Here is a 60,948-nt window from a genome sequence, read left to right on the forward strand (position 1 = left end):
CCAGTGAAAGACTCTGTCTCAAACAACAAGACAGTTCAGCTCCTAAGGAAAGACATCTGATGTTGATTTTTTGGCTTTGACATACATGTGCACACCAGACACACACACACATACACACACACACACACACTCACACACACTCACACACACTCACACACACTGGAAGCAGAGCCCAGTCCTGGGAGTCTGCACAGGGCTAGATTGGAACCTTCACAATTTCTTGGGCTATTGCTGTTGGTGTGAAAGCTACCCTCAGAGATCTACATGCTTAGGCATACTGAGACAGATGTTCTTGATATGCTACCCTCTCCAGCAGCGTGACTCTTAAGCTGTAGGGATGCAGCTCTCTCCTCCTTTCTCTTTACTGAAGCAGTAAGAGGCTCCATCCTTGAGGGTTAAGGGAGGGGCGAGTCTCAGAGCTGGGCGGTGGTGGTACACGCTTTTAACCCCAGCACTTGGGAGGCAGAGGCAGGCGGATTTCTGAGTTCGAGGCCAGCCTGGTCTACAGAGTGAGTTCTGGGACAGCCAGGGCTACACAGAGAAATCCTGTCTCAAAAAACAACAAAACAAACAAAAAAAGGTGGGGAGAGTCTCAGGAGCTTTGAGTCTTCCTTCCAGTTCTAGCGAGTAGGTCTTAGCTTGACTTGCTTGAGATAACCAGTGGGACTTCTTCAGCTGTTACTCGGTTTCAAGGAGGGTAAAAAAAGGGGGGGGGTGCTGAATCCCATTTCACCGTCAAGCCAGGATGCTGAAGGTGTATGGCATGGAGGCTGGGACCAGTAGGCTTCCATCGTGAGCAACTGTGCAGAAGTGGTCCTAGATGCTAGATGTCTCTTCTTCCTTTTGAGAGGTTCCCTCCTCCTTCAGGAACCCCACTTTGACACCTTGCCAGGGAGCCCCAGCTTTGTCAGAGGCTTCTTCGTAGTCTCAACATAAAAGTACCCCCACTTGACCAGCAATGCCTTAGGGCATCTGGGGACCTTGGTATATTTGGGCGCTGTGCCAGACAAAACTGGGAACAGGAATCAGGAACACAACCATCTATGTCTGTCCCACTGAGTGTTTATAAATTCAAGAGGCGTTCCGTCAACCCTCAATTGAAACCAGCCCTGCCCCTGTACCCTTTGAGGTATATGCAATGAGATTTTTATGGTTTAAGATGATTTGAATTGCCAGGTGGTGGTGGCGCACGCCTGTAATCCCAGCACTCTGGGAGGCAGAGGCAGATGGATTTCTGAGTTCGAAATCTGCCTGGCCAGCCTGGTCTACAGAGTGAGTTCCAGGACAGCTAGGGATACACAGAGAAACCCTGTCTCAAAAAAACCAAATCCAAAAAAACCAAACAAACAAAAAAAGATGATTTGAATGAAGCTTTTTTAGCTTATCAAAGCTGATGTTAACTCACTGGCTTTGTTTTCTAATAGTGTTTGTGTGTGTGTGTTTGTGTGTGTGTGTGTGTGTGTATGTGTGTGTGTGTGTGCGCGCGTGTGGTTTTTTTTTTTTTTTTTCAGTGCTATTTCTGGAGCTGAACCTAAGGTTTCCTGCATGCTGGACAAGGGCTCTACCACTAAACTACATAAGCTATATTCTTCACCTGTGTTCTGCTTTTTGTTTTTATTTATTTGTTTTTAAATATTTATTTATCTTACATACATCAGTACTCTATCTGCATGTACACCTGTGTACCAGAAGAGGGCATGAGATCAATTTACAGATGGTTGTGAGCCACCATGTGGTTGCTGGGAATTGAACTTGGGACCTCTGGAAGAGCAGTCATTGCCCTTAACCTTTGAGCCATCATCCCTCCAGCCCCTTGTTTTTGTTTTTGTGAGACGGGGTTTCTCTACATAACAGCTCTGGATGTCCTGGCACTCGCTCTGTAGACCAGAACTCACAGAGATCACCTCCCTCTGCCTCCCTGAGGAGGGATTAAAGGCATGCATCGCCATACCAAGGCCTTTTTTTTTTTTTTTCTTTTTTTGAGACAGAGTTTCACTAAATAGATCTTGAACTTGCAACCCAATGGTCAGGTTTTGTGAGTTCGATCCAGGTCTGGCTAATGCAGCAAGTACTTCTTCCCTACTGACCCACCGTTGCTGGTCACAGGTTTCTCTCTCTCTCTCTCTCTCTCTCTCTCTCTCTCTCTCTCTCTTTGGTTTTTTGGATTTGGTTTTTTCGAAACAGGGTTTCTCTCTATAGCCCTGGCTGTCCTGGAACTCACTTTGTAGACCAGGCTGGCCTCGAACCCAGAAATCCGCCTGCCTCTGCCTCCCAGAGTGCTGGGATTACAGGCGTGCGCCACCACCGCCCGGCTCACAGGTTTCTCTTTTGAATAGAGGGATGATAGCAAGTCTTTGGTCATTCTATAAATCCAGCGAGAGAGAACAGCCTCAGCATTCTCCTAATGGGCAAATCAGGGCAACTTTGGGGGATAAAAGTACTTTACTGAGCCGGGCAGTGGTGGCACATGCCTGTAATCTCAGCACTTGGGAGGCAGAGGCAGGTGGATTTCTGAGTTCAAGATCAGCCTGGTCTACAGAGTGAGTTCCAGGACAGCCAGGGCTACACAGAGAAACTCTGTCTTGGAAAAAAAAAAGTACTTTACTGTACCCTGCATCACAGAGATGACCTGTCATTTAGGCACTATATTGTTTTATGAGCCTCTAGTAAGAAAAGACAGAACAACTGTGTGGCCACAGGTCACAAATCCTGCACCCAGAGCTCACTAAATATCTCTGAGAACATCAGGGTGTCTCCTGACCTGTAGAATCACCTACACAGCTAGGTTTGTTTCTGAAATGCCAGCACCTGAGGGGCTGACGCTGGGGCCTGAGTCCAGGGGTAGTCTGGTCATGTAGTGAGACGGTCTCAAAAACAAAATCCAAGACTGGGCATGGTGGCACATGCTTTTAACCCTAACACTCAAGAGGTGGAGTTAAGTGGATCTTTATGAGTTTAAGACTAGCCTGGTCAACACAGCACAGTGAGTTTCAGGCCAGCCTAAACTACAATGTACCACCCTGTATCAAAAATCAACAACCTCAAAGAAATGGTGCTTTCCACTATACTAAAAGTGCTTTTCAACTATACTAAAATACCCAAAGCAGGACATTTATGGAGGAAGAACTTTAGCTGGGAATAATGGTGCAGCTCTCAGTACTTGGGAGGTAGAGGCAGGAGGGTCAGTACTTTAAAAACAGTGGTGGCTACCCGAGACCTTGGTAGAGTTATTTCTTTTCAGATTTATTTTATGTATGTAAGTACACTGTCACAACTGTCTTCAGACAGACCAGAAGAGGGCATCAGATCCCATTACAGATGGTTGTGAGCCACCATGTGGCTGCTTGGAATTGAACTCAGGACTTCTGGAAGAGCAGTCTTAATCGCTGAGCGGTCTCTCTAGCCCCCAACTAGGTCCTTCGTAATGGTTCCTGCACCTCTCCATACTGCCCTCTGGGGGTTAGCCTTTAATTACAAAAACCTGAGCACACATGAAGGAAAACAGACTTGTTAGAAACACAGAAGATTCCAACAGTAATGAAACAAAATTGAATTGAGGCTGGGTGTGGTGGCATGCACCTTTTATCCCAGCTCTTGGGAGGCAGAGGGGCAGGCAGATCTCTGTGAGTTCAAGGCCAACCAGAGCTTTATAGTGAGACCCTGTCTCAAAAAAAAAAAAAAATAGAGCCAGGTGTGGTGGCACATGCCTTTCTTTCTAGCACTGAGGAAGCAGAGGCAGGAGAATCTCTGCAAGTTCAGGGTCAACCTGGTCTACATAGTGAGTTCCAGGACAGCCAAGGCTACACAGAGTCCTTGTGTCCAAATAAATATAAATAAGATTGAGTTTAAAGATTGCTTATTTGCAAAAATCAATATAGGTAGAGCCTGGGGAGATGACTCAATGGTGAGAGCACTTGCAGAACAAGCGTGAGGACCGAAGTTTAGATGCCACCCGTGTTCTCGTGATACCTACCTATAATTTTAGTGCTTGGAAGTCAGAGACGTGGGATCCGCAGAGCAAGCTGACTAGCCCAACTAGTGTGTGGGTGAGTTTTCCTGTCAACCGAGAGCCTCTGCCTCAATGAATGAGGTGCAGAGTGATCGAGGAGGAGTTCAACCTGGGGCCTCCACGGGCTGGAGTGGGAAGGAGTGCAAACATGTTCATGTCCTCCTCTGGACTCTACCTGTGCTCATGGGTGGGGTCAGTCATATTGGGGTCTGTGGCAGGCTGTCTGAGCCCACGCACACTCCCAAAAGTTGTACAGTGTAGTAGTGATGGCTACAGATGCTTGCTGACGACTCACTAGCCGAACCATGGAGGACAGCTGGCTCCTCAGTTCCAGTTGAAAGAAAGCCAACTGCCTACTTATTGGGCTGGGCCTTCGGGCAGGAACCAGGAAGGAACACACTAAGGAGTGTTGACTAGACTGAGTGGCAAAGTGTGTCAGTTATGGATCCAAGGAACTTATCCTGTCCTGGCACTCCTCAACTCCTACTCAAGTTTCATGACCAAAGAAAGGTTTCCTCCACTAGGAAGGCTTTCCTAACCAACTCCCTGCCCACTGCCAGCTGAGGTCGGTGCCCAAACTGGCCCAACAGGCTCTTGAATAATTCTTGTATCAAGAGACTCAGCATGCTGAAGTTTGATTGTTTCTGTGTAGTCATGGCTGTCCCGGAACTCACAGAGATCTGCCTGCCTCTGCCTCCTGTGTTCTGGAGTTAACGGCACTTCCTGACCTTAGCTGTTTTAAAAACATCATTTTAGGGAATGGAGAGATGGCTCGGTGGTTAAGAGCACTTTCTGTTCTTCTAGGGGTCCTGAGTTCAATTCCCAGCAACCCACATTGGTGGCTCACAACTATCTGTGATGGGAGGCAATGCCCTCTTCTGGTGTGTCTGAAGGCTACAACAGTGTACTCACATACACAAAATAAATAAATCTTACAATAAAACCCCCAGCATTTTGTAATGTAGCCTAGGCCTCTAAACCCATCACTTGCTGGGATGATAGGCATGTGCCACTTCACCTGATTCATGTCACCATTTTTTTAAATTTTGTCATGACTAGTGAAACATTTCTATGTTCTATCCATCTTGTTTCCTCATGTTCCATTTTATACAGTCGCTTTTTCTGAATATAGTTACAATTTTTGTATTATATTCCTAGTCTTTTTGGTTTTTTAGTAAGAGGTTTTCTTTTTTAAAAATATTTTTTAAAAAAATCTATTTATTTTATGTATATGAGTACATTGTCACTCTCTTCAGAGACACCAAAAGAGGGCATCAATCCCATGACAGATGGTTGTGAGCCACCATGTGGTTGCTGGGAATTGAACTCAGCACCCCTGGAAGACCTCTTAACCACTGAGTCATCTTTCCAGCCCCCTTAACAATATTTTCAATTTTTACATATATTGGTGTTTTGCTTGCAAAAATGCCTGTGTGAGGGTTTCAGAACTCCTGGAATTTGAGTTCAGACAGTCGTGATCCCTGCAGTGTCCATGCTGGGAATTGAACCCAGGTCCTCTGGAAGAGCAGCCAGTGCTCCTAACTGCTGAGCTATCTCTCTAGTCCCCTGATTATATATAGTTTTAAATGTGAGACTTGTACTCAACAAGGCAAAGCCTCCAGATACATAAAATAAAAAACCTTTAGCTGGGTGTTGATGGTGTATGCCTTTAATTCCAGAGGAAGAATTAGGGAGGCAGAGGCAGGCAGATCTTTGAGTTGGAGGCCAGCCTGGTTTTCAGAACTGCCAGGGCTACACAGAGAAACCCTGTCCTGAAAAACAACAAATAAATAAACAAATAAATAAGGTGGAAAGTGCATAAACAATTAGGTAAGTTTATGGAGAACATGACCAAACCACATAAATTAGAAGACACAAGGATCCATCTAAATTTTCTATACTTTATTTCTCAAATTTATAGTTAATAAACAGTTTTGTCTTGTCATTTTGGAAGTCCTTTACTGTAAAGAAAATTCTTTTGTCTGATGGCAAACAGTAGCCGTGATGATTCTGGGTCTCCCCATTATAGGAATTCTATTTCTTGAGACAATTTCTTCTGTATTTCTGTACTGTCTGTTGGACAGTGATGCATCTGCAGACCTGTCACTGACTTCCTTTAGAATGCTGTGACCTCAGAGAGGAGTGAGATAGATGGTAGTCCTGCTGAGGCTTTGAGGTTAGGGCTGTCTGTTCTGCCAGAGACCCGTATTAGATGTAGCATGTGGCTTTGTTACCTGAATGTCACCCTCTTGCTGCCTATCACCCTTGTCACTGTATCTTGGGTTGGGTTTCTTGACCATCTCTCCTACTGGACTTGCCCAGGATTGTGAATTGTTCCTATAAGCACCATGACCCTTGTTTACTTTTGCCCAATGCACACTGTGCACATACAACCAGCTGAAGCCAGCCGACCTTCAGGGTGAGAGAAGGCACCACTGAAGACAGGAAGGCCTGTCCTGAGGATAGCTGGTAGATAGGCATGGCCAAGTGTCCAGAGCTTGTCTCAGCCATCCTCCTGCCTCAGCCTCCTAAAGGTTGGGATTACAGTGTGCATCAGCTTTCTGGGGCACCTCTCCCATTTACTGCCCCTGCCTACCTTTTCAGCCAGAATCTCCAGTAATGGAAGCTAAAAACATGATCTTAGGGACTGGAGAGATGGTTCAGCAGGTTAGAGCACTGACTGTTCCAGAGGTCCTGAGTTCAATTCCCAGCAACCACATGGTGGCTCACAATCATTTGCAATGGGATCTGATGTCCGCTTCTGGTGTTTCTGAAGACAGCTACAATGTACTCATATACATAAAATAAATAAATCTTTAACAAAATGATTTTGGGAAAGTACTCATGTACGCCTCACGGATCGCTGTTCCCAAGCTCTAAGTGATGCAGCGAGGATATTATAGCCCAATTTATTCCCCTGTTATTCCAGAGAAGACAACGTCCTGAAATGGGGCAGCAAACTTCCAGATCAGCTTCCAAATAGGTCGTAATGCCAGGTCTGCTCAGTGACAGCCTCATCAAACTGCCTATACCATTCTTAGGGGAGAAAAAAGAACGGAACCTCATTCCCTGGCTGCCCTAAAGGGGAGCTCGGGGGCTACTCCCCTTACAGGGGCTATCCTCAGCTCTGCAACCTGGGAAGTGGAATGCAGACTCTGAGCTCTGAGGACTGTATCCTGAGTCACCTTCAGGAGAATGAAATGCCAGCATGACTCCACAAACAAGTGTTTGACTGAGCCTGACTCCAGATAGATACTAGTGTTTGACTGAGCCTGACTCCAGATAGATACTAGTGTTTGACTGAGCCTGTCTCCAGATAGATACTAGTGTTTGACTGAGCCTGACTCCAGATAGATACTAGTGTTTGACTGAGCCTGACTCCAGATAGATACTAGTGTTTGACTGAGCCTGACTCCAGATACCAGTGTTTGACTGAGCCTGACTCCAGATACCAGTGTTTGACTGAGCCTGACTCCAGATACCAGTGTTTGACTGAGCCTGACTCCAGATACCAGTGTTTGACTGAGCCTGACTCCAGATACCAGTGTTTGACTGAGCCTGACTCCAGATACCAGTGTTTGACTGAGCCTGACTCCAGATACCAGTGTTTGACTGAGCCGGACTCCAGATACCAGTGTTTGACTGAGCCTGACTCCAGATACCAGTGTTTGACTGAGCCTGACTCCAGATACCAGCACTTTAGGCCCATCCTCTGCAGAGCACCTTCTTCCCATGAAGCTTGAACCCAAACATTGATGTGGACTCTAGAGAAGGCTCCCAGAGGACAATCTGCTTTTTCATTCTTTGGGGGAAGATTTCCTCAGGCAACCACCTCATCAGAAGAGTCAGTATGGACTGGGCTGTATACCTGACAGTTCTTTCTTTTTTCTTTCTTTCTTTCTTTTCTCTCTCTCTCTCTCTCTCTCTCTCTCTCTCTCTCTCTTTCTTTCTTTCTTTCTTTCCTTTCTTCCTTCCTTCCTTCCTTCCTTCCTTCCTTCCTTCCTTCCTTCCTTCCTTCCTTCCTTCCTTCCTTTCTTTCTTTTTTTCTTTTGTTTTTTTGGATTTGGTTTTCTCAAGACAGGGTTTCTCTGTATAGCCCTGGCCGGCCTCGAACTCAGAAATCCACCTGCCTCTGCCTACCAGAGTGCTGGGATTACAGGCAGGCATGTGCCACCACCGCCCAGCACAGTTCTTTCATCTTATTGCTTTGTGCACTAGGGTGTATTCCTTTTCCAAAAGGAATGTGCATGACATGTTCATGATTTTTAGAAAGCCCACCAAAGAGGGGCGGTCAGAGGTTAAGAACATTTGTTGCTTTCTGCAGAGGATCCAGCTTTAGTTCCTAGTACCTATATGGTGGTTCACAACCATCTGTAACTCTAGTTCCAGAGGGTCCCAAAGCCCCCTTCTGACCTTTTTGGGTCCTGGACATGCACTTGGTGCACATACACACATGCAGGCAAAAACAACAAAAAACCCCCACTAAGAGTCGTGGCAAATGCCTTTAATCCCAGTACTTAGGAGGTAGAGACACGTGGATTTCTGTCCATTGGAGGCCAGCCTGGTCTTACATAGTAAGACCCTGTCAACACCAACAACAGCAAAAAGTTCCATGGGTCCTGTTACAACCACAAATGGGCAGTTCTCACTATGTCCTCCTGCTGATGAGGCCAGGCGTAGGCAGAGACCTGATAACGCAGGGCGGAAGGGAGCAGCCATTAACACTAATGAAGCAGGCAGCCTGAAAGCTTTTTACTCTGAAGCTGCGTGCCCACCCGGGGAACAGTGTGTTCTGCCCCCTTGATTTCCAGGAAGCCTAGGTGGAAAGGAGGCTTGGGGTTAGGAATAGGTGTAGGGGTCTTAAAGCAGGGAGAGAGGAGGGAGAACCAGGAGGGCTTGGTTTTGGTTGGAAGGGCTTTTTTTTTTTGATCTCTCTTCTAAAGAATCCTTGGGTCAAGTTTTTCACTTCACTGCTGTGTGGTGACACTGACTCTCTTTGGTGCCCTTGACCAAAGTTCCTGGAAGCAAAGGAAACAACATGTCCTAGGGAGACTAAGTGAACATCTGTGGGGGCAGAAATTAAATTAAGATCAGAGGGCCGCCTGCCTTATTATTGTTAATGGTTCTAGCCTGACCCATCCCTAGGTTCTGCTCTTAGGGAAATTTTGGGGTCTGGACACCCTATCTTGTTCCCAAAGTTTAATTGGTTCCTGGCTGTCTCATGCCAAATTGGAGATGTTCTAATAGAACACCCAAAGGTTCAGGTTCTAGGGAGAAAGCCTGACTTGTGCCTCCATTTTCTAGGGAGGCACCTCATGCCCTGGCTACAGGAAGCAGTCACGTGTGGACCCTTTATTAGACCCTGCCATATAAGCTCAGGGCACAAGTGGCCAGGAAATTCCTAGGCAAGAATCAGCAAGCAAAGGTAAGCACAGAGACTGTACAGGAGTTCGGATTTTCTGGGAACATCTCTCTTAGCATTGACAGGGTACTCTAAGGATGGGGGGCTTCCCAAGAATGGGGAGCTTCCCAAGGATGAGGAGAGACTCAATGGGGCTTTTCCTGCTGAGCCAGGCCATGCTGACTACACTGTTGCTGAGTTGGGTCCTGCTGCTGGCACTGCCTCCCACACTGGGGGTCCAGATGGGCGTGGCACCACTGAAGGGCATCAGAAGGCCTGACCAGGCTCTGTTCCCAGAGTTTCCAGGTGAGAATGGTCATGTTGGGGATGTGTTGGGTAATGGCAATTGCTGGCCACAGATCTACATGCCCAGGCTAAGCCCTCTTTCCCCAATCCCAATCCCAACCTTGGGAGGTGGGTACTTGGTGCATGGTGGGTGTGGCCCTCACATCTTCCGCCCCAGGTCTAAGTCTGAATGGCCTAAAGAAGACAACTGCAGACCGAGCAGAAGAAGTTCTGCTGCAGAAGGCAGAAGCTTTGGCGGAGGTAACTTCTCGGGGAAAGGGATAAAGTAGAAGGTAGGGAGCGTCAGATACCATCATCTCTCCCCACTTCCGGACTACCCAGCCCGGGCAGAACTGCAGACCATCCCTGACCCACATTCCACTGCTACCCTACTACTATCGGGGTTCGAGGGTTTCCTGAACCTTACTCCCCTACGAATGCAGGTGCTAGATCCACAGAACCGCGAGTCTCGTTCTCCGCGTCGCTGTGTAAGGCTTCACGAGTCCTGCTTGGGACAGCAGGTACCTTGCTGCGATCCGTGCGCTACGTGCTACTGCCGCTTCTTCAATGCCTTTTGCTACTGCCGCAAGCTGGGTACGGCCACGAACCTCTGCAGCCGCACCTAGCCAACGGATGTTGGGCAAAGGCAGGGGATGCGAATAAAGGATGGGACGGTTTAATCCTAAAGCTGTGGTTATTTCAAAAGTGGCAGTCGAAGGGTTGTTGGGGCGTCGTCATGCTGGAACTACACACACCATAACCTCAGGGTCTAAGCTACCCCGTTATCTGAGCCATATATGTGGGCGATTTCAAGGCACTAGGCCCCTTTGGGGGGGAACAGGAGGCCACACGCCAGTCCTAGAGAGCTAGTGCAACAAATGCAGGAAAAGCGGGCGCAGTTCGGCTTACCGGGAGTAAAGTCTAGCTAGAGGAGAAACACTGGCTCCGAAACCCTCCTCTCCCCTCCCTGGACCTCAGTTTCCGTCTGGTGGGAGACAGCCTCGACAGCATAAGAACAGCACACACGCTCAGCTGTACCCGGTTGCCCCTAATGGAGCCAGGCAGAAGCGCCAAACTCGGGAAAACTAAATTTAGGGCCCCGCTCTAATCCTGAGGGTATTAGCACCACCACGCGGTCGGTTTCCAACATCGACCTCGCTTTGCTCTCCGCTAGGCGCTGAAGGCCCGCTTTTCCTTAGTGCGCAGGCGCCCGGAGGGCAGTCAGTCACTCCCAAGGAACGCATGCGCGCCAGGGTGCCCGAAAACTGGATACATTTAAGATCCCGCCCTACTCTGGTCACGTGAGACGCTGTGCGTCACCTGACGCACTTGACAGCCCGCTGCGGGCGCCGCGTCAGCTGATCCGGGAGTCGAGTTGCGTGCGGGCAGATTGGGGCTCTCCGGTCCCGCCGCCCCCGCCTCGCCTGCCGTCCCCCGCCGCAGCCATGTCGTTCTTCCCGGAGCTTTATTTCAACGTGGACAATGGCTACTTGGAGGGATTAGTGCGCGGCCTGAAGGCCGGGGTGCTCAGCCAGGCGGACTACCTCAACCTGGTGCAGTGCGAGACGCTCGAGGGTGAGCCGCGGGTCCGGGCTGTCTGAGGGGGCCTTGAAAGGCCCGAATGGAGGCCGCCCTGAGCCGGGAAGCCGGAAACGGAGGGTCCTGGAGGGCCTGCGAGGCCTCTGGGAATCCGCGAGCGGATGGTGGGCATGTCAGAAAGGAGTCCACCCAGAGCTGCGGCTCCGCGCGGGGCCCAGACGTAAACACGACTTTAAGAACCGCAGTGGTTTGCCTCTGCTTGGGTTGCCCCTAACCTCGTTGAGCTAGTCCTGTAATTTAGAAGGACGGGTCCCTGAGGATTGGTTAGCCGGCGCGACGTGTGCGCCGACAAGCTGCTTCACCCTGGCCCAACCCTAGGCCTGTTGGGTGGCAATGCTTAGGGAAGTTAGGTGGAAAAGCTTCTCTCCTCCCCCAAGGTCTTTAGAATCATTGTGTCTTGCATGGTGTTGGTCTGAGGGTTGAGTCTTCCTGGGGAATTGCTAAGCCAGTTTAGCGAGCTGGTTCCTCCCAGCTCTGAACCGCTGGCTGTGGAGTGTCTTCAAGACGGGCTGTTTGGAAAAGCGAGAGGTGGCCCTGTAAAGCTGAAATTCACTCATGCACCAGTATTTGGACCCAACCCGCATTCACCACCCCCACCCCGACCCCCAGCACTGTTGGGGTTCCAGTTTCTTTTCTTTTTCTTTTTTTTTTTTTTTTTTGGATTTGTTTTTTTCGAGACAGGGTTTCTCTGTATAGCCCTGGCTGTCCTGGAACTCACTCTGTAGACCAGGCTGGCCTTGAACGCAGAAATCCACCTGCCTCTGCCTCCCAGAGTGCTGGGATTACAGGCGTGCGCCACCACCACCACCAGTTTCTTACACAAGAGCGACAGAAGCTGAGTTCCCCTTTCTTAACACACAAATCTAAAGCAGCAGTTTCTAACCTGTGGGTCGCGATCCCTTTGAGGGTCATAGAGGTCGCCTAAGACCATCGAAAACCACAGATTTTTACGGTTAATAACAGTAGCAAAATTACAAAATTAGTTATGAAGCAGCACTGAAAATAATTTTATGGTTGGGAGTCACCACAACATGAGATGTTTTAAAGGGTTACAGCTTAAGGAAGATTGAGAACCACTGATCTAAAGTGAGACGGCTCAACTGTAACAGATGTACTAAGCTAGAGATGTCCCTAATTCCAGACCCTCCAACCAGATGGTAGTGATAGGTAGTGAAGGATAGGAACGTGAGTTTTCATCTCTTCAGGGTTCCTTCGAAGAAAGTGCTTGCTTATAGCTGGAAGAGGCCGGATGAGTCACCCAATGTAGAAACTTCTCATCAGACACTTCTGAGGTTAAGTTGAGCTCATACAGTTAATATTTACCTTGTACACTAGGCCCGCCAAGTGAAAAATAATTTTAAAATAGGAAACTTATTAAAGTTAAAGAGTTCTAGTAGATTTTATGATTTTATGTTAACCTGTAAGAAAAGTTGTTCAACTTTATTGTGTGAGTGGAAGCGAGGATGGAGAGGTTCAAGATGCTGGGTTGTGGGAGCCAGCCCTGAACATTACACTTCACTGTGGGAAGAGAAGTAGGCTGCCTGGGACAGGGCTTAACACGTGATTGGCACTTAATGTGAGTTCTGTGGGTTGACTGGAACTTGAGGAAGATTTTTTTTTCCCCCTGTTACAATGATGTTTAGTGTTTAGTTTTTTTTTTTTTCTTTGAGGAAGATCCTTATTTGGATAAATCTTAAGGTGAACACCGTTGTCTTTTCTGGCTTCTGGCTTTTCTTACCCCCGCTGCTGCCTGCTCCACTGTAGAGTTTCTGGGAGCCTGTGTTTCTGCCTTTCCAGCAGACACCCCGTCATTGACAATAATCATACTAGGGCATTCTTCCTGATGATCTGTCTAGCAGTGGTCCTCCTTGTGGAGCACCATCCAGACCTTTCCAGTAGCATTTAGGGACTCCTTGTTCCTTTACACACAGTATACCTCAGCACTTGGCGCTTAGAGCAATAGGACTTCAGAGTTAATCAAACATGGGTTTGAATCTCACTCTGTCAGTTACTGGATTATTGTAGGCAAATTGTTTAATGTCTCTGGATATAGACTTCTTCATCAGCCATATAAGCACCATATGTCTCATAAAGACTGTGCGATGACCACAATGCTACTTTGTGTAAAACACTTAGCCCAGCACCAAGAACCTAGTAAGCACTAAAGGCAAAATCAGCATCTGGCAAATGTTAGTTTATGTTGTCTGTTACTTAACTTACATTTCCTCTGCTTCCTTTTTCACCCATTAAGCACTGCTCCACTACGACCTTTTCCTCCCACTGATTTACGCCTTATAGATTTTGGCAAGTAGTCTAACCTCTGTTTTGTTTTGTTTGATTTTCGAGACAGGGTTTCTCTGTATAGCCCTGGCTGTCTTGGAACTCGCTCTGTAGACCAGGCTGACCTCAGAAATTCACCTGCCTCTGCCTCCCAAGTGCTGGGATTAAAGGCATGCACCACCACTGCCCGGCTAACCTCTGAACTGTAGCCACAGCCTTCTTTTTGTTTTGAGACAGGATCTTTTTCAGTTACATTGACTGTTCTATAAGCTGTAGCTTAGGCTGGCTTTGATATTGTGATCCTCCTTTTAGCCTCCTAAATAGCTGAGATTGTTTTTTCATTTTTAAAATTTTTTTTAAAAGATAATGTGTATATGTATGTGTGGACATGTGCATATGAGGTGCCCTTGGAGGCCAGAGAAGGAGTTGTGTCCTCTGCAGCTGGAGTTACAGATGACTATGAACCATGTGGGTCTGGGAATTGAACCTAGGTCTTCTGGAAGATCAGCCAGTGCTCTTAACTGCCACACTATCTCTCCATCCATCCATCCATCCATCCATCCATCCATCCATTCATTTCATTCATTCTCTTTATCTGTCTATCATCTATCTATCTATCTATCTATCTATCTATCTATCTATCTATCTATCTATCTATCTATTTGTTGGGGCAAGATCTCACTTTATAGCCCAGGTTGGCTTAGAATTTACTATATATCCCTGGCTTGTTAGGAATTACCAAAGTCCTCCTAAATGCTGGGTTACAGGTGTGAGTTCCACACCAGGCAGCCAACCTCATCTTTGGAAAAATGGCCATGGTTGACTAGAATGTTGTCTGCTACATTCAATCATAACTCCTATGGTATTTATCAGTGATATTTTTCTAGAAATTTCTTAACATATGTTTTGCATCTCAGGGACTTTGTATGCTGGAGATATTCAGGACTTTTAAGGTCAGAACATAATCAGAAGCAGGAAAAAAGGCCATCAAGATAGCTCAGGAGGTAAAGGTACTTGCTGCCAAACCAGATGACCTGAGTTCAGTCCGTAGAACTTACATTAATAGAAGGAGAAAACCCAACTCCCAAAAATTGTCCTCTGACCTCCAGAGAGTGCTGCTTTTTATTTGTTTTGAGGGTTTCTCTATGGTGCCTGGTTGTTCTGGAACTCACTATGTAGACCAGGCTGGCCTTGAACTGAGAGATCTGCTTGCCTCTGCCTCTCAAGGGCAGACCTGGCTACCACTGCCAGGCTCAGAGTGGTGCTTTTAAAAATCAGAAGGAGCTATAGAGATGGCTTAGCAGTTGAGAGCATTGGCTGTTCTTCCAGACAACCCATGTTCAATTTGTAGCTCCCTCATGGCTCACTGGAGTTTGTAACTACAGTTCCCACTGGTCCAACACCCTCTTCTGGCCTCCATGGGCATTGTATCCAATGATATACAAACAAACATACATGCAAGCAAATACCCATACACATAAAATAACATGAAAAAAGTTGAAAGAAGGAAATAGTTATCCAAGCCTCCTTTTGTATAAAGGTTTTCTTTCTATGCTTTTGAAGGTGATACTAAAAGCCCAGACTTCAAGTTGCTATTGCTAGATTTTTTTTTTTTTGCCTCCCCCATCTTCAAGGGTGTATTAGTCAGGGTTTCTATTCTTGCGCAAACATCATGACCAAGAAGCAAGTTGGGGAGGAAAGGGTTTATTCCGCTTACACTTCCACATTGCTGTTCATCACCAAAGGAAGTCAGGACTGGAACTCAAGCAGGTCAGGAAGCGGGAGCTGATTCAGAGGCCATGGAGGGATGTTCCTTACTGGCTTGCTTCCCCTGGCTTACTCAGCCTGCTCTCTTATAGAACCAAAGAATACCAGCCCAGAGATGGTACCACCCACAAGGGGCCCTCCCCACTTGATCACTAATTGAGAAAATGCTCCACAGCTGGATCTCATGGAGGCACTTCCCCAACTGAAGCTCCTTTCTCTGTGATAACTCCAGCCTGTGTCAAGTTGACACACAAAACCAGCCAGTACAAAGGGGAAGAGGGAAAGGGATGAAAAGTGAAAAACTGAAGAAACTTGTGGGTCCCAGTAAGATATGTGTGTGTGTGTGTTTAATAAGGTCTTATCTAGCTCTGGCTGTTCTGGAACTTACTGTGTACCAGGTTAGCCTAGAACTCATAGAGATCTTCTTGCCTCTGCCTCCCAAGTGCTGGGATTAAAGGTGTGTACCACCACTGCCCAGCTCCCCAATAAGATCTTTAGGTGTGCTTTGGAGTTATACAGATTCCAAAGAGAATGTATCTGGTGTTGGACAGTTGGAAGAAGGAAGAGAGGGCAGGACTAAGGATCTTTGCTTTGCAAGACAGGGTAAGTAAAAGACAGGTACAATGGTATAATTCCAGCAGTCAAGAACTGGAGAATCATGGGTTCAAGACTGACTTGAGACCCCAACTCAAAAAATCAAAACAAAACAGAAAATACATAGCAAGTATAGCATTTTAGCTTTCCTGGATCCAATCAAGTAGGGTATCTACCTCACTACATCCCTCTCTGATAGAACTGTCTCTTTAAGATGTCCAGTATTGTACCTGAAATATTCCTTTTGATGAGGGAACAGAGATGGTAGTTGTAAGAGCTCTTCACAGTTCTGAGTTTTTGTGTGTGGAGATACAGTGAATTCTTTCTTAGGTTGAATCTTGTGCTAGGAACTTGATAGTGCATGGAGTGAAATGGAGATGTACGCATATGAATTATACAGAATTACTTTGAATATAGTAGTCTACTGGGTTTTTGTTTGTTTGTATTGGGCAGCATTTCATGTAGCTGAGGTTGGCTTTGAATTTCTGATCCCCCTGCCTTCATTCTCCAATCCTAAAATTACAACATGCTCAACTTCATTCTTCTTTTGCTAGACACTGTGTAGGGACTGAGATATCTTATTAAATGGTGATTTCTTGAGATTCATATCCTGGAGATGGCTATCAGCAGGCAGGAAAAGATATTAAGAGTATAGTATAGTATAGTGGTTGCAGATGAGTGCTTGCTATCTTATGGCCTATGGCCATGAGCATGTATATGAATGCTTGTTTTACATACACACACACACACACACACCATGTGCATGCCTGCTTCCACAAAAGCCAGAAAAGGGCGTACATCTCCTGGAAATAGAGTTACAGATGGTTGTAAGCTGTCTTGTAGGTGCTGGGAATCAAACCTAGATTCTCTGCCAGAGCAGTGAGTGCTCTAAACCACTAAGCTATCTTTCCAGCCCCTCATTTATTTATTGTATTTGTGCGTGCCCAGTGGAAAAGCACATGTACATGGCCTTGAGTTGGATATTCAGTATACCTTCCCCTAAAATAAAGGTTCATGTATTCCCTGACTCCAGAATTGAGGTAAAATTTAGACATATTTCATCTGTAAATATTTCAGTAATTCTGAAAAAGGTCATTAGATTAAGAAGAATCAAATTATTATTATTTTAAAAAGTAATAAAGACTGGAGAGATGACTTGAGTGAATGTAGAGTTTGTCTGGCAAATGCAAGGGTTATAGTTCAGATTTCCTGCACCCACATAAAAGGCGTCATTCCAAGGCTCAGCAAGTAAAGACAGGATCTTAAGGCAAACTAAACTAGTCTCCAGTCTTTGAGTTTAGTGCTAGACACTGTCTCAGAAATAAACTGGAGAGTGATTGAGGAAGATACCTGACATCAAACTCCGGTCTCCATTTGTACTCTCACATACTTATGCGCCTATACACATATGCATACACATAGCATGTGTACTGTATACATTAAAAAAGCCAGTAATAGGCAAAGGCCTGCAATTCCAGTATTTAAGAGGCTGGTGAGCTGGGTGGTGGTGGTGCACGCCTATAATCCCAGCAATCTGCAGAGACAGGCGGATTTCTGAGTTTGAGGCCAGCCTGGTCTACAGAATGAGTTCCAGGACAGCCAGGGCTATACAGAGAAACCCTGTCTCGAAAAAAAAACAAATCCAAAAAAAAAAAAAAAAAAAAAAAAAAACCAACCCCCCCCAAAAAAACAAACAAAAAAGAGGCTGGTGGAGGATTTTGAGTTTGAGGGCAGCCTGAGCTGCATACTGAGACCTTGTCTCAAAAATAAAAGTAAGAGGGAAGAAGTACTTTGCAATTCCAGTGCCAGGAATCTGAAGCCCTCTTCTGGCCTCTGAGGGTACCAGTCATGCACATGCTTCAGAGACATAAGTGCAGGCAAATATATGCACATAAAGTGATAAAACATCTTTTTTATTTAAAAAGTAAAAGTTTTAAAATTTATATATATAGTATTAGGTTTATGATTGCTTCAAGTTTTTATTATTTATTTACTTATTTATGAGAATTGACCTCAGGATATCTGTCAGTGCTCTTAACTGCTGAGCCATCTTTCCAGCCCCTCAAATATTTTAATATATTATCTGTCTCTATTTTTTCTTTTTAGTTTAGTGAAGAGGTTGAATCATTTGAGTAATAGACTTTTCATCCATCTCAGATTACTCATTGTACTCATGTTTACCTGTCCCTTGAATTTGTTAATAATAATTAATAATAATAATAATAATAATAATAATAATTTTAAATTGGCTCCATTGTTTCTGTGCCTGTGGTGACATTAAGGACAGGAAGAATTAGTGCTGCTTACCTCATGGTGATCAGGAAGCACAGATAATCAAAGGAAGTCCAGTTTTCACAGGCACATCCTCATTGACCTACTCCTTTCGTCTAGTTCTCTCATCTTAAGTTTCTACTACCTCCAAATACCTCTGCTAGCTAGGGATCAAGGTTATCAATACATGAGGCTGAGAGAGGACATTTCATATTTAGACAGTAACTGATACTCTGATTCTGTTTTTTCTACAATTGTTTGCATGAATAGTTAGTTCTATGCCTCAGAACTTTTGTTTTGTTTGTTTGTTTGAATGTTTGAATATTTATGTAGCCCTGGCTGTCCTGAAACTATCTTTGTAGACTAGTCTGGCCTCAAGCTCAAAAGATTATCTTGCTTCTTCCTCCTGAGTGCTGGAATTAAAAGCGCCAACACACCTGGTATTGGGAGCTTTTATTTTTACTTATTTATGTTTTTAAAGATTTATTTATTGTTATATCTAAATACACTGTAGCTGTCTTCAGATGCACCAGAAGAGGGCATCAGATTTCATTACGGATGGTTGTGAGCCACCTTATGGTTGCTGGGATTTGAACTCAGGACCTTTGGAAGAGGAGTCAGTGCTTCTTCTTTTTTTTTTTTTTAAGATTTATTTACTTATTTATTTATTTACTTATTATATGTACAGTACACTGTAGCTGTCTTCAGGTACACCAGAAGAGAGCGTCAGATCTCATTACAGATGGTTGTGAGCCACCATGTGGTTGCTGGGATTTGAACTCAGGACCTCCAGAAGAGCAGTCAGTGCTCTTAACCACTGAGCCACCATCTCTCCAGTTCTGTTAGGAGCTTCTTAACCCCCCCACCCCACCCCTTCCCCCCCAGACAGGGTTTCTCCGTATAGCCTGGCTGTCCTGGAACTCACTCTGTAGACCAGACTGGCTTCGAACTCAGAAAAGAAATCTGCCTGCCTCTGCCTCCCAGAGTGCTGGGATTACAGGTGTGCTCCACCACCGCCTGGCTTTGTTAGAAGCTTTTAATTTCCAGCTTTTTGGTTACTCTGAAATAAAGTTTATACTATAAGGGGGATAGTAGGTCCCACATTCATTGGCTTTTAAAATAATGAATTCTTGGGTTGGGAATGTAACTAAATTGGTAGTGGTTGCCTAGCATGTACAAGATCCTGGATTTGATTCCCAGGATCACAAAATCAGGATATGCTGGTATATATCTGTAACCCCAGCCCTCCAGAGGTGAAGGCAGGAAAATCAGAAGTTCTAGATCACCCTTGGTTAAGTAGTGAGTTCAAGTCCAGCTTAGGATCTGTGAGACCCTTTCTCAGTAGTGAATGAATGAATGAATGAATGAGTTCTTGAGCATTACTCAAAGATGACTAATGAGGTTTGTTTGTTATAACATTAATTAGGGGCTTAGAAGACTGCTTAGTTGGTAAAAGTGCTTGCTATATGTGCTAGTTTTTATGTCAACTTGACATAAGCTAGGGTCATCAGAGAAGAAAATGCCTCAGTAAGATCAGGCTGCAGGTAACAAGCTTATAGGGCATTTTCTTTGATTGATGTTGGAGGCCCAGTCCATTGTGGATGGAGCTATCCCTGGCTGGTGGTCCTAAGTTCTTTAAGAAAGCAGACTGAGCAAGCCAGGGAGAGCAAGTCAGTAAATAGCACTTCATGGCTTCTGCTTTAGCTCCTGCCTCCAGGGAACTAGTGGTGTTAGACACATTAGAACAAAACTACAAGATATCAACCTTGCAACCAGGAGTAGAAAACGTGAAGTATGTGTAGGGGTAGTATTGTGGCTGAATAGACTGTGAAGCATTGTGTCTGAATAGATAGATGTCCTGCTGCTGTGTAGAAGGCCATGGAGACCTCAGAAAGACTGCTACTCAAGATCGATGAGAGTTAAGACTTAAGTTTTTAAAAATTTATTTATTGATTTTTTTTTTGTTGTTGTTGTTTTGTTTTATTTCCAGACAGGGTTTCTTTGTGTAGCCCTGGCTGTCCTGGAACTCACTCTGTAGACCAGGCTGGCCTCGAACTCAGAAATCTGCCTGCCTCTGACTCCCCAGTGCTAGGGTTAATGGTGTGCTCCACCACTGCCCTGCTGAGAGTTAAAATTTTTGAAAAGAAAAAGATAATTACATTTGGTTAAAGTCAATGTATAGGAAATGTCTTGTTTAAGAATTGTTAGCTGGGGGCTGGAGAGATGGCTCAGTGATTGAGAGCACTAATTACTCTTCCGAAGGTCCTGAGTTCAAATCCCAGCAACCACATGGTACCTTACAATCATCAGTAACTATAGATCCAGGTAATCTAGTACCTTCTTCCAGCTTCTGAAGGCACCAGGTATGCACCTGGTGCACACACATATATGCAGACAAAATACTCATACACATAAAAATAAATAAATCTAAAAACAAATTTTGTAGTACTGGCCAATTTGTTGGCTCTAATGCTGACATCCTCTGTTCAAAGCCCAGGACTTACATGGTGAAAGGAAAGAACTGACTCTCACTAGTTTCTTCTGATCTCTACACATATGTGTCATTTGTGCAGACACAGTAAATAAATAAGTAAATGTGTGTGGAAGGAGCCTGAGGTCAGGCATGGTAGCACATGCCTTTTATTTCACCCTAGCAATTTCCATACTAAGGAAGATGAGTTCAAGGACAGCTTTGGCTCATAAGTAGATCTAGCCTTGAACAAAACCAAACCACAAAAATAAAGTTAACTTCTTTTGGTTTGTTTTGGTTTTGGTTTTCAAGACAATATTTAGCCCTGGCTGTCCTGGAACTCTCTCTGTAGACCAGGTTGGCCTTGAACTCAGATTCACCTGCCTCTGTTTCCCAGGTGCCAGGATTAAAGGTGTGTGACACCATGCTCAGCAATTTGATATTATTTTGTGCAAAAAATCTATGTGTTTCATTTTGTTTTGCCAAAGGAGACTAAACAGGATTTAGAAATGAAATAGGCACAGCTCAGACAGCAAGATAAACTAGCTCAGCTCTAAATCCATCAGAGTTAGATGTGATCCAAAGGAGATGTCACAGTTCTAACAATCTAGTTAGTGAACACAGAGAGGTAGGGCATTGGAGAAATGTCTGCAGAAGGCAGTAACCTGTGCAGGACATTTTGCACTGTGGAGGGAAGGGAATAAACATGAGTCAGTGAGAGACTGTGTGTCTCTCATATGCCTGAAGTTTTTCCTTCCTTTATCTGAGGATCTGTTTTGTCCCAATTGCCTTCGTCAGTGACCTCACTCTATGAAGTGACCCCAGTGGCCAAGGACCAAGGAGCTGGTCTAGATCATTGATGACTGTGCCTGCTGCCCAGATTACTTACTTCAAGCTTGTTGCTGCTTCTGCTCAAGAGAATCAGACCTACAGGTTGGAAATAGAGCTTACAGGGAGGAGAAAGCTGCTGTGAGCCATCAGGAACTTGATCCTTTTCTGGATGAAGCAGAAGGGAGTTGTGGAGGAGTTAGGGATTAGTTGTGTGATATAAACAGAAACCTGCTCTGGAGCTCTGGATTATCAGGAATCAGACTAGGGACTTGTGGTTTGGGGTGATATGACATGAGCTAAGGGGATGAAGGACTGGGTCAGAGATCTGAAAAGGGGAGGAAATCTACTTTTTATATTAGATGTCGGGAGAGGTGCTGGAAGTTGGGTTTCTGACTTCAAGAAAGACTTAGGTGAGGCCTAGTGCTATTTCTAAGATGAAGAAACCCTGAGGAGAAGATAGGTTTAAGCGTGGATAGGATGATAGAAGAGGAGGTGTTGCCTCTTAGACGTGTGAGGGAGGAGTCCAATAACGTGTGGGAAGGAGAACTAAATTAAGTTACCAATCTGGAGGTTATTAGGGCACTAGCTGGAAGGAGACAGACGTGCTCAGCCGTCTCTAGGCTTGCTGCCAGGGCACCCTGCCCTCTAAGCCAGTCCTGCCCATACGTTTGCTAGATGACCAAAGAATCGTGACTGTAGGCTGAATGTGTACCAGGAGGGCCTTACAAGGACATCTGGCACAGACCCCAATTTAGCAAGTGAGGCAGAGAGAGAAATGTGCTGGAATTTCCCTTTCCCTCTAGATTGCTGACATCTCTGTGTGATTATGGGGTGTGGTTGGTTTTGTTTCTCGTTCTCTAATACATATGAGTATACATCTATATCTACACACACACACAGTTTGTGTGTTTGCTTTATTTTGTTTTTTTTTTTCGATTTTTCTAGACAGTATTTCTCTAGATATTCCAGGCTATCCTGAAACTCACTCTTTAGTCCTGAAACTTACTCTGTAGACTAGGCTGGCCCTGCCTTTACCTCAGAGTGCTGGGATTAAAGGCACATACCATTACATTACTTCCTGGTCGCATACAGTTTTGTTTTGGATTTTGAGATGGTCTGTTCTCTCTATGTAGCTGAGGCTGACTTTGAATTTGCTATATAGACTAGGATGACCTTGAACTCCTGATCCTCTTGCTTCTATCTTTCAGGTGTTTAGATTACAGATGTGTATCACCATGTCTGGTAGACAGAATTGTCACTTTGTCAAAACAAGACTTTGTAACCCCATTAATAGGATTTTATTTTATAGCTGAGCATAGGGTAGCAGGCACAGAACAACCTTGTTATTAAGAGAGGCTTACTAGAACCAATGATATTTGTTAGTGTGGGTGTAGTGTTTAGATAACCCATGCAGTGCCCAGTAGAACACTAGAGGAAGTTTTCTAAGTACTGATTTAGAAATATAACAAATAATATTTGTTAGGGGCAAAGTTGTAAGCCATTGAGCATAACATAATGCCACTGTAGTCAAACACTGGAAGGCATGCATGTGAACAAGCATTTGGAAGCAAAGGCCCTACACTGTCTAGAGAGGCTAGTGGGGAGGGAAGTTTTCAACGGCCAATTTATGTTTTCTTCTACTGTTTGAATTTAAGAATGAAAAATAGGGAATAGGGATAGAAATATGGATCAGTGATTAACAACACTAGCTTTTCTAGAGGACCCAGGTTCAATTCCCAGTACCACACGGCAACTCACAATTATCTTGTGACTCCAGTCTCAGGAGAATCCCTTACCCTACAATCACAAGGTAGGTGCATGATACAGACGTGCAGACAGAACACCCATATATGTAAAATAAATAAATAAATTGAAAAAACTTAGAATGTCTGGTGAAGTTACTTGAGAAAATTAGAGCATATAGGTACTAACACACTCAGTAGTCATCCCAACTATGATTTGTGCTAGTGAGCTTGGGGCATATGTCTTCTAGACTTTGATTCACAGCATTATAGAGCTAGTCTGAGGCTGAGAGAGGTCCTGTCAAGTCTTTTTTTCTTTACACCTGAAATATTAGAATCTAGTAAATATTTAAGGGTCCAGGCCATGCCTAGACTTCTCATGTATCCCAGGCTAGAGACCCAGGGTTCCTGACCAAATATAGCTGCCCTGGGCAACTTCCCTCTTGTCTGGCCATTTTCTCTTCCCTTTGCCGCTCCCTCTCCATCTCTATTTCTGATTTCTCTTCAGATTACATTTTGATAGTATATACTTTCATTTGATTTTGTCTGGAAGCTATTTATGGTCAAGCCAGTATGTGTCTGCCATGAAATACAGGCTGTGCTTCAGAAGGGCATGTCCAGACTGGCTCTGCTGAGTGATAATACACTTTTTCTTGGATTTACTCAGCAATTTTTTGGGCCTGGTTTGTGATTTGGAGCCAGTACCTAAACTCTTGTCTGGGATTTCCCCCCCCCCCCCCAGATAGGGTTTTTCTGTATAGCCCTGGCTGTCCTGGAACTCACTCTGTAGACCAGGCTGGCCTCTAACTCAGAAATCCGCCTGCCTTTGCCTCCCAGAGTACTGGGATTACAGGCGTGCACCACCACCGCCCAGCAGTTGTCTGGGAATTTTTAAGAGAGCTACCTGAAGTATGCAAATGCTAGTTATTCAGGACCCCATAGACTAGGGATTTCTGGACTGAGGCAGAAATGCCTCAGCACCTTATTTACTTATTTTTCCATTTTGTTTGTTTTTTGAAGCAAAGTCTCACTTTGTAGACAAGGCAGTGGTGGCAGAGAAACCCTGTCTGGAAAATCCAATAAACAAACAAATAAATAAATACAGTTGCAGGTACTGGATATTTGTATAGTACTGAGGTATAGTTGCAGATTGTTATGAACTCCATGTGGGTGCTGGGATTCAACCCCTCTGAAAGAACATCCAGCATTCTTAGCTGCTAAGCTAGCTCTCTAGCCTTTCTTTCTTTATTTTCTTAAAAATATGTATGAATGTTTTATGTCCATGTATGTATGTACATATATGTACCATGTACATGTTTTGTCAGAAGAGAGCACTGGATCTCAGTGAGCTCTAGTTATGTATGGTTATGCTAGCATCATGTATATGCTAGGAATTGAATTTGGGTCCATTGCAAATTCAAGTGCTTTAAATTGCTCTCCAGCCCCCTAAGTTTCCATTGTTTATGACACATGTCTGCACCTCTCTGCAGGTGTCAGCAGTTTCACACCTGCAGGGGCTGATGGCTAGGGGAGATGGAGACCAAGAGTCTGAGGCATGATGAAATTGGAAGGACGTGTTGAGTGGGAACTGGAGCTGGAGCACCCTCTTCTTGCCAAGAGCCAACCTCCTCATGGTTGTCCATAAACCATCATTCCTTTGTCCACAAGAGGGTGCACTAAGACCACTCCGCCGCTGAGAGCCTGGAGCTGCAGCATGCTTATGCTGCAACAGCACCTGTCTATGGCTGCTGTCCTTTAGGATTGTGTCCTGGGCTCTACTTCTGTCACTGGGTCTACAATTAGCCTTTCAGATTAGGTATAGCATTCAGTGTTTCCTATTTGTTTCTTTATGCTCTTTTCCCTCTGGGTCCCACCTTCCAAGAATAGGAAGAAGACCAAGGACATTCTCTGCTCTTCATTCTCTGTCCTGATGCCTGGTACAGGATGCCCTAACCTTGACTAATACACTGTCTGCATTTACTTGCATCTCGATCATCTGGCATCTCTCAGAGCTGGAACAACAGCCATTACAGTGTACTAGTTTATGAGCTCTTAAGATGTCTTGGGGGTTTCAGGTAGGAGCATGAGGGTCCCCAGGGGCTAAGACCTTGCTTTTTAGTTTCCTAGAAATATGCCCTTTATCAGCATCTCACCCTTGTTGGTTCTCCCCTTGTTGGATCTACCCAGAACTCATCCATAGTATAGATTCTCTTCAGTTCCCTTTGGAACTCAAAGAAGGACACTTAGGCATATGTGTAGCATATACCTATGTGTAAGTGACTCTGAGAAAGAGCTAAACATGGTGCCAGACTCCAGGTAAGCAATGTTGGCTCAATAATTATACCAAGAACGGGGTCATTAACAGGTAACTGACTGACAATTTTTTTTTTGTTCCGCTCTGCTATCATTTGAATGTCTTTCCACTGAGGTCACTCTTCTGCTTAGCCAGTATTACAAGGCTGACTTCCTTTGTCTCCTGCTCCCTTTAAGAAGATGGGAAAATGAAAGATCACTTTAGCTAGATTGCTATTTCATAGTCTAGATGGCTTTTCTGCCTACCCATACCCAGCATCCTGTAGCTTCCCTGATGGACTGTGAAGATGTGCATGGAAGCCTGGACTGGACTGACCATCTGAGGACAGATAGGCTGACTTTCAGCAGAGGAAAGGTACTGGGAGGAAAAGCCCTGACTGATTGCTGGACACTGTTTACCTAGCCAGTTCTGCCTGGTCTAACCAAGGGTACTTGACTAGACTTTGGACATTCAGGCAATGGATTCAGAACTTGACCTCAACTAAGACTTCATATCTGGTTGGTAGATGAGGCTTCCTTCCTTCTCGCTTGTCTTGTTGCTGTCTGTATTCTGAAGGCTTTAGATTTCCCCAGTATCTTTCCTGTACCTGCTACTAGCCCTGCCAAGGCTGCTTCCCTGGTGCCCAGGCTACCAATCTAACCTGAACCTCTGAGTGGCCTTCGAAGGTTGTGTTACAAGGTGTCAGAGTGACCTGGGCCTGACCAGACTAGGATGTGGCAGAACTACGTAGGTTCCTGAGGTAACTTATCGTACCGTCTTATTTTATCTGAGAAATTAGGTCCCAGATAAAGCCAAAGGGTTTACTTATAGTCTCCTGACACCTGTTTTGGTTCTTCAGGTCCAATTATTCTAGATTCTCTCTGTTTTCCTTCATTTACTATTTAATTTGTTTATTCAAGGCTCCCTGGGCTATACCTGTGTTTATCTAGCTCCTGACTCAGTAAGGGGTGGTTAGTGGAAAGAATCCCTGTTTCTGGGGCTCTTGCCAATCCCTCAGGCCTTGCCAGAAGAAATCTAGATTAGAGTTAATGAGTTGGGAGTTGAGGAATTTAGGTGAGGTGCAACCATGATCTGCTGCATAGGACCCTGAGGCTTCCAGGTCACATGTGGCAGCTCATCCATTTTCTCCACCCACTAAATTTCAAACTATGTCCCACATGGCCAGGCCTGGGGTGGGAGGGGAGGGGGGATGGGACAGAGAGCAGGAAGGTATTTCACTGCTAGGACTTTTTGCTTCTCACATCTTTACAGTAGCTTCTGTTATATGGATCTAACTTTTGTTTCATTTAAAATATTTACTTTTTGTTAGAGAACGAATGTGTATGTGTGTGTGAGTGTGTGTGTGTGTGTGTATCTGTGTGTCTGTGTGTGTCTGTGTGTATCTGTGTGTAGGGGTGTCTGTTCATGTATGTCCAGGTACCAATGGAGTGCAGAGGAGTTGAGTCCCCTAGCAACTGGACTTACAGGCAGTAACATTCACATGATGTGGCTGCTGGGAACCTAACTTTTCTGTAAGAGCAGCAATGTTTTTAACTTAAGCAATTGAATCTTCCTTTTAAACTATGAAGTTCCCTAGCATGGAACCACTGTCCTGCTGGAGTCCAGCCAGGATCACAGTTCTTATCACATCTAGTCTAGCATTTTACTGCTGCTCCACAACTGTCCTACTGTGTCCTTGAGCCGATGTGTAATTGGGGATAAGCTCAAGGCAGAGTGAGTGAAGGGTACTGAACAGGACCAGTCTACTGTTGCAAGTTACTGTTGCATGTTGCCATCTTCTTGCCTGGTCCAAGTCTCTTGTCTCTGCAAGATATATGTATGGTGTGAATCAACTCTGCCCCTGGCCTGCTTACTGAAGGTAACATGTCTTCACATCCTTGAATGAGGTTTGATCCTTTGAGCCTATTCATAAGGCCGAGGCCAAAGCAATATTTATTTATTTGTGTTAAAATTTTTTATTTTCATTTTTTTTCTGAGACAAGGTTTCTCTGTGTAGCCCTGGTGTCCTGGAACTAACACACTCTGTAGACAAGGCTGGCCTCAAACTCACAAAGATCTATCTGCCTGCCTCTGCTTCCTGTGTGTTGGGATTAAAAGTGTGCATCATTGTTGTCTATTTCTTTCTTATGTCTCTCTGTTGGGCTGTCTCTGAGCACCATGGACTTGGCAAGGTACTCCTGACAGGATCCTGGTATACTGGAACAGAGATAATAGCCCTAAAACTGCCCTTCTCCATCTGAGCAAGCCCTGGCTTTCCTTCCTGTCCTCCTTCCAGAGGTCTGTATGTAGAACAGGATCAAGGACTGACTGGATCACCCAGGTGCTGTGGTCCAGCAAACCCATGGACATGTCTAGCTAGCATTTGGGCACAACTCACTGCTACTGGGAGTCTTCATTTGGCTGCTTGGCACCCAGCTGAGTCAGACCTCTTTACCTCTTTGACATGCAGATAATTCACATCTTTGAGAAGTGCAAACAGTTTTCTTTACAGCCCCAGATTTATTCCATTCTGCAGATTCTATAGCTGTAGTAGCAAACCTAAAGAAGAAAGCTTACATAAGGCCAAAGTGCATGGTAGCAGCAGAAGAGGTGTGGTCCCCAACTCCCAGGGTAAGTTCCCTTGATCCCCAGTCAGGCGAGGCTGTGGTTGGAAACACAAGGAAGCTACTTTGCAAGCCTTGTTGTCTTTTGGGTCATGCCAGTCCTGTGAAGTCTTAAGACCAAGCAGGGAATAACTTGATGAAGGCCATCCAGTTGGATTACCACTCAGCTAGAGGAGAGCTTCTTGGAACTTGCCCTGGGTGCAGCAGTAACCAGTTCTGCCCCTCCCTTTGGCACATTAAGCTATTATTGCCTGACTGGCACCCTCCTGATTGTCAGATGAGTTGACTTCCTCATGGGTTATGAGAGATGCTTTCATTGTCCTAGCTACAGGGACGGGGTGTTCCTGAGATCATGTGGGTAATTAAATGTGACTCTGCTGCCACCTGCCACCTGTCTCAAAGCTGGGAGTGGGTGACTAACAAGGGGCAGACATCCTGATGACTCTTGGACATGGGAAGTGATCTTCCCACCAATGTTTGATGTTGGAGGGTGGTGTCACCAGTATCATCTGGACCACCTCTGTAGGTTTAACCTCACCCCCTGCTGTCAATGCCTTACCTTAACTTGTAAGCCTCTAGCATGAAATAAAATTCAGGTCCAGAGACCAAGGAGGGAACAATCCTGTCCTTGCCATGTAGGAGCTTTGTCTTACACCAACTGAAACCCAATAACTGTGTATGGCTGTGCCAGCAGTAGACTCTAGGTTCTCCTTGATTGCCTGCTAGGTCCTAGGGCTTCCCATAGAGCAGGAGCTACACTTGGCTACTCTACCTCCTATTTGCCACCAAGACTCTAGAGCTGTAGCTTAGGGAAGCCCAGGATGTAGTGTGGGGAACAGAGTTGGGCTATAATCTTTGTCTGTCCAGATTTTTGGGCTGCTTGAGCTCTTTATGGTCTTATTGATAGGTGAAGTAACATGGACTTTGGGTCAAGCATCCCAGATCTTGAGCCAGCCCTATTCTTCTGTCTCTAGTAAATGGTAGAGTTGTGCTGGTATGTTTGCATGCTCGTGTGGTGTAGGGGTTCCTACAGATGGTGACATGGAGGACATGCTATAGCCTGGAAGGAGGATTGCTATGGACCATGAAAAGGAGGATCAGGGGAATTCTTTGGAGAGCTCAATGGGACAGCCCGAGCCATAGCTGGAGTGGTAGAGACTATTGGGCTGAGAGTGGAAGCTTTGTGTGGCATCCCTTTTGACAGAAAAGATGGTGTATAGTATTTGGTGTTGATGTCTTTCTGTATACCATTACTTCAATTTGATGTTTGTGTAGGTACCCTGAGGGTGGGAGTGGGCACACAGTGCAAGTGCTGGGCAGCAGTCAAGAGCCTGGATATACACATGTACTATAAAAAACTCAGGGCCAAGTTTGCAGGACAAGATTTAAACTCACCTTTTTATGGCTCCAAAGCTCAGATTTTTCTCATTTTGAGGCAGGCAAGATGGTAGGTACATACCTATATGCAGTGGGGCTATATTTAAACACACAGACACAGGCAGACAGGCAGACACACACACACACACACACACACACACACACACACCTCTATTTCCTTTTCTCTGTCCAAGGAGTGATGTTTTGCACCAATGGTTTGTCAAAGTGGGCTGTAGAGGGAAGGGAACTGGAACCATAAACCAGCTTTGGAGGAAGGACATGCCTTCACTGTCCAGCATAAGGGGCTTTTGGCAGTCTAGGGATGGAAAGGAAGAGCAGAAAGTTGGTGGGGAGGGAGAAAGCTGGCATTTAGTAGAAAGTTGAAACACAGAGGTGGTCAGGTGGTCATTTTGGAGGACCTTCAGCCATAGTGGAGGCTCGAAGGCTAGAGAGGATATTCAGTCTGTGCTAGGGCCTTAGGTAAACCCATAGTTAATAGTTCTCATGCAGAGGCTCCCACGCTTGTGTTCCAGATGTGGTACTCTGACCCTGCAGATCTAGCCAGCCAGTGCACACATCTGTTTTAGAGCTGACACGAGTCTGAGAAACTCCCCTGAGCCTAGGGAGGAGGTTTTGGCACAGCATATTCATCCAGAAGTATTAGGGTGGCACAGGCTTTATTGAATCACCAGACTGACTGTCCTGTGTTTTCTCATTTTGAACCTCTAGAAGTAATAACATTGGAAGAGGATCTTTGTTCCTTCAAAGTAGACTCTTCACCTGGACCCAACAGGTCAATGGCCTAACCACCCTTGCAGGGTTGGCACATTAGGCTCTATGGAACATGTTCTAGCATCTGGTTTCATATGTTTCCTGAAAACTCCTGAGCTCCCCAGGAGAGCATCATTGAGTAACCTCTGGAAAAGCAGAAGTGAAGTCTGGGAACACACTGTCCTTTTATACTTCACTCTGGCCAGTTGGCCAGCAGGAGCCCTATGTGGACCATGAGGCCATAGTAAGTGTAGATCTAGGCCGCCCTGTTTAGTGTGTTGGTTTCCTAAGGCATGTGGGACCAACCCCTTGGCATAGGCCATGACCCTCCTTTCCTGCTTGTGAGTCCTTGGAGAACTGCTGTAAGGGACAGAGGGCTGGAGAGGCCATGTGGAGCCTGGGAGCCAGCTGAATGGCCTGAAAGATCCCCTTTGGGTTGGCAGGCTTAGGGAATGCTTTCAGGAAGAGGGTGGGGGCAGGGCTGCTTAGCTTAGCTCCATCTCACACAGCTTGGCTGAGTCACTGCCAAGACAATATTTTATCATACGGAGCAGAGAGCACTGGTTAGGTTGTTGTTGTTGGGATGTGGTACTGTACTATTGAGGAGTCTGGGGTCAGTCAGTATGGTCAGTAGTATCAGCAGAGACCAGACCCTTACTACTGAAAGAGACAACTGGGCATTAGGGATAATGGGGGGGGGGGTGGTCAGGACAGATGGAAGCTATGAGGCTAGCCTGAAGCTGTTACAGGCTTATAAGCTGAATAGCTGTGCCAGGTGGGTATTAGGCTGTGGTCTTCCCAGGTACCTTCAAAGAGCTCTCTGCTGGAGCTGGGACAGTGGCCTTTGACATACAGCTCAAGAATGACAGGCTGTCCTATGGAAGAGGGAGGGCAGAGGCTCTTAGTTTCTAGGGTTGAGGTGTGTCTTCCTGTCCAGTCTTCCTGGCCTGGCCTGAGGAAACCTCCAGCTCAAGGGCTTTTTAGTAAGGTCACCTATAGACTTCCGTGGAGCATTTGTGGGATGATAGGAAGGTGACTGTTGTCAGAAGAGTAGCACTGTTAAGTCACAGAGTCAACAAGTCGAGGGCTAAAGCAGTGTAAGGGCTCAGGGTACGAGACCATGGGCTTTCGGGAGAAACAAAGCTGTAGCTCCAGGGCCACAGACCCTCTTGAGGAAAGTTGATAGTGACATGTTGGAGTTGGGTGACTTCACTCTGAGCTTGGTGTGGAAACTGAGGAGTAGGGTAGGATGCCTTTGCGGCCCTGGAAGTTGGAGTTTGTGGGGGATAGTTGCCAGAACATCTGAGGCAGGAACTTAGGAAGCATAGGAAGTTTGGGGTGGTTATGGAGGTGGGCTGGAGAGGAGTAGGCCCAGGACTTTGAGCAACACTAGAAACTGAATTAATCTGCCTCCTCTGAGCTAGCATTTAACTTCACACTAAAGCAAGAATTTCCTGATAGCAGTAGCATCTTCTTCAACTTGAGAATCAGCCTCTGAGGAAGTCTTTTACTGTGAGAGATCCCAAACTGTCCAGACACTTGGTGCTGGGCCACCGATAGAACTTGGGGTAGACAGCTGGGCTTGTGGGTAGACCAGAGTTGTCCCCAGAGTCCACTGTAACTAGAATACAGCTCATATCTCAAACCAGGCATGTCTAGTCCTCTCAAGGAATGTCACTGATGCTGTTAGGCTGCTGAGCAAATGTAAAAGATGCTGGGCCCCTGTTGTCCTTGGGTGCCCTTGAGGGGCTGGGCTAGGGCCCTGTAGCTAAGTCTCCCACGAAGCATCTATAAGTTCCAGGCCTCTCCTAATGCTTGGATTCTGTTCCCAGTCACATCCCCTCCTCCACAGCCTTCAGAAATAGCAGGAAGCTGAGGAGAGAGAATTCTAACCCAGCTTGTCCTAGCCCTGGCCAGGCCTGTCTGAAGGGCTTAGGGTTGCCAGCCACTGCGTCTAGGCGCCAGGTTTCTCCAGCAGGGTCAGAACTGGTTTAGAAGCCCTGTGTGGTCCTCTCGTGGGCGAGCTAAGGAATCAGCTTGTCTCCCTCCCTCCAGTTGCCTCCTTGGCTGGCAGGCTGTCCCTTTTCCCTTGGTCACTGGGAAATGTGGGTCTTAGCCAGAGAAAGTGGTCTGGAACTGGCCCTTTGACATTGTCTCTGGGGGCTTTTAAAAATGAGTTTCCTGGTAAGGCAGACTCTTCCAGCCTTGGGCAGGATTCTTAGTAGAGTCTCCCGGGTTTGCTCTGATCTGACAAACTCCAGCAGAAACTACCCAGCCGCCTGCATTCCAGCAGTGCTCAGAGCCCTGGCTTCTCCTGATGCAGTGTCAGCAGAATGCAGCAATGGAAGCACAGGGGTGTCTGCTCTGAAGCTTGTGTGAAGTCCCAGGGGTGGAGCTATACAAAGGAGCACTCTAGCCTTGTTCTGCTCAACCCCAAGCATACTTTTCTAGCTTCTTAAGTAATGGTTGGTGTTAAAAGTGATGCTAGTGGGATTTGTCACTGAGTCATGATAGTGTGGGCCTATGCCTACTATTGACAAGTGGGCAGTGAATGTCTGGGTGGTCTGCAAGCCAGTGGTCAACTCTTCTGGCTTTAAAGGCTCTTTGGGCAGCTGGTTATATACCTGAAAGGCCTGCTCTACCAATGTGTTCAAGGAGGCTCAGAGAACAAAGAGCGCTGAGGTGGGGACTGACAGAGTCCCACCAGGCCTGCTTGATAACCCAGCCTCTCTGTACTCTGACTGCGAGACTCTGGACAAGGTTCTGGCTTTTATTGATAAGCCTTTGAAATTGACATGTCTGGGAGGTCCAGTACAAAGATTGCTCCTGGCATGGGAAGGAGACCATTGCATAGCCTGTGTATGTCCAGGTCGTCTAAGGTGAAAACTCTCACTGGAGTACCAGGTATTTGGTGGAGACTAACTGGTTATTAAAGAGAAAGTGTTTGGCAGTTGGGGAAGTTGCTGAGCTAGTCTTCTCAGAGAGTTTTGTGATGCAAGGCAAAGTCTGGGATGGAGGAAGTGTCATGCTCCTGGAGAGTTTATCATCAGAATCTTCAGTGGGAGGTGATAGCTTGCCTAGGAAATCTTCCCAGAGCATGTGCCAGGGCTCAGAAGGGCAGAATGTGTAGAGGCCTGGCTCCTCAATGCCTAGGAAGGAAGGATCAGGGGGATTGAGTAGGGGCAGTAGGCTTGCTCGCCTAGGAACTGATGGGGCCAGTGACAGGAGGCACTCCAGTCAGAGGACTGAGTTTTACCCTGGAGCCTTCCTATGCCTCTATCTTGGTCTCTAGACTCAGGCTGTGGGAGCTGAAGAGGAAGTCTTGTGGCCTGAAGAGAATTTTAGGCTGGCTGCTATGGCTGCATGGATAAATGGACAGTTTGGCTTGGCTGCTGTCAGCTCTAGAACTTCTTGTAGTAAATGTTTGGGAACTTGGTAGCCCTGGACCAGAACTCCTTGCTCATCATGTTGGTCCCCAAGGCCCCAGTAGCAACATGTTTACTGATAGATACAAATACATAAATCAGGGCATGAATATGACATGGTGAATGAAGTCTGCTTCATTTCAGTACTTATTAGGTGGGATAGCTCATATTTTTAACCATTTGTTTCATACCCACAAAAAACATCTCAGAGGCATAAATAATCTTTTTTCTTTTTGAAAGTCAAGCAAAGCCAAAGGTTATTTAAGAGGACAATTTTATTAGAGTTTCAAAGAAAAACCCCAGGGCAAGCAAGTTGTAAATCTCAGTAGCTGCCTGAAGGAGGAGAATGGAAAAGGAAAAACAGCCGTGCAGTTTGAGTTAAACCTTTGTGGAGTCAGCCATGTGACAGCATGCAGAGCTCCATGGTGGGGAATGAGGCACTGGAGGAGTGAGACCCAGGGTGTTAAGGAAAATATGCTTAAATAAGGGAGAAGAAAAAGGAAAGTTAGGCTTCTCAGAGTAACTCAGAAAAGCTGGCAGACTTATGAAGCAGCATGGCTGTGTGCTAGAAGAAACTACTAGACATGGGCTGGGGAGATGGCTCAGTGGTTAAGACTGCTCTTCCAGAGGTCCTGAGTTTAGTTCTCAGAAACCATATGGTGGTTCACAGCCATCTGCAATGGGATCTGATGCCCTCTTCCGTCTAAAGAGAGCAACGGTGGTGAATACATAGAAAGAAAGAAAGGAAGGAAGGAAGGAAGGAAGGAAGGAAGGAAGGAAGGAAGGAAGGAAGGACTAGATAAGTGTCTAAGTATTGTCTGTCTGTGCCCCACCCCCTATTTCTATTTTTCTTTTCTTTATCAAGACAGGGTCTTATAGCCTAAGCTGGCCTTGAACAACTGAACTACTTCTGTTCCCAAATGCTGGTATTATAGGCATGCACCATCACACCCGATTTTGTACAGTGCTAGGGAATGAACCTAGGACTTCTTCGTGTATGGTAGGTAAGCATTCTGCCAGCTGACCTAAAACCTCTCCACCATGTTTCTTTTAAAAATATCGTGCACTTGCCTAGTCTTTAGGTTATTACAATGTGGAGGTAGAAATGCAGGTAATAGACTGTTATGGCAAAGAATTAGATTTTTTTCCTGCAAAATCCATCTGAATTACTACAATAACCCAAGAACTTCTGAGTTGAATACCTCCTGTTACCCATGCCTTACTCTCAGAGTAGCCAGATTGGGAGAATAAGAAAGAACAGAGCCCCTAAGCAGAGTGATTGCAGATGTCCTGGGATAGAGACATTGGAAGATGTGCACATATGACTAAAAGTCCGGTGGCTTCTCTTAACTTGCCTTGCCTTCTCTTTTTTTATCGTCTTTAGGGTGGATGGGAGAAAAGTAGGTGTAAGTGGCCAAGTTGGCATGAACACGTTGGCTCCTCCTCAAGCTAAGGTGTACCCTGTAAGTGCTTCCAGCACTGTCATACACGCCCTCCACACTCAGCAGCATGTGCTCGTCCATCTCCTTTGCATACTTGACTACAAGTTGAGCACTTTTTTAAAAATTTATTTATTTATTATATGTAAGTACACTGTAGCTATCTTCAGACACTCCAGAAGAGGGCATCAGATCTCATTACAGATGGTTGTGAGCTACCATGTGGTTGCTGGGATTTGAACTCAGAACCTTCAGAAGAGCAGTCGGTGCTTTTAACCACTGAGCCGTCTCACCAGCCCCCAGAGCATTCTTTATTGTGGTGTGTTCATTTGTTTGGGTTGAGACAGGGCCTAGTTATGTTGCCCTGGCTGACCTGGAACTGCCTATGCAGAACTGACTGGTCTCAAACTCGCAGACATCCTCTTGCTTCTGCCTTCTGAGTACTGGGATTAAAGGTGTATGCCTCAGTGCCAAACACTGTGGAGGCTTTCTTTATGTGCTAGAGTATGAGGGGCATCAGAGAGGTGCCTGAAGTCTATGGATGAGTTTTCTATTGCCCCTTTCATTCTCTCTAAGCAGCTCCAGATGGTGTGACCCTCTGGACCTCAAGAACATCTGGGGTCCTTCATCTCCTCCCACCCATCGTCGCCATAGCAGCCCTCATATAATAACCCAGGGGTAATTCTCTAGCTATTGTCACTTATCTTCTTTTTTTTAAATTTATTCTATAGTAATTTTTAGAGCATAAATAATTCTTATGTTTTAAGAAGCCCACTCTCAGCAGGAAAAGGCACTTGCCACCAAGCCTGAGTGCAGTACCTGGAGCTCATGTGGTAAAAGGAGGGATCAGATTTCTGTACGAGTTCTGTGATCTCCACAGGCACATAGTGACACGCATGTTGGAAAAATGTGTGGGCACATGCATGCTCACACCCACCTCCACACATAGATAAAGGTAACTTTTTAAGAAGCATCAAAGCTGATGATAGTGGTTAGTGCCTGTGACCTCAGTACCAGCACTTGAAGGGCTGAGGCAAGAGGATTGAAAAAGTTTCAGGACAGCCTGGTCTACATAGTGAGTTCCAGGCCATCTTATGCTATATAACAAGATCATGTTTCAAAGAGGCCAGGCATGGTGGCACATACTTTTAATCCTGCACTTGAGAGGCAGAGTAGCCAGCCAAGCTGCATAGGGAGATCTTGTCTCGAGTGGATGGATGGACGGACGGACGGACGGACGGACGGACAGACAGATGGACGGACAGACTAGGTTGATGGCTCCCTAGTTCAGATTCCCAGAATCCGTAACAAGCTGGCTGTGGCGGCATGTATTCTTATTCCAGCAATGGTGAGATGGGAGGCAAGAGAGTTGGCTCCCTGTAAGCTCGATAGCCAGCTTGTCTAGCCTACTTGATCAGTCCAAGCCAGTGAGCAACCCTGTCTAAACAAGAGGAAGAGCCTGAGAAATGATATCTAAGATTTTCCTCTGACCTCTACAATCATGAATATACATACATGTGCACACAAACATATAGAAAAGTAAAAATAATAAAATAGACCTTGCCGGGCAGTGGTGGCACATGCCTTTAATCCCAGCACTTGGGAGGCAGAGGCAGGCAGATTTCTGAATTTGGGGCAACCTGGTCTACAGAGTGAGTTCCAGGACAGCAAGGGCTACACAGAGAAACCCTGTCTGGAAAACCCAATAAACAAACAAACAACTATATCTCAGTAATATAATATAGTCTAGCATGTATGAAGCCCTAAGTTCAGTTCCCAGCACTGCAAAAATAAAATAATCACTGGCTACTGTGTAAGGAATGGATTAGAGGCAGGGGTGAGTCATATTTTTTCATGTGTCTCTAAAAAAATGAGGGGAATTCTTAGTATTAGTTTGTCCACCTCCAGTCACTGTTAAGGGGAAATCTCCAAGAGCTTTAGATATTTCTTTTCTTTTCTTTCTTCCTTTTTTTTGTTTGTTTGGTTAGTTGGTTGGTTTGGTTTTATTTTAGTTTGGATTTTTGAGACAGGGCTTCTCTGTGCAGCTCTAACTGTCCTAGAACTCACTCTGTAGACTAGGATGGCCCTGAACTCCCTGATCCACCTGCATGTGCCACCACTACCTGGCAGAATTTCTTTTTTTAATGTCCTTCATGTCTGAATATTTTGCTCTTCCAATTCTAATGTGCTGGAGAGTAGAGCCCATGTTATATTCTCTTCCAAGTTAGGATCTCAGAGTCTACAGATTATAAATGATAGCTTATGTTGAGGTTTCCCAACCTCATCATTTTGGTGTTTGTATTCTGGGGCCTAGAATGCTGACTTCTATTCCTGGGGTCTGAAGCATTTGGACCTGAGCCTGGCTACTTTGTAAATTGGCACTGAGCCCATAGGGAGAAGTTAGGTGGCAGCAGGACACATTTTGATGGAAGAGCTGGGCTTAGAATTGGCTAGGGATGGAAACTTAGGGCAGCGGGTAAGGTTCAGAAAGCCTAGTCCTTACCATCTACCCTTGGGTTTCAGACTTGAAGCTGCACCTGCAGAGTACAGATTATGGCAACTTCCTGGCCAATGAAGCATCACCTCTGACAGTGTCAGTCATCGATGACAAGCTCAAGGAGAAGATGGTAGTAGAGTTCCGCCACATGAGAAACCATGCCTATGAGCCACTTGCCAGCTTCCTGGACTTCATTACGTGAGTGAACCCATAGTGCTGGGCAAGGTAGTTCTGTGCCTGCAGAAGTTGGCACCAGAATGGCCTAGGTCAGCAGCCATTGTGCTTCTTTCAGATGACCAGAGGGCAGCTCTGTCAGGCCAGCTGTTTTTAAAGAATGTCTTTAAAGTCTTCCCAAGTGGTGTAACTAGATTGGTTATTCAACAACTCTAGACTCTAGGTCACAACCTTTAAAGTGGTGTTACCAGTTTCTTTTCCTATCTCTCATTGTTGTGGATGAGTTAAAGTTGCAAAAGCTGAGAGCATTGGAGCTCCTCTGTTCACTTATTCTACAGCATCTACATCAAACACTTATTAGGTTTTCCCCTACTCCCCTCATGGTAGAGTCAAGGTCTGAGTGTGGATAGAACTCTGGAGACCCTGGGATGGGCCACACGGTCCTTCTGCCCCGACCTAGGCTGAACATCACTGGACTGTCTCAACCCACTAGCACTCAAATAATGACATAGAGACTTACTGCTGTTTATGAATGATTAGGCCTGACATCTAGGTTTGTTCTCAACTACCTCATATAACTTAATAGCCCATTTATTCTAATCTACTTTCTGCCATGTGGCCAATTACCTCTCTCCTTCAGTCCCAGCACCTGCTCCTTCCTCCATGTATGGCTGGTGAATCCCCTGCACCTCTGGTTCTTTCCAGAGTTCCCATTTCTCTTGGATGTTCCACCTATCCTATCCTGCCTTGCCTAGGCTGTTCAGTTTATTTAACCAATCAGAAGGAACAGATGAGGAAGGACAGAGACACCCCTTTACACAATGTACAAAAAGATTATCCCAACAGCTGAGAGCCGTTTCTCATGTGCTGACAGGTCAGAAACACAGGGAATGGGCTTGAGCTGGGGGAAGCTGAATGCTTCGCTGTTCTTCCCAGGAGCCAAGATGGGCAGGTTGTTTATTAATAACCCTTGGTTGCTCCAGGCTTCCCCATTGTGTGACCCTTGGGTGGAACTCTTAGAGAAGATATATACCAAGCTCTTAGAGAAGGTAAACAGAGAAGACCCTGGACATGAGGGCTAGAACAGGCTACTTCAACTAGTCCTGTGTATCTGGGACCCTAAAAGGTAGAGAAATTGGCTCTGAAGGAATGACCTACAAGTCATGAGTCACAACCTGGCAGACAAATAATGGCTCCCGCCCAGGTGGCTGCTTCATGCAAGTGGTGAGCAGAAGTATGATCATTGGCTAGCCTCTGAGTGTGCTGTACAGTGTATGTTGTTAGATATATCCCCATATTCTTCTGCATGTCTTGTTTTTCCGTTTCCCTAGCCTCTTCTTTGGGACCAGACACATCACTCCACTTGTCTCTTTAGAGACAGGGTTGTATGTGGCTGTCTAGTCCATCTCCTCCTCTCAGCCAAGAACATACACTTGCATAGAATTTATCTACTCAAATGGGGTATTTAGGCAGAGGGCTCCAACCTCAGTTATAGCAGGCTGGGACACCTGAAAGATGCAGAGTACTTCTTTAAGTTGGAGAGTGAGCCTTCTCCTGGCTGTAGATCTTTTCCTCCAGGTACCTCTTTGCTGCAGAATCCTGCATGGGTTCATGTTCAAACTGTCTTTCAAGGTATGCTAACATGGACCTCGTGGGACAGGGCAGATATAGTGTATTATATACTGATGCTTTGGATATGTGTGTCACACATCATTCTACCATATGCCACCTAACCCCTAGCCTGGGCCTGTATATCCCCTACCCCACAGCTAGAGCCAAGGACATACCAGGAAACTAAATTTATTGCCATAGCTCAGCCTTCACCTTCAGCTTGTTTGCACAAGGCTCTTCCAGCTTCCTGGTTAATGTTCTGGTCTTGCCAGCTAGGCTGGCTGCAAGAAGCTTGACCCCATGCCAGTGGTCAGAGAGTAGATGTTATCCATCTTGCTGCCAACTTGCCCACCTAACTGTGCATCTACCTTGGCCTGTTTTGGTGTTAACCTGCCAGACTGTGATACTGGAGAGGGCTCTGAGAGTGACTGAGACAAAGCAGCTGTCAGCTCTTTGCTGGAGGTTGGCTCCAAGCACCAAGTATGCTTAAAGTGGCCAAGTGTTATCCTGTGGCAAACTTTCTGAATCCACCACTTCCTGGCCTCTTCCAATCATGGGTGATTGTCATGTGTTGACCAATCTGAGCCTGTGGCTGCTAGTCCTTGACCCCTCATCTGCAGTGCCTCTATTCTCCATATCATTCCCCCTGCCCCTACTGATCACTGCTGTGTCATCACCTGGAACTACTCCACTCCTGACATCGCTTAATCAGGCACCCATCTTCCACTCACAGCCTTCAGGCTCTCCAGCCCACTTTGAGTCCTTTGCAGAACATGGGGTCTAGATTCAACAGGACATCAGGCCTTGTTTCCTTCCTTGCTATCTCTTCTTTCTTCATTTCCCTACCTCTCTAGCTGAAGTTTTCTGGTCTATCATTTGAGATCTCTTATGCCAACATCTGTAACTCTCTTGGCTTCCTGACTCATGGTCCTACCCTCCTGGCAGCCCCCGAGCCCTGGAAGAATCTCAGAGCCTCCAGCTTGGAACTGTCCTTCCTCTACCTCTACTTTAGGAGCAGAGCTGGGGAAGCCAGCCATTGGCAGGGTGTGTGGGAGGGAATGGGGTTACATGATTCCTACTAAAGACATAACATGCTCATTGACTCAGCCTCAGCTTGTTTCTGCCCAGCAACTTCTTCATGTCCACTCAGCTCCCATCATGAGTAGGATGACCCCTCCCCATCTAAACATCATTCTTCTCCAGCCTGCAGCCTCTGTGCAGATGACCCACCTACTCCTCTACAAAGTCATCAGATGCAAGTACACCTTCCAACACTGCATCTGCATCCTGCCCCGAGTCCATTTACTTTACTTTCCCTGAGAGCCTTCTGCCAGCATTCTGAATCACCCTTACATGGACCCTGAGGGGCCACCCCTATTTACTTCTGTGTTGTCACCTTCCCTTGTAAGTGCTCCTAGTACCACACCTACATCTCTAACATCATTAGCCACCCTTAAAACTCATTTTTGGGGGCCTATTTTTTACATTCCTCATCTTTTTTCTCACCTCCTCTATCACTCAAGCCTTCAGTCATTTCCCAGGAGTTTTGTCACCCCACAGCAAGGTTCTGGCTCTAGTCACCTGTGGCCTTCATGTGGCCGAGGTCTCTAGGACCGGACACTGGTTGTACCCAGTCCTCAGTAGTCTGTTCTCTCATGGTATCTGACTGGATTGAACTCCTGTTTCTTTCTCTTCCAGTGCCCTGTCAGATCATTCAAGTGTGAATAGAATTTTGGAAAGAGTTGAATGAAGCTTTCATTTAGACCCTATACTGGGCCTGGGGTAAGGTTCCCTCAGGCTGCGGACTCATGTCTGCTTTCCCTAAGGAATGGCTACTTGGCTGAGAAGAAAAGTGTTTGAGGGAAGTGGGAATCTATACTGAAAAACTTTGAGTCCAGAGCCATGCCAGGAGGGAACTGCATAGATGTAGAGGGACAGTGGTGCTGAGGGAGCAGACAGTGACAGCAGGGGTGGTTGTGTCATAGAGCAGGCAGTCAGCTCGAAGTAGACTGTCAGCATGTAGTTCTAGGTGACCTAGCTCAACATTACAGTGCTAACACATTTAATATGCTGCTAAACTGAGGGCTGTTCCCAGGCCTAACTTGCCCTGTAACTTGGGATAGAGCCTATACTGAGGGTTCTTTAGCCATGGAGGATACTTTTATTTGGCCCATTCCATGGTATTTTCTCACAGAAGAATCCCATAACCCTGGAAGAGAGGTTGGGAAAGTTGTATGTAAATGGGTCAGCTTGGTCTCTGGGACATCTTCAGATGGCCCCTAAATGCCATTGTTTTTAAACGAATCAGGTCTCTAGCAGCGGCCATCCCTGGTGTGTAACAACTACCTGTAAAGCCTACATGTTCACTGGCAGAAATTGTATGGTTAACCTGTACTATCTGGGAGAATTGCTATCAGTAGAAGTGGACACCTGGAAGGGAGCTTTGTCCCAGGACATGGCATCAAGTGTCTATTGGGTCCCCCAAAGCATCTCTTATCTTTTAAGAACATGTTGCCCCCACTTTGGCCCTTCTTGGTCCTAGAGTGGTCATTGGAGTTTCCCCAGACCTTCTTATCTTGAGTGTCCCAATAAACTGACTTTGTGGGGTGACTACCAGTCTGCTAACCAAAGCTTTACGGCTCTGCTGGGGGTTGTTTCTTCATTGCCCTTTAGGATGGAAAGGCAGCTAACGCTGACCCTGTTCTTTTCTGTAGGAAAAAGCACCACTGTGAGGGACCCTTCAGGACCCCAAAGGCTCAAATCAAATGGGATAACCCAACTGGGCCTTGTCAGGGTTTTAATGAGGAGATAATCAGAGCCCCACTAACTCTTTTGTGGACCACATCTCACTAAAGGGTAATGTGCTAAATAAGGTCCTAGCAGAAACTTTTGTTCATTCTCAGCCCTGGATGGGGCTCCTCAGACCTGGATGTAGTTTAGTACTGATAATGTCACTAGCAACAAATGAGGCTCCTTGGTGGGCGCTGCAGGTAGGCCAGTTGGCACAAGCACCTGGTTCTACACAGCCTCCCAGTTCAAGTGCAGAAAAGCCATGTTGCTCCAGCAGGTGGCACCAAAGGGCACAGTGGAGGGACAGGGTCGGCTAGGGACTCTAAAGGTTTCTTAAAGGAAGTAGCTTCCTAAATTGTAGTCTGAAACTTCTCTCCCAGTCCAAGCTATTTGGAGGCACAGGGCAAGGGAGGGCCTTAAGGCAGAGGATTATAGACTGCTCTACCCCCCACTCCAAAAGGGCCTCTTTGGCCTGGCGGGCAGCGGGCCATCCACTCCCCAGCTGTCTTCCTCTGGAGGGAGATGCTGACCAGCTGGAACTTTATTCTCTCTTTTGAGGCCAAATGAGGGGAGACATGGCAAAGCAGCTTTCTGGGGGCAGGGAGGCAATTTCTGAAGACCAGGCAGACAGAGGAAGGTTTCCTCCTTGCTGAAGTAGGAAGGCATATGGCTGGGTCTCATCATCTCTGCCAGGCCTGTCCTGCATTCCATCTCCCAGGAGAGAGGATTCTGAGCCTTGCTATGCAGGAAGGGAAAGCAGGGGCCTCCACCAAAACGATCTTATAGTTGGCCCTGGGGGTGTGTGGTGGGGAGTGCTCAGCCTGGCACAAGATAGAGGCTGGCCTGGCCTGAGTGGAGTTAGAAGTGGCTGAGTGCCGTGATTGTGAGTGGCCCTAACTTGGCCCAGCATTTTTTTCTGTACTCAACTAAGGCTTACAGCAAGGAAAGGTTTGGGGACGCTAGAAAGGAGGGGAGGACTACTACTGGCTTCTGCATAGTGTCAGAGCTGAGCCTGAGCCACAGCTGGTCTCTTCCACTCACGAAAGGTATAGCAATGAAGTCGGGTGGCAGCATCTCCCTACAGGGCTTTCTTCTGAGCCTGGGCCAGGACCCTCAAAAGTACTCAGACACCCTCTTTGATGTCTTATTCCAGTCTTGTCCCTAGCCTAAACAGATAAACAGAGACCCTGGGTTGTGGGCACAGGGGGGAGGGATAAGTTTAAACTAAGGAAACTGGGGTTGTGGGGTCTCTCTGAGAAGGCGGAGGTGGGAGTTTAGAACTAAAACATAAGGCGCTGGCCATAGGTAGCCATAGGTATTTTATCTGTTGTGGCACTTAGGCCACATAGGATCACTTGATTAATACAACTTCAAAGGGTGTGCTGTTGTTCTTCAGCACATCCAAAGGAGGTACGAGGGGAAGGCATTCTCACCTTTGCGGTGGGGGGTCTCTGTAGCTGTCTCGGGAAAACAGCATTTGGTATGGCTGGACTGGGTGCAAGTTAACCGATGAAGGGTGGGATGTGTGTCCTGGTATATATGAGATAAGAAGACATCAGAAGCAGGAGATATAGCTAGAGTGAAGGAGATAGAGGTTGAGGCCAAAGCACAAAGCTATGGTGGCCTCCTACTCTATGCTGTCCCCCATTCTGCCAGTTCTATGGAGTCAAGGACAAGAGACTGAGCATATGTGCCCCTTGGCTTGCAATTACAGGTGGATCTTGCTTGAGACCCTGGGTTTTGGAAGGGGAGGCCCGACTCTTCTCAGTGTATATCCTATAATGACCCATCCAGATTGGTTATAGGAAGAGGTCAGCTGCCTAGCCCCAGGCCCATTAGACCAGAGGGTGTACTGGCATTGAATTGAGTGGGAGCTGTGTTCATCAAGCACAAGGAGTGTGGGCCGACTCAGGACTCGGGTGTGGGAATACCACAGTGGCTGGTCCTCGGGCCATCACCTTTCTCCTTTTATTCCTTTGGTACTGAGCCCCCACCTCCTGTCAAGGCCTTTCCTTGGTACAGTCTCAGCCCTAAGTACTCAAGATTTGTTACAGGGATTGAGCCTAGTTCTGGACCTCCCAGAAACAGAACAAGAACTATATTCAGGGCCTGATTGACAGTAGCCTCCATCTTTAGTTCTTACCCTTCTGAGGCCCATCCTGGCCTTGAAGGACATTATCCTCCTCAATTATACTTACAGTTTGCTACTTGTAACGGGATGGGTAACAGTTGGGATTATTGCAGCTGTAGCCTGACTGCAGTAACTGGGGTCCTCTCCTCTTCTGTATCCCTTCCCTTCCCCCACCACCTCATCCCATACGTGATGAGTACACAAAACTTTTTGCCCCAGCTCCTCTGTGGCTCTACTTTTCAGTTGGAGACAAGTTGTCTTGGTTGTTCCTTGCCAAGTCTTAACTAGGCAGCTCTACCCTCCCCAGCTCCACAGCCCCCTCTGCTGTCCATGGTGCATAGAGCATTCTCTTGTAAGGCAAACCTAAGAGACTGACTTGAATCAGACCCGCCTCTGGGTCTCATTCAGTCCCTTCTGAGTAATTGCTTGAACTGGCTCTAAGGAGTAGTATTTTTTTTTTTTTTTTTTTTTTTTTTTTTTTTTGTCTTCACAGTGGCGCTCTGCAGTCTGTCTGATCCTGTCCTTTATTCCAGAAGTGGCCTTTACAACTCTTCTCTGGCTCTTCTTGGAGAAGCCTTTCCCCAGCATATTCTTTAGTCTTTCTCCTCTACTCCTCTGGACTCCCAACTCCCATTGAGCCAGAGTGGCCCTAATTATACTGAGGTTCCTTATTTTCATCCCACTTACGGCTGTGGAGTATTTGAGGTGAAGTTGGGAACCTCCGCCTGACTTTAGCTCAGTCTCCAGGCAGCCTTCTGCTGACAGCACTGCCTTGCCTACAGCTGTGCCCTCCCTTTCCCTCTGCCAGTCTTGACAATACTCAGTTCCTCAGAACAGACCAGTTTCATTTAGTATGTGCCTCCAGGCCTTTGCATACTGTTCCCTCTTTCCAGAACACACTTATATCTCCCAGTCCTTTTATCTGTCAAGCTCCTGACCACACCTGCTCCTGGGATGGGTTATGTATGTGCCTCACCTGCATGTGCCCTTGGTCTCTGTACTGTTGGAGCACTGTTCACACTTTAGGCTATTTACTTGTGTTCCAGTCATTTATGGGGCATGCATCTACCATGCTGTTAAAGAGAAGCTGTATTTACCCGGTGTTCCTGTTATTGGAGGTTGGGGTTAATAGTGGTGGTGGCAGTGGGGGCTGCAGTGGTGGTAGTGGTGACAGGAAACAGGGTGGGAAAGGATAGTCCCTCTGGAGCCTATCTACAGCATCCACAAGCCAGCACTTACTCTTAGGAGTTGTGTGAGCAAGGATGTTGGGCCAGGCCTCCCAAGCCCTCTACCCTAACAGTCTGCCCTGTTGTTGTCTGCTTCTTACAGTTATAGCTACATGATTGACAACGTGATCCTGCTTATCACAGGCACACTGCACCAGCGTTCAATAGCTGAACTTGTGCCCAAGTGCCATCCGCTAGGCAGCTTTGAGCAGATGGAGGCTGTGAACATCGCACAGACACCTGCAGAGCTCTACAATGCCATTCTGGTGGACACACCCCTGGGTGAGCCTCTGTGGTGGAAACAGCAGCTGCACAGTGGTCTTAGCATCAGAGCCTCAGTGTGGGTTTTATGGATTGTAGGAGGTGGGGCAGCCCTAAAGCAGGAGACTGCTGCAGCTGACCTTGCCCTTCCCTCAGCTTCCGATTCTCATTATTTCCCATCCCACTTCCTTTCCTTTCCCATTGCTTTTCCTAGGCAGACAGGCAACCCAAAGGGTGGACTGAGACTATCTAACTCTGGAAATAGCATAGTTTTTTGGAATTCAGAGGAGGGCTGAGTGAACTTATGGAGAAGAGCAAGGGGCTTGTGTCCCTTGGATTCCTGCGGGTCTGGCAGACTGTGGCCCTAACCAGGGCTCTAGTGGCTAGCTTCTTATGAAACAGAAAAGAAAAGCAAACAGCTTTATTTGACTCCACTGAGCAGGTCCCAGGGGTCAGGTCAGGTCAGATGGTGTCCAGCAGGATGCAAGATCCGTGTCAGAGGCCAAGGAAGGGAGGGGAGTCAGGACAGCTTCCTATTAGCTCTGCCTCACTAGTGCTGGCTCCTGTCTGCCGAGAATGCTGGAGAGACAGCCTGAGTATCATAACTAGTTAGTACTCTTATAGCCAAAATCTAAACCCTGGGAAACTATTCCAGAAAGCCACTAGAGTTGAATCAGAAGATCCTGAGAAGTGCCAGCCATATCTACTCACCTAGTTTGCCTTTGATTCCCCCTGTCACTCTGAGCTAGTTCTGGGGTGTTTATGGCTTCTGCAGTTTCTTCTTTAAAGGTGAGACATCAGGTAAGTCTTTAGGCCCTCCTTGGGATTCTGCCCTAGCCTCTCCTCTAGTCCTGCAGTGGATTTCTAACTACTCCAAGCTTAGCTTGCACTTCTCCATAAGCTCATTCTTATCTAAAGAAGAAGAAGGGGGCTGGAGATGTGGCTCAGCGGCTGAGCGCACTGACTGCTCTTCCAGAGGTGCTGAGTTCAATTCCCAGCAACCACATGATGGCTCACAACCATCTGTAATGGGATCCATTGCCCTCTTCTGGTGTGCCTGAAGACAGCGATAGTGTACCCACATACATGAAATAAATAAATCTTTAAAAAGAAAGAGGAGGAGGCTAGTTTCCCGTGTGCAGGCTCTAGCCTTCATAGGGTGTACGTAGCCGTGATTTTCAGTCCCCAAACTGATAGCTGCCCCTGGAGAAGGGAAACCTCACGGCCTCTTATGCAAGCCTGTCTTTGGCATGGTCTACACTTGGGTCTGCCCCAGCAGCGATTAGATCATGTTATGGCTGGCCGCCTCCTTTATAAATCAATTTTAGGAGCAAAGAGGCAGGAAAAGCTCAGGTCAGCACACACACACACACATACACACACACACACACACAACCCAGAGAATTGCTTCTCCTACTTCCAAGGCAGTATCTGAAGCTGGATTGGGGTCTGCAGTACTTAACTTAGTAGGCCCTCTGACTGAGTCCTCTCACTTAGGCTGCTTGCCTGCTCTTACATCCTTGTCTTCCCTTCCCAGCGGCTTTTTTCCAGGACTGCATCTCAGAGCAGGACCTTGATGAGATGAACATTGAGATAATCCGAAATACACTTTACAAGGTAGTGTTCTTGAGAAGCAGCGGGGACGTGGGATGTGGGGGTTGACTTGTCAGTGGGTGGTGGGGGTGTAACAGAAGGTGGGCCAGCATGCACCTGTACCAGGCTCTTTTCTGGGGGCTTATCCTCTCATTCTCAGGTTCCTGGGATGGTTTCAAGGTCTTGTAGAATAGGTTATCCGTTCCATGGTATCTGCAGCAGGCTCAGATAAGATCAGCCGGAATGGCTTGGCCTGTCAGAGCTGGCTCCTGGACAGCCACTCATGTATCATCTAGGAGTGTCGTGGACCACCACACAGGCCATAGCCCTCAAACTCACACCACATGAGCTTTGCCAGCCAAGACAGGCACCTAGGCAAAGGCAGCAATATGTGCTTAGTTATATGGGGGAAGGATCCAGCCAGGCACAGCAAGTTTATTATGACCCTTTCAGGTTCCCAGGCTGTGAGCCAATGCTATATATTTCACTATCTTCAGCTTTTATTCATGTTTTTCCTCCTACTAAACTATGGCATAGATTGGCTAGTCTCTAGAGAGAGAGAGTGGGCTTGGGATTCCTTGGTTTGTACAATCATTGTGGAGATTAAAAGGGACATTTGGGAAAGGTTTGTGGTGTGATTCTAAGCTGGGATGCCAAGACTCCTGGAGGACTTTAGTCAGGAACATGGATCAGTAGGCAAACCACGAAGAGAAACTGAGGATGGCACTGGCTAAGGGACCTGCCGACCTAAACCTGAGGACGTCTGTCTATCCAGTCTCCACTAGGGGGTTAGAGGTCTGTGTCTTCTGCTCTGATTGTAGTTGGCTGGTGGACATTTGGCTCAACCTTCTAGTCTTTCTGTGGGGCCTGTGTCAACATACAGCTAGGATCTGGAGGTAGATGATAGATGTTATGGTAATATAGGCAGAGGAAAACAAGGAGCATAGGCCAGGCCCGATGGCAAGGGGTTTACTGTGGAAGTGTAGGTTTCACATGGATGGAGGAGGAGATCCAAAGGGAGATAGATACCTGCCCTGAGTGGCCCGGCAAGAGTTTGAACCTTAGCTTGGAGTGCTGGTGCATACTTCAGAATGCTAGGAAAACTCGAGCAAGAAGATTCTTTCTAAGTTCATGATTAGCTTAGTATATGTAGTGAGTTGTAGGTAAGCCATGTCTCTATAGTAAGAGTCTCAAGGAAAGGTAAGCCAGGCATAGGGACTTTCAGTCCAGTGCTTGGAAGGCAGAGGCAGGCAGATCTCTCTGAGTTTGAGTCTATGTAGTAAGTTTTGGGACATTGCCAGGGTTACATAGTGAGACCCTGTCACAAAACAAAACAATAACAAAAACCATAACTTTGGGTTGACAATATGACTCAGAAAATGGAGATGCTTAGCTGCCAATCTAGACAAGCTGAGTGATTTCTGGGACCCACACGGTGGAAAGAGAGAACTGATATTCACTAGTTGTCTTCTTATGTTTACACATACATGCACACAAAATAAGTAAAATGTGAACAAAATTAAATGAACTTTACCTTGTTAGCCTAAAGTCTTCTAACAGAGCAGAATATTCTTAGACAGTCCTCTCTGACTGCAGTATGGAAGGCAGATTATTATGGTAAGGGGTAAGGTAATATGTACATGTGTATGCACACACACATGCACAAAAATCTTAATAATGCTCCCACCCACTCACCTGGCCTATTGACAAATTCCTTGTCCCAGACAGAATGAGGGGTGTGGCTATACCCCCAGCCTTACCCACACCCTCTCTGGGCCTGACTGGTTTTAGCTGGAGTCACTGGCAAGGACTGCCCAGAAACCAGCTCATAAAAGCTGACCCACCACTGTGGGCCCCATGCCAAAGCTGCCTGCCTGTCAGGCAATGTCCCAGCCCAGTGGCCACAGATGGGAGATTAGGTAGACCCTCAGCTGTCTGGCAAGTGAATTGTAGGCAGCTGGTGCAGCAACCATAGGTTGTCAGACTCCAGGGGACAGGGTGGGGTTGGGGAGGTGACCTTGGTACCTGATTCTTGCCAGTTCTTTGCTGCTTATAGCCTCTAGAGGAAAGCATGGACCTGAATCCTAGGGTCAGCTTCTCTGGGGATCCATACAGCTTGGCTAAGCAAACAGGTAACAGGGCATGGAACCCCAAACTGGCTAGTAGTTTCTCCCACGGATAGAAACTGCAGGCTCCACTAGGGTAGGTCTTAACATTTTTAGCATAACCAGCTTGGTTGGCCACAAAGAAGGCCACAGAACTGACTCCTGGAGGGGCTGTAAAGTCCCACCAAGGTGGGAGATGTGAGCCCTTTCTGCCTACAGGCTTTGATCCTCTGTCTGGACTCTGTTGTTGCTTTCCTGGCTTTTTTTTTATTGCTTACTTATATTAACTTTTTGTTTCCTATGAGCTCAGTGATCAACCACAGATTCTCTACTGTGCTCATCGTGTATAGTGTCGCTGTGTCTTGAGGAGCTCTGGGAATCATCCTCTTACCTGTTTCTGAATGCACATCCTATGGGTCCCAGCCAGCTTGGATGGCACACCTGAAAGTGGAAAGCTTTTTGCAGCCTCCCAACCCCACCTCAGAATAGTCCCTAACATACAGCTCCAGAGTTTCTGTGATCATGCTACATATGGGACCTTAGTGGGGTCTGAGTCAAGTTTCATCCAAGTGTTCCCATGGGGTCTGCAAGACCTTGATGCGGGGAGAGGTATTAGAAAGAAACTTCTGTGTGACCTTGCAAATGAGAGTTGGGGAAGACCTTAGATGCAAGCTAACCTGTCCTTTGCTCACGCCCAGCAGATCAAATTTGACTTGACAAAATTACTTGTTTCAGCTGGCAGCCCATGTACCCAGTTATTGACTGTGAGGCTGGTGTTCACATAGGTGATAACCATCCTTCAGCAGGACCTGACCTGATAATTTGGTTCCTGCTGTTGAAACCTAGGGACTGTCTAGGGGTGAGAGGAGTGGTTGGTGTCCTGCAAGGTGGGCTGTTGCAAGGGAGGGTGTAGGAATTCAGTCTGAGGATAACTTTCCATCACTAGCTCTTGGACACCTGGTTTTCTGAGGCTGGGGAAGGGGAAGTTTCTGAAGACTAGAAAAGGCAGGCAAAGCACCGGGAACAAGACCTGACACCCTTAAGCTTGGCAGCAGAAAGGGTGGGGGACTGTGTACTCTGAAGGAGATGGTGGACCAGAAGCTGCTTTGTCACACCCAGATAGAACGGACCACGCCACTGCTACTTGGATGATTAACTGTTGGGCTTAGTAGATGTTTCATAGAGGGGAAGTTGTCACAGAATGAGCTGGCCCATTCCTACTGTGAAAGGCTTTGAGAGGGGAGATGACACTGACTAGGTTTCTAGTAAATCTCCCAGCATTGCTGTTCTTGCTGTAAGCAGACACTGTCCTCTCTACAGGCCTATCTGGAGTCCTTCTACAAGTTCTGTACTCTGTTGGGTGGGACCACAGCTGATGCCATGTGTCCTATCCTAGAGGTGAGTGCCTCTTCCCTGTCTGCCTTTTGCCCCCAGTGAACCTTGTAGGGGGAGCTCTGCCATTGACTGGCAGTCTCCTTCTCTTCCCTCTCTCCTCACCTGTGCACTGGGCCTGCAGTTTGAAGCCGATCGCCGTGCTTTTATCATCACCATCAACTCTTTCGGCACAGAGCTGTCCAAGGAGGACCGTGCCAAGCTCTTTCCACACTGCGGCCGGCTCTACCCTGAGGGCTTGGCTCAGCTGGCTCGGGCTGATGACTATGAACAGGTCAAGAATGTAGCTGATTACTACCCGGTGAGTGCCCTAACTGACAAGATTAGGTGGCCATGTTGGCACCTCCACACCCAGCACTCATTTCTGTGCTTCTCCCCATTTCCTGGCCAGGAATACAAACTGCTTTTTGAGGGTGCAGGTAGCAATCCTGGAGACAAGACCCTAGAAGACCGATTCTTTGAACATGAGGTGAGCACAGGGTCCTGTGGAGCCGACCCCGTATAGGGAAGGTTGTGACTTAGGCCTGATCCTGCTGGCCACAGCGCCTATGCATCACACCTATGTCTGTCCACAGGTGAAGCTAAACAAGCTGGCTTTCCTGAACCAGTTCCACTTTGGTGTCTTTTATGCCTTTGTGAAGCTCAAGGAACAGGAATGTCGCAACATTGTGTGGATTGCTGAGTGCATTGCCCAGCGCCATCGCGCCAAGATCGACAACTACATCCCCATCTTCTAGCCTTCCAATTTAAGGTTCCCAAGTGCACTGTGTGTGTCTGTGCTGTGGTGAAACCAGGACTCACTTGTCTGACCTGGTGAGGTGTAGCACACTGTCCTGGGATTGGTTGCCCAGCTTCCATGACCCCCTCTGGGACTGCTCTTAGGCTGCAAAGGGGTTAGGCACCTCTCCCCTGATCCAGAATGGACCAAGATCCCCTCCAGAGCAAAGAGGCCCCCCAACCCTGTGTTTACAGCCATTGACATGTCGAAGAAACGTGTGTGACTTTTATGTCCCTCCCTAACCTGAGAACCCCTGGGACAGTGTAAAACTCCTTTCCTGTCCATAGATCACCACCGTTCCCAGAACGGTGACCTGTGGGAAGAATAGAGCATATGTATCCCAGGGTTTTGGAAAGCAGCATTCAGCCTTGTCCTCAGCCCTGCCCCTCTGAGACAATAAAATTGCCCTCTTTGAAAAGCCTGCTGTCGCTTCTTCCTCTCATGCCTTTCCTGACCTCAGCTTCATCACTGTACCCTTGATGAGTCAGTCTGTCCTGCAACCACAGGGCCAGGGAAATCCCTGGAGGATGGCTCTTTCTGCTGGGAGCTGGGGTGGGGTAGTTAGAGAATAGTTGTATCTTGGCTCTGGAGGTCCCACACCTCCCTAACCACTTAGCCCTGTAACTCCCTTTATCCCAATATGCAGAAACCCAGTCCTAGGGACGAATGATTTGCCTGAGGTCAGATATGAACCACACAGTGTCTGGGGAACCTCCTCAGCTCCCCTGCTGAGTTCCAGGATCTCCCATGAAGTACCCAATCTCTGTCATATAGCCATACCCTGTCCCCCAAGCAACCAGGCAGTCACCGCCCACCTCCAAACACTGTATCTCCTGTTGTAGGAGAAATAAAAATGTATCTTTATTTTAAAATGCCAACAACTGGGCAAGTACAGCGTGCAGCTTCTGTGTGGCTGGGAGCCAGTGGTCAGGCTGAAATTCTGCCAGTCAAGAGGCAGTTGGGGTTTACTCTGGACCTGCAGCACTGAGACAGTGGGTCCCAAAAGAATTCTGAGGAGGTCCCCACCTGCCTAATCATTCTAAAGTTAGCACAGAAATGGTTTGTAGAGTCCTATCAAAGGCTATAACCAAAATCTTAAGACTAAACTCTCCATCCATCTGGGTTCTCCAAGCTGCTGTGTGGAGTGTGGTGCCTGGTAGAGCATGTGTGGGCTCATGAAGCAGAGGAGTGGTCCAGAGGTTCACTAGCAGACTCCCTCCCAGGCCTGGACTAGGCATCAGCAATAGAGGCTGGGCTCTCAACACAGACTCTAGGGTGAGGTTGAGGCCTCTGTGATGACCAGGAAGAGGGCCAAGGGCTCAAGAAGCCTTTTCTGCTGAAACACCAAGGTTTGTGGCTCACAGAGCCGCCACTGGGGAGGGGTTTGGGTTCTGGGGTGTGTCCTGAGCAGGAGCAGGGCCTGGGTGCCCGGGCCTCAGTGCTCGTGGCAGAAGGTGATTGATGAAGAAGTTCTGTAGAAAGCGGCGCCGCAGGCCCTCTGGCAGGTAGTGGTGGATGAAATACATGAGCCCCAGGCCACGGCCCGTGTAGTAGCGACTGCGTGGCTGAGCTGCCAGCAATGCATCAATGATGGCATCTACAACTGGGCTAAGGTCAGGCAATGCTGTTCTGAGTGAATTCAGGAATTGCCCATGCAAGTGCTCGATGTAGTCTTCACCGTAGGCCTGCAGCAGCTCTCTAGGCAGGTTGGCCAGCAGCAGCTGCTTGCGCTTCTCCCAGAGGTTCACGTTAGTCACTGACTCTGAGGAAGGGGTGACAAGGTCAGAAGGCAGCAGCCAGAAGAACCAAAGGCCATTCATCTATTTCATGTAAACTATGCCTGTAAGCCAAGCCACGCTGCATCCTCAAACCACAGGTCCCTGCCACATGTGTGTGTCGCCCCCCTCCAAACCCCCTGCCAAACCTGAACCCTCCTCACCTGTCTTGAAGCAGCCTGGCTGGATGATGCTGACCTTGATTCCCCAGGGGAGCAGCTCGCTGCCGAATGTGTCCATGAGCAGTGCTATGGCTGCCTTGGAGGTTCCGTAGGCTGCCAAGCAGGGATAGGGCATGTCTCCTGCGGAGAGGGGATATTCAGCCTTGGCCTGGGATTCCCCAGACCATTCTTCACCTCAGAGCAGCTCCTTTACTGCTTTGTCTCGAGTAGAAGAGCACTTACCTGCTGGGCTGCCAACGGTCACAATACGTCCCCTTGAGTGGCGCAGGAGTGGCAGGAGGCCCTTGGTCAGCTCAAGTGCACCAAAGAAATTCACCTCCATGCACTTGCGGAAAGTTGCCACTGGAGATAGTTCCACGTCGGCCACGACGATATTGAGGCCAGCGTTGTTAACCAGACCCCACAGGCCTGGAGGCATAAAAGGAGGGAGGGTTCAGGTCAGCCTGACAGCAAACATGCAGTCCCTTCCTCCCTCTCACCCACCCAGCCCTGCCCGCCCCTAATGGAGACACATGTGCTGACCAGTGCTGGCCGTGTGAGCCTTGGTGATTTCCAGAACACGGCTGATGTCCTCTGGCTTGGTCAGGTCCATCTGCAGCAGTTTCAGGCGAGGGGAACAGCGGGCACGCAGCTCTAGGGCACCAGGGCTATTCAAATCCAGCACCGTGGCCAGCACTGTGAAGCCCATGGCATCCAGTTTCTTAGCTGTCTCCTTGCCAAAACCAGTGTCACAACCTAGCCAGGGTAGGATAGCCAATGAATTCCCAGCCCAAGACGACAAGCCCCAAAGATCATGAAGGTCTGGGTGGAATCTAGCCTCCTGGACACTCAGCCTTCACTTCTTCCTTACAAATGTGTGTTATAAGTTTGTCCTGACTGAGCCCTGAGCATCAATTTTGTGACAGCTGTCATCTATCTGGTTCCCTATAGCTATCCCATCAAATGTGATTGATAAAACTTACTTTCTAGAAGAAACAGACCTAGTCTGGTCCCAACTTGTCCTATGAATGTATCCTCAACCTAAGTCAGGGATCTTAAAAAAAAAAAAAGTATCTCTGCTGCTAACAAGTCCCAGAGGCCTTTTGCTTCCCCAGGATTCTATGGGCCTTAGAATAAAGCCAAGATGGGGGGCTGGAGAGGTGGCTCAGAGGTTAAGAGCACTGACCGCTCTTCCAAAGGTCCTGAGTTCAATTCCCAGCAACCACATGGTGGCTAACAACCATCCCAAATGAGATCTAACACCCTCTTCTGGAGTTTATGAACATAGACAGCTACAGTGTACTTGCATATAATAAATAAATAAATATTTATTAAAAAAAAAAAGAATAAAGCCCAGATGATCACCATCCTGGCCCTGTTTAACCTGAGCACTTCTCCAGCCTCACTAGCTCCTACTATTGTTCCAGACTCAAGTCCGAGCCCCATTCCCAACTCCCCCTTGATCTCTGCCTTGGAATTCCGATCATTGACTTTGGATGTATGTATATATTTGCTGAGCCCCAGACCACTTCCCTCTCAGGACAGGAACCATGCATGGTAAGTGAAGAAAACAGACCTGCATTGGAATCCCTCCTCACACCACTAAGTGTGACCTGAGGTCGGTGACTACCCAGGGAGGCTTCATTTTCCTGTCCTTGGTATGCAGAGATAAGAACCACCAGGCAAGGCCCCAGTGTGGGGGTCCCTGGTACTGATAAGCCCTTGCTTCCTTGATGGTTTCCATGCTGATCCTGGCTTTGTGGGTGGCCAGTGAGAGGATGAGGAGGGCCAGTGGGGGAGGGGGTCTATGGAGCTGCCAGCCCCGAGGTCCTGCTGTGCAGAAAAGCTGCTTTGCAGCAAAGCCCAGCTTCCCCACTCCTGGACAGAGCACCCCTCCTGTCTCAGCCCCGCCCCCTGTGCTGAGAGGAGAACAAAGCTGGTCAGGGGGCTGCAAACTGGGCTTTGTGTGACTGGGGCCTGCTAGTCTGTGTTGAGGGGTCCTTCCCAAGCTAATCTGGTTGGGGGAGGGGAATGTGTGCTCGCACACATATGCACACTTGCCTGTTCTTCCTTTTGGAGCAGACAGCACTCTACTCAAAGCCTCCAGAGCCTCAGCTCCGGGGTCCCAACCGACACTCACATCTTACCCTCTTGCTCACCTGCAAACCCGCCTGCATGTTCACACATGAGCTTGACCCCTGTCTCCCGTCAGCAGGAAGACATATATGCATATGCATGCACACAAGGTACCAAGCCACACAGCCCAAACATGACTCCATGGCTGAACTGTGGAGTAGGCTTGGTAAGCACTTCTTGGGCATTCTTGGGGAGGGTGAGTGACAGCTCTGCAGGCCTAAGGCACAGTGTTCTTGGCAGGTGGGGCAAGACCCAGTCACTTAAGTGCCTTGCTGCTTGGTGGTGACTTGGAAAACCCCAGAGTTTTCAGGCATTAGAAAGCTAGAAGGCAACTTCCAGTGCTTGCTTGGAGGCTGGGCAAATCCTCTTCTCCCAAACACTGAGCTTTACGGAGAGACGAGAGGAACTCGGGCCACAGAAAGCATCCCCCTTCTCACCTCTTGCTCAGGCTCAAGACTAGAAGTAACAGCAGCAGCAAAGACCTGAGGTGCGATCTCAGGAAGGACTGCCCAGCTTTATCGGTAGAACCTGAAGTAGTGTAGGACCTAGTGAAGCAGCTCACAGGTCAGGAAGAGATCTGCTCCATGTTTGAAGGCAGAGCCTATAACCTAGCCCCTGCTTCATTTCAAGAGAATTGAGTAGCTTCCCTCCTCGGGCTCCTGAACCGGGTTTCCTGTGGCTTCACACTCACTCTGGATGTCCCTTCCATCTCGCCTGAGTGCTACTCAACCCCCACCCTCTCCACCAAAGCCATAAGCCTTTGTATCACCTTAGTGCAATCTGGTTTCTCACCTGACATTCAAGTCTCCTCCCAAGGAAACTTCCCATCCCACCACACCCCCACAGCCAGACTGGCTATTGACTATCCCTTCCCAAACCATGCTCGTTTCTGTCTTAAGCCTTTGTCTCACACCCTTCCTCTGATCCAAGACACCTTTCAGATTCCACCTGTCTCCACCCAACTTCCTCCAGTGTCCAGTTCAAGGATCTCCTAAATTCTCCCGGCCCTATCCCTTCATGCAGACCACCCATAAAGGACCAAGATCTCTGGGAAGCCATGGTGGTTGGGGGAGAAACAGAGCTGCCCCTCCCCCCATGCAATGGACCAATGCCCCCTGGCCTTCCTCCCCCTCCCCATTTCCTGCGGGGTCTGCAGCCCCCCTCCCCTTCCCTCCTTCTGATGACAGATTTATTCCCTGCTCCAGACAAAGAAAGCTCAGGCAGGCACCAGAGACACCTGAGTCCAGCTCTCCAAGGCCCCTCTCCCAGGCACCCAGGGCTAGGCAGGATGAGGTGCTAGGTGCAGGCTACAGACGGCTGCAGTTTTGGCAGTGGGTAGCTGGATCTAAGAAGCAGCTACTCTCCAGCTGCTGTGACCTCAGGCGGTTCTGAACTCCAAGGATTACAGCCAGAGGAGGTCAGGGGGAGCAGAACTCACCATCTAAGCTCTCTGCCCCTATAGCAGATACTGTGTTCTAGTGACTTGGGGGATGTCAAGCAGAGTTCAAGAGATGGCGTTATCCCTGTGTCTCGGGTCTTCTGAAGTCCCCGGCTCCACACCTGGTCTCTTAGGAAGGAGCTCAGCATAAACTAAGTTTCTCCTCTTTCAGTCACTAGTTTCCTTTGAGCACCTGGCCACTCTCTACTTTCTCACCAATCACCCCGCGGCTGCAGGTAGTTAACCCTGACTTGGTGAGGTGCCCAGAGCTTCCCACTTGGCTCACTTTCTTGCATCTAGAGAAGGACTCTCACTTCTGAGCTACGGAGTCCCCCTTGATGGTGCCCAAGGGAAACCCTCTAGGTGTGCGGTCCCGCCCTCCAGCCTGGAGTCCCTGCGCTCTGCACACTCACCGGTGATGAGCACCGCGCGAGTGGCCACCGGCAGGCGAGGAGGGCGTGCTAGGCGGGACAACGCGATCCAGCCAGCACCAGCCAGCACCACGAGTGCCGCCGGCGGGGGCAGCAGGCGCTGGCACAGCCAGTCGAGAGCGGCCAGCAGGGCCAGCGCCGCCAACAACGGGCGGCCCAGACGCAGGTCTGAGCGCAGCAGCTGCAGCAGCGCGCGGGCAGCCACCAGCAGCCAGGCGCCGCCCGACGGCCAAGGCCAGCGCTCCATGACTTCGGGGCCGGGCCGGGCCGGGGCGGGGCGGGGGCCGGGTTGGGGAGCGCCGAGAGGGACTCGGGGCTAGGACACGGAGTGCAGAGGAACACCGGCCTGGGGTGGGAGGGATACTCGCTTTCTTTGCGGGGGCCCTCGGACCCAGCTTATAAAGCGCCCTGGGGGCGGGGTTGGGGCGGTGCGAAGGCGGGGCTAGGGTGGGGCTTTCCTCCACTTCTATCTCCGCACCCCAAGCCAGGCAGGTGCCCCCCCCGCCCCGCCCCCCTTTCTAGATCCGCTTTCGAAGAAGCCGGAACAAAGTCCCCAAGTTTTGGCTTGAGGCGGAGTCGTAAGTCGCCAGCTTTGCCCGGGAAAGGGCCAGTCTGCCCAACCCTGTCCCTTGCATTTCATTCACTCCTGTGCGCCTATTGGCACGCCAAGGGTTCTGAGCCTCCGCGCTCAGGTGTGCACACCCTGCTCACGCTCCCTCTCCCTCTCTCTCTCTCTCTCTCTCTCTCTCTCTCTCTCTCTCTTACACACACACACACACACACACACACACACACACACACACTACCAACATCAGCAGCACCACCACCACCAACTTTCATTCAAGTATTTCACATTGCCATCGCTGTGGCTGCCATGACTTCCAGTACACCGCGTGGAAGCAGCCAGAGTCTGCTGCCAGCCACAGCCGCACCCGCACTCAGTGCCATGGCCTAAGGTCCCCGGCACACACGCCCAAATGTGCACAGTCACCTGGGCAGTTCTCAGCCACAGCTAGGTGAGAAGGGTGACTACCGAAATTCTTGGGGGGTTCTGTTTCACTCATTTTCTTCCAGAGGTCCACGACTGGGGGTGGGGGTGGAGAGACAGAGACAGAGAGAAAGAGACAGAAACACAGAGACAGAGAGACAGAGATCAGTGGAAGCACCAAGGTCTCCTTTCTCTTTTCCTTCACCTACCCCCTCCCCAAGAACCAGGTAATGGGAAGACCTGGATGAAGCGTCAGGACAGGGTGGTCCCTGATCTGCTCCACTGAGTCCCCAGGGGATGAAATAAGTAGTGTGTGGGTGCACTTCCCTCCCTGTGTGTATGAAGGTCCTTGTTTGTGTGTGGCCTGGCACCCTGTGCCACCCCCGTGTCTGGCACCCTGTGCCTAACATGCATGCCAGGGTTCTGGAGGTTAGTGCCAATAGCTGGGTGCCAGGCCCTATGCCGAGAGGAGGAACAAAGCCTGTTAGTGGAGATCCCCACGTCTGTGCGCCCCCAGACCTTGTCCCCGCCCCCGTTCCTCATCTCTATCCTTTCTAGGTCCTGAGAGGGTCACAGACTCCTTATCTATGGCAGCGCTCTGGCTTGCAGGTCCTTCTCTTTCCTGTACCCGGACTCTGTTCCAGTGTTCCATGAAAACACGTGTAAAGCGCTCCCGTCCATCCGGGTGTGGGGTCCTGAAGGGCCAGTGAACTCTCAGAGAAGGAGCTGGAGTCCAGACTCTCTTCAGAGAAGGAACTCGGCATGAAGACCCCGTCCCCACTCAGAGTCACCTGTGTGTTTCCACACACCCATCCTCTGTCTATAGATACGGACAATGGTGGACCCTGGCCTTGGTGTCAGGACTTGCTTGAGTAAGCTGTGTGTGCCTGGCCTTGGGTTCTTTTTTACCTGTGTCTATGGGGGTTCTCTGCCCTGTGTCATGTATGACCTTATGTGTGCTTGCGCAGAAGTGTGAATGTGCTATGTGTGTTCCCTGTAGCTCTCCTGCCTCCTCTTCTTGCTTCTAGGAATTCAGAGAAGCAATCCTTTTCTAAACCGACTGACTCCGGTTGTTCTGAGGCAATCGTCCAGGTCCAGAAATGAGCAGCATAACCTGCTTTAACTAAATGAAGAACTGATGATCAGCTCTCCCAGCTCTGGCTCTCCTCCTTAGAATCCAGCCACAGGTTTTACTGGACTCAGCCACTTGAAGTACTTTCCCTTAGGTAGAAAAAAAGAGAAAGAAAGCAGAGTCCCAGGGGATGGCCAAGTTCCCCACAGTACCAGTTCTCAGAGTACTGTGACATAGACACAGGAGAGCAAGGTGAGGAGGCTGGGAGGCAGGGCTCCACCCTGGCCCCATGGAGTAGTCCACGGGGAAGCCCAGGACAGGGAGGGAGAGAAGGAGGGAGGGAGGGAGGGAGATTGGCTGAGAGTAGATGTGTGAAGGGGATTGTCATTGAATAGGATGCTTCTAGAACAAATACTTCTTCAGGCAGAATTTTCTAAGTCTTGATGAGATCGGCTTACCTGTCTATGATACCCCTTCCCTGAGCATCCCGTTTCCTAGGTCAGGAGCCCACGACACCTTCCTCCTGGGATCTATTCTCTAGCTCCCCGGGGCCTCCTTAGGCTCTGACCCTTCCCCTTCATCAGGTGGAGGTGCTCTGCAAGTGGAAATTGTTTCAAATAGTCATAACTGGGAGGGGCCTGGCCCAGCCCTGTCTGAGGCCTGGTGCCAGGTTGTACCTGCCTTGGGATAGTGAACCAGCTTCTGCCAGAATCAGGACTCTGGGCTGGTAGGGGCCTCCATGGAAGAGTTAGAAGGTGGAGGGTGGGGCAGAGGGCAGAAGCCATGGGGGGGGTGGTGGTGGGATAAGGCAGGACCTAGAAAGGCAGGTTAATGACAGGTAGCAGGAGGAGGTGAGCTCTTGGAGTCACTTGGTCCCAAGCACTCAGACCACGGTCTGAATCCTTTGTCTCATCTCCCAGCCCCACCCACACCCCTTTGATCAGAAACCTGGTTAGCCAACCATTGCATGCCCCAGGCTCTGGAGGACCAAGAGTCTGGAACCAGAAGCGGACTCCAGTCTGGTGACCAGTGAGTGACTCACTAGCACCATCTGCTGGCTTCCTGGGAGGGTGCATCAATGCGCTCTTCCCGGAGCCATTCACTCAGCACTGTTTCCTCTGTGGTTGTGGGTCCGGGTCCGACAAAGGCGCAGCCCACTCCCGGTGGGGGGGGGGGCTACCCTATCCGATGCTCATGAGCAAGCGAGCGAT

At 47.9% G+C, this 60,948-nt stretch overlaps 3 protein-coding genes across 3 annotated transcripts; 2 read left to right on the forward strand and 1 right to left on the reverse strand.

Annotated features, from left to right (window-relative positions):
* The first annotated feature begins 9,061 nt into the window (after positions 1-9,061).
* On the forward strand, positions 9,062-10,336 carry Agrp (agouti related neuropeptide). The gene is made up of 4 exons (XM_052166918.1): positions 9,062-9,434; positions 9,584-9,716; positions 9,874-9,956; positions 10,139-10,336. The coding sequence occupies exons 2-4, from the start codon at positions 9,587-9,589 to the stop codon at positions 10,319-10,321; spliced, it is 396 nt and encodes a 131-aa protein (XP_052022878.1). The 5' UTR covers positions 9,062-9,434; positions 9,584-9,586; the 3' UTR covers positions 10,322-10,336.
* Positions 10,337-11,007: 671 nt separating this feature from the next.
* Positions 11,008-52,154, forward strand: Atp6v0d1 (ATPase H+ transporting V0 subunit d1). Its single transcript, XM_052166333.1, has 8 exons — positions 11,008-11,270; positions 37,702-37,873; positions 45,711-45,889; positions 47,406-47,485; positions 50,887-50,964; positions 51,083-51,259; positions 51,350-51,427; positions 51,534-52,154. The coding sequence occupies exons 1-8, from the start codon at positions 11,141-11,143 to the stop codon at positions 51,693-51,695; spliced, it is 1,056 nt and encodes a 351-aa protein (XP_052022293.1). The 5' UTR covers positions 11,008-11,140; the 3' UTR covers positions 51,696-52,154.
* Positions 52,155-52,424: 270 nt separating this feature from the next.
* On the reverse strand, positions 52,425-58,023 carry Hsd11b2 (hydroxysteroid 11-beta dehydrogenase 2). Its single transcript, XM_052166331.1, has 5 exons — positions 57,660-58,023; positions 54,216-54,428; positions 53,916-54,101; positions 53,676-53,813; positions 52,425-53,498 (listed from the first exon to the last, which is right to left on the reverse strand). Exons 1-5 carry the CDS (start codon positions 57,922-57,924, stop codon positions 53,095-53,097), a joined length of 1,206 nt encoding a protein of 401 aa, XP_052022291.1. The 5' UTR covers positions 57,925-58,023; the 3' UTR covers positions 52,425-53,094.
* Positions 58,024-60,948: the final 2,925 nt, after the last annotated feature.

This window comes from Apodemus sylvaticus, chromosome 21 (assembly GCF_947179515.1).
Source record: "Apodemus sylvaticus chromosome 21, mApoSyl1.1, whole genome shotgun sequence".
In the NCBI taxonomy this organism is placed as follows: domain Eukaryota; kingdom Metazoa; phylum Chordata; class Mammalia; order Rodentia; family Muridae; genus Apodemus; species Apodemus sylvaticus.

What these genes read in the sequence shown, in the direction of transcription:
- Atp6v0d1 (XM_052166333.1), top strand. Translation starts at nt 11,141, where the DNA reads ATGTCGTTCTTCCCGGAGCTTTATTTCAACGTGGACAATGGCTACTTG. An exon ending in ATGTAGCTGATTACTACCCG is followed by an intron (nt 51,260 to 51,349) that starts GTGAGTGCCCTA and finishes TTTCCTGGCCAG; the next exon opens with GAATACAAACTGCTTTTTGA. An exon ending in ACCGATTCTTTGAACATGAG is followed by an intron (nt 51,428 to 51,533) that starts GTGAGCACAGGG and finishes GTCTGTCCACAG; the next exon opens with GTGAAGCTAAACAAGCTGGC.
- Agrp (XM_052166918.1), top strand. Translation starts at nt 9,587, where the DNA reads ATGCTGACTACACTGTTGCTGAGTTGGGTCCTGCTGCTGGCACTGCCT. An exon ending in TCTGTTCCCAGAGTTTCCAG is followed by an intron (nt 9,717 to 9,873) that starts GTGAGAATGGTC and finishes CTTCCGCCCCAG; the next exon opens with GTCTAAGTCTGAATGGCCTA. An exon ending in AGGCAGAAGCTTTGGCGGAG is followed by an intron (nt 9,957 to 10,138) that starts GTAACTTCTCGG and finishes CTACGAATGCAG; the next exon opens with GTGCTAGATCCACAGAACCG.
- Hsd11b2 (XM_052166331.1), bottom strand. Translation starts at nt 57,924, where the DNA reads ATGGAGCGCTGGCCTTGGCCGTCGGGCGGCGCCTGGCTGCTGGTGGCT. An exon ending in GACCGTTGGCAGCCCAGCAG is followed by an intron (nt 53,814 to 53,915) that starts GTAAGTGCTCTT and finishes CCCTCTCCGCAG; the next exon opens with GAGACATGCCCTATCCCTGC. An exon ending in GCCAGGCTGCTTCAAGACAG is followed by an intron (nt 53,499 to 53,675) that starts GTGAGGAGGGTT and finishes CCCCTTCCTCAG; the next exon opens with AGTCAGTGACTAACGTGAAC.